The following is a 72,089-nucleotide window of genomic DNA, read 5'->3' on the forward strand; positions in this document are numbered from 1 at the left end:
ACTCATGATCAAGAGCTGCCAATATAAATTTGCAACAAACCATATTCTTCTCTGGTTTGAGTCACATCCAGTGATGTTTCCAGCAGTTCCTGTAACAGGCATTGCGAGGGAGTATTTTTGTCTCTGACACACTTGATCTTAAACAATCTAGGTTACTGGGAGAAGGATGAGCCTTGGAAGGCATCCAAACTACTCAATCATTCTGGCAGTTATGGGAGTCCAACTGCTGGAAGGGTTTTGGAAGAGCTAAATGTAACTGCTCTAACAAGATGTGTATAAGCACAGTATGACACTCTGGCACAGAGCAGGCCACAACCTTTATGTGCCTCAGTATTGCTTGCATATTGAGAAAGATATTTCCTTCTAGTCTGCCACTTTATTTCGCTCATTTAAAAAAAAATTCCATGAATTCCTGGTAACAGTGACACACTGAGCACTGACTGGGTCATTGATGAAGGAACTCAGGAATACATTACAGTTTTATTTAAGGCACTGAGAGATGGTGACAGATCTGAGAAAAGAACTGACATCTTTCCATTCTAGTTTTGCATGGAACAAAGAAAACTCAGCTTTTCTGCAACCCCTGTCTTAACTGCAAGCTTTTACCTTTTTGCAACTTTGTTCCTTCTTTTTGTCAGGAAAATCCACAAACGTTAGGGTTTATGTCCAAAAAGGAGACAGAGGAGTCCTTCGCCTTTATTCGAGTAAAGGAAAGGAGTCCACCGGGGCACCTGGCCGTGGGGTTTTCTCTCAGGCTTTTGGAGGGCGCAGCCTCCTTTCATCCTGAGCTCCTGGCCGCATGTTTCCCTCCGCCTTTCCCCTTCGGCTGAGGTACAGCCTTCCTGAACCGCCTACCCCATATCCCCCCTTAAAACTCCTGTTTTACCCAAAGGTCCGAAGTTCAGGCTTGTACAGACCCACTTGTCTGTCTCAGGAGCCAAACTGTCTGAGCTCTGCAGCAAACCTGCTGCCCGAAGTCAGTAGAGACATTAAGACCCCATTGCAAGTCGTTAAACACACATACCTTCACCCATCCAATTATTTGTGAAGACATGAGCACACATCTTTCCTCTGACTGTGATGCCCCTTGTGCATTTGTCCTTACAGAAGTGGAACTGATCATGAGAGAAAGACTTCAAGCAGCTCAAGCCACTAAACAGATAAATAGATAAAATGAGCAGCCCAAAGAGCCACTGAGAACAAGTACTCTTAATGGGAACAAATACAGGCAAAAAATACTCTGTAATTTCCATTAGCTCTGGGTCAGCACAGAATGTAGCATAATAAATGTCACATATAATTTATCAGTTCCCTGCGTTCGCTTTACAGTACTTGAGCATTAATATTGAATATGCTTTTAAAAGTTTGTACAGAGTCTCAGAGAAGTTACGGAGTCTGCAAACAATGTAAGAGATCTCATTAAATTATATGGACATTTAAATGTGTGTGCAAAACAGAGAACACAATAAACAACTCATACTCTCAGCATTTTTTCTGCCTGCTTAAGTGTTTAAGGCCAGGTCATGCTTTTGCAGCAGAGATGCTCCACGATGGCAATCCAAAGCCAAGCACACTTCACCAGCTGCCAGCTCACCCTATATGATGACGGATAGAAAGAGTGCTTTGGTCCTGACATCACAAATGAGGTTGTTAATTTACTGCTAATGGCTCCATATATTGAAAAGAACCTGTGAAAGCACAGTCTCTGCATTTCAGAGGGTCAGCACAACCTGAAGACCTGTCCACCTGTGCCCAGATCTCATCCAAAGCTCTGATTAATATAAAATTCCAAAGGAAAACAATGTTGTTTTGAAATGGTCTCTCAGCATTGAAATGGAATTGAGATTTTGGAGTTTGACAAGCAAGGGCATATTATTGACAAAGGGCTGATACACTCTGAATAGGCTTTTGCTTTTTAATCCAGAAGTGGTAATTGTTAGTTCATGAAGTACCTGAAAACAATTATTAAAGTTAGTTACCTTCACCTTGATACTTTGTAATTTTGTTTGTTTGTTTGTTTGTTTGTGGGTTTTATTTTGTTTTGCTTTAGGTTTTTTGAAGACATTCTCAAAAGCTAGCATAGGGTTCCAGGAGGGTTGCCTGTGTTTTCTTCCCAGGTTAATAGTTAGCTTGCTAACTAAGAGGATGATGCAGATAGGAACTTACTCTCTGATGTTTGCAGTTATCCCAAGATGCACACAACTCAAGAAATAATCAGTCTTCATGGTTCTTCATGAAACCATTCAAAACATAAAGTAATTGTAAATATTTTTAATTTAATGAAAAAGAGTAACTACACTCTTCAGTGTTTATACATACCCATATCTACTCTGAATAGGTAGAAATTTTTCTTTCCCTATACCAGGTCATATTTTCAACTATTCTGTTTTTATTTTACCCATACTGAAGAATTAGAAAATCAAAAGGAGGGGGCAAGGGAGGAGGGAACCCAGGTTGGATAAGGATTGTGTGGTTCTATTTTTCAGTGACAGAACTAAGGGAAATAAAGCAGGGTTAATAGGAAGCTTGCCTCAAATAAGTAAGAGAAAGCAGCTAGAAGTTCTGAAACTACTTGCTGTGGGATACTACAGATGCCAGAATTGTAGATGGGTTCAAAAGATGCCAGGCAGATTCATTAATTTGAAAGACAAATCCATTGTTTGAATCCCAAAATACCTAGAAACCATGTTTGCCTCTGATAGTCCATTAACTTCAGCTTGGTAAAGCCTGAGAAAGTTGTTTCAGAAAAAGAAGATGTTCTTGCTTCACTTTTCCTTGTCTTTTTTGGCCACTTTGGTCAGATCTAACAGAGCTGCATTTGTCATTACAAAGAAGTTTCACATTTTTACCACAGGATAAATCAAAACTTTAAACAGCAGGTCAGATAAAAAATAAGATCTTACTGAAGGGATTTTTCCTATAGGTTATTTTCCTAAATAACCTTTCAGTTCATCGCAACACAGAAAAACTTCCTTCAAGAAAATCTCCTGCTATGTGGGTACTTCTGGCAGAAGAGACCAACTCCCACAACCTCCTTTCAGGTATTTTTATGGGGTTGTGAGAGAGTGGCTTCCCTTCCTGTGCTGTGGGATCCTGGTTTGCTTTAGAGCCCATGAATCATAGCCCTGATGTTCATATAGTGAAGGGTTGCAGATGTACAGGACGGAGCAACAAAAAGGCAAGAAGGTAGGCTATTGTCATCTGCCTGGCTTTTTGGTGTGCTTGGTTTTCAGAACATTCATTATCTGTGCATCCAGTACTGTAAGGCAGTATCAGAAAGGTCTAACATTTCTGGGTTTACCTGCATTTAACTTCAATCCTACATGTCCTGGATGGCATCCAAACCCCATGTCAAACCTCAGTCCCTTTGCCACTCTTAGGTCATAGCAAGTCACCACACGGAGTTCTGAAATTTTGGGCTACAAGATATACACACAAACAATTCAGTTATTAACTAATAAATAGTGCAAATGCATTACTATGAGTCAAACCTAAAAGCCTTCAGAAGTACACACACAGCAGGAGATTTTCTTGGAGGAAATGGCCATAAGTTGTGCATGGGGAAGTTCAGACTTGGTATCAGAAAAAATTTTTCACTGGCAGAGTGGTCAGGCATTGAAATAAGTTGCCTAGGGAGTCACCATCTCTGGAAGTGTTCAAGTGTAGAAAGAATGAGATAGCCTAAGGTCAACAACACATTCTTCACTGTCACTTTGACTATCCAGGTACTCATCTTTGTAGAGAGAAAGGAGCAAGATAAAGTTTTCAATCAGATTATAATTAGATTTATCAGTACTCACATGACAACACAATGACTCACATGAGTGAAGTATTTTGAGTTCACAGAACAATTTCTTATTGGATTTCTGGACAGAATAAAGCCCAGTGATTTCTATCTCTTCATTTATGAATATGAACACTATTACATGATCCAGTTTTATTAGGAGCCAGACTTGACCATTTAGTGTTCTTTTATTTTGCTAGGAAGAAATTGTTTTGGGTTGAGTTAGAGTAATGTTTAAGCATTTGATTGTGTGGATAATTTACTCTGTGTAATGGTAATAAATCACTCTATTTTCCCTGTAAATCTAGAAGTGCTGTTTGGAGCTAATGCAGACGAGCACTGAAGGATTTAGCTGGAGATGGAGAAGATAGATTGAGCCATTAGCAATGGTAATGCTAAAGGGTAAAATGCTTGAGCAGCAATCTCCACAAAAATACAGTTGGTCACACCATGGAAACTAAAATATAGCTTTATCTCTAATCCAGCTTGCCATGAATGCAGAAATCATGACTTTCATTACTCTTCTTCTTACACTCCAATTTTTTCAGGACAGGCTAACACTGAGTGGTAGGACAAGAGTTGGAGCTAAGAGTTGGAAATCCTCTGTACTATTTCTGGTCATTCTGCTGACTTCTTAAAGGACATTTAGCAACAGCAGGTGTATCAAGACTGTGTGATGAGAAAAGCAACAGATAACAAGCTATCACCAAGCTTTTTAGGCCTGGAAGCCACAGCTGGGACCTGAACCCCTGGGTAACAATTCTAAATGACAACATACAGATATTTCTACATGGTCCATTTTCCTACAAGTCACACGGTTCTAACAACACTTACCTATTCATGGTTTGCTGTCAAGTTAAATTTATCCAAGTCAAGCACTTTTAGTCTTTGAACCTCCCATTGAGGCAGTGGAAATTATTACCAACATAATAAAATGAGTGGGTGCTGCTTAGACTGAGAATTAGCTCCTCAGAAAGTGGTTGCTAACAAAATAACAATGTAAAAAGAAGTGTCTGCCTTTCAAGTCAGTCTCTAATAGGAATAGAAGCAGTCTGTAACAAAGGATAATTGTCACAGTTTGAATCCTAGAGTGGAAATTACAAGGATTATTGGAACAGATAAGATTTTTCCTTTATCTTTGTACAATCTGAGTTACAATCCTGTCATTTTAGTAAGACATCCTCCCTTTCGGTCAAAGGAGAAAAGCATAACTAAACAATGCAAAGAAAGAATCTTGTTTAGAACTGTGGATACAGACAAGAAAATGCTGAATTGACCAGATGTGTCTGCAGAATTTGACTGAGCTCTTCAAACTTCTGTAGATTATATATGGAAGGAGTGAAGACTGCAAGAACAATTTCATATAAACTGAGAGAGGATTGACAAACATAGTTGGGAACTTAATCAATTAATGTAAGTAAACTGCTTTTCTGGTTTTGGGGGGATAATAGTCATAGCTAAGAAGAAATCTTATGAGTCCCTTTTGACTGATTGGAAAAGGAGGAAAATTACATCATTCTCTTAATCATGATTTTTTTTATTTTATTTGACTTAAAATAATTTCAAATGGTTTTCATTTGTTTGTCACTTTTCCAGATATGTGTTTCCAATATCTACTGAGGTTAGTATTTGTGGGAGGGGAAGTCTGTGGTAATGTAGACTAATTACAATAGGACAACAGAGGCTAGAACATAATTTGAAACTGCCAGTTGTCCTTCTCTGTTTAAAGACAGTGAATTATTTCATTTAATGTTCTCCAATGCACATAAAAACAGTTACTTAGCTTTTCTGAATGTAGCTCTCAATTATGATTACGTAAAATTCAAGAACTTATTTAGCAATCTTGTCTTTGTAAGTTTTCCAAAATTTTTGTTTAAAGCATTTACCCCAATCTCTTTTCAAAACAACATACTATTTTATTGTGGAAAGGCAGTAGAAAATTAATTTATGGCCTATTATAAAAAATAGTTTTCCTGTTATTACAGCAGGCTGTCTTGTAGCATAGAAGCCTGTTTCTTGTCACTGACTAGAGATTCACTGTAGATATCTCTAATCAACAGGAATCTGTCATTTTAATTGACAGTTCACTTAGGACTGACAGTTATTAAAAGCAGACAGCTAAAACAGCTTAATAGTTACCTAGACCACAGCATCTCTTTTAGAACTGTAACCAGTATTTTTAAAAGTATTTAAATCAGAGTAGCAAACAAATCTGGAGCAGCATATAAAGCTGAACTTCAGAGAGGCTGCTGTAACCATTCTTTTACTGATGGAACACACTGAGATGGCAAGAATATTCTACGGTCATGGTTTGGGTTTGGTTCCTTCTCCAGCCTCAGCTTTCAGCTTAACACTGACACTCCACTCCTGGGCATGAGCTCACAGCACTTGATAGATCAATTAAAATGGCTTTAAATTCATCTTATCATTGGAACATCTGAGTCTGATGCCTCAGTCAGTACATTATGTTTCTGTTTAGGCTGTCCAGGACTATCAAGGAGCTCATGGTCCATGTTGAAGTTGAGTAACAACTCGCAGAGCTAATCCCAGAGCTCCATCTGTCTGTCTTGGTCCAGAGACTTAAGTGGAGCTGGGGTCATAAGGGTGGGTTATGTCAACATTAAAGGTATTGTCTGTAGTGATCTGTGGCTCCAGGATTTCCTTCTACAACATATCAAATGACAAACAAACTGAGGAATGAGTATCTAAGCTGTGCTATGGTTCTGCTTGAAAAAAAGTATCATATTTTCAAAGACTTTCCTTAGAGCATGAAAGGAAAAGGCATTAAATGAAGAACAGAACCTCCTCACTTATGTCAGAACAGTCCATTTACATTGTATGATATATTCAAGAATTATTCTTTAAAGACCAGGTACTAGGCTCAGTTAAAAAACATTCTCATGAGCGTGAAGCAGAGAATCTAACATGGTAAGCCTTCATTAGCACATAATGTTTTCAGTATCATTATCCCTTAGGATTAAAATTTACATTATTATTTCTCTCCTAATATTTCAGTGATATTTTTCCTTTAATTTTGACAATTTCAGTACTTTCTTTCTTTACAAAGTAGTTATTAAATAGTTATAAATTAGGTCTAAAAATTGCTCAAGCTCACAGAAACTGATATTTTCATGAAAAAATAATTTGTACCTTAACCTTCTGTTTAGAAAGACAAATCTGTTCAGGTCTTGACAACCCCTAGAAACATTCAGTATATCTCACTAATTGGATTCTTTTGAGAAAAAAATCTGTACATTTTTCACATATTTTTATCAAGTTGGTACTTTGGCAATATCTTTGTATTTTCCCACTACATTTCTTTCTCTTGCTCTTAAAGATCTCAGCACTGTCAATCACAACAGACAGACTTGAATCCCAATTTATATAGAAAACCAAGTCAGTTTTCAGAAAGGCAGAATTCCAGATTTGGGCCTTCTGCTTATCATGGAAATCATTCTGTTTCGTCCTGCAAAGAAGGCCAGGATTGGAACTTGCATGTGATATCCTCAATGTTTAACATTAGCCAGTTGGGGCACTTTTGGACCCTGTGACCCTGTCTCAGCAGAAGGAACTTAGGACTAATCTGAGGCATGAAGGTAAGATCTTGCAGTCAATTCACTGTGAGGGCAAAGAGAGCTTCTACAGCACAGCCTCAATGCTCCCACAGCTAAGCAGGGAAGAGGAGAAATGTGAATGTTTGTCTTTACTCATTACAGGCTTTCAGCAATCAGACCCTTGCTTCCCTGCAGGAACACTGGTATTACTTCATTATCTACAAGTCCTCTTGTGTAAATGATGCTCTGTGTTTTTCTCCTCCAATCAGTTTTTGTCGTTGTTGTTGTTGTAACTCCTGTGATATTCAGGCAATTTTTCATTAATTTCTGAGAGAGATGCTGCAATAGGGACAGCATCTCTAGAGAGGACATTCTCTCCTGGGTCAAGTACCACTGTACTGGGGCCCATTCTCTTCCTGAGGACAGACAACCTTTCCTACTTCTGATTGCACAGATTCTTTAAATCAGTTCATGCATTTTCCTGACTGAGAAGCACTCAGCTCCTGAGGAAACAGATCACAGTCTGTTTCTTGCACAATTTGCTGTCTCTAAGCCTAAGCAGCAGAGTCGTGTTCCAGAAATACATTTCTAGGTACCACCTTCACACTAAGAAAACTGCACTCTGTGTCTCTTTCTCAGCTGGCTGTGTGGTTTTGCAGTCTCTTTTAACAGTGTTTCTTGGACCTCTCACCATTCCCAGAGTAAGCGTCTTGTACCCCAGGAGGAGTCTTTGCTCAAACACAAATGGTGTTACCAAATGGTTATGAAATAGGCAGAAGAAGTTATTGTAAAAAGAGGAAAGATCTATAGCTGCCCCAGGAGACATGATACAGTGGTGATACACAAAACTGAAACCTCTGTGGATAAAAGGTAAGAACTTACAAAACAGCCAAGTGTGTTGTGGCACACATCAATTTTAGAATAATTTTTTATCAGCCATTCACTTGAAACACTTTCAACTCGTTTAGCAGTCTAATTCTTCTATGCCTCAGTGCAAATCTCTTGAATACCATTAGAATTATTCAACATTCTGCATCTAATTTATTGAGCTTCTTTGCTATGGGATATTAAACAAAATAATCATGCATTAGGCATAATTAGAATGTGACTAAATTAATTTCTGTATGCTGATTATAATGGATAACTGCAAAAGTAATTCACACACCTTGGTGCTGCAGAACTAATATGATGCTTAAGTCAGCTTGCAGTATAAAACGTACACAGCGCATAGACTGCCATGAACAAGCACCATAATTTGCAAAATATTAACTGAAACCGCGCCTGTTGACTTTTAGAGTAGCAATTTACAATGTTTCATAATAGACTATGATAATGTAATCACAGACTGCTGTAATTGCACTAAATTTGATCATTAAATTCATGGCTCTTCCTTTGTGCACACAACCAGCCATTTCATCCTAGAAGGCGAGCACCTTGGGCAAGCAGGAATCGCCCTTGTGACTCTCCTAATCTTTCTGCACTAGAGGTGGATTCCAGAGGCACATGCAGCACGCGCTCCGTGACTCTTCAGGAGAATGAGGGAAGTTAGATGAGCCAACAGGTCCCCCCATCCTGCACTTCACCTCTGTTAAAAATGGGCACAACAGCCTCAACCCAGTTGTCAGGGACCTCCTTGATGCCGATGCTGTCACACTGGACAGCATGTGTGCACGAGTCCTGCATAACCTTGGTTATGAGGTGACTTCAGAGCTCTGCACTCTAAACTTTCAAACTCAATTGCTGGCAATTCCTGCAGGGAGGATGCTGGTACACACTGAAAGCGGAAGCAGGCTTTGCCTGTGGAGACTGAATGAAAAAAACAAGTATCAAGTATTTCTGCCCTTTCCATATGCACCAGTGGGTTGTCATCCTCACCCACCAACACAAAGGGAGCTGCAGGGATTTCTGTACAGATGGTGCTGTTTACTCTAGCACCGTGAATAAACCATCTCAATTAAGCACTGATGTAAGCACTGCTGAAATAGCTTACATTTGTCTTGATTCTGTTGAAATGTAATTCTTCAAAGAGAACTGGGCAGTTCCTCCCTCACCCTTTCATCAACCATAACCAATGGGCAAACACAAAGGTTAATCACAAATGAGAAGAACAACCAGCGGCACAACCCTGTGTGAACAAACCTGATGTTCAACAAAATATGTAAGCTGACACACTCTGAAAACATATTTTTTTACCTGGGCTTTAACCTTTCCTCCATAGGACAGGAAGAGAGACATGTTGCATTACAACAGGCTGGTGACTTTTCAGTTCCAGCTGTGCCAAACAGATGGAACAGTTCCAGAGCAGCAGGAACATCACTGGTTGTAAAAAATTAATGTCATGGCTATGTTTTTCAGTGAGCTATACTTCCAAAATCCTTTTGAGGCATATGAATCTGAACAATGCTCAGAAAGTGTTTGCAGTGCTAATAGATGAGTTGTGAAATTCATGTCTCATTCTGAGACCAATATTGGGCAACTTCAGAAACAGTAAGTGATAGATCTTCAGCTGTGTAGCTGTAAGGCAAATATCAGCTTGGATACAGGCTAACAAAAAAGGTGAAGGAACCCTCTGGACTTAAGTTCAGTAGGTGAGTTTTCTTTTTATTTCCAGTCTCTACAAAAACAGCAATTGAGTGAGGATTCCATAAGTATTTTATTCTACCTTATTCGACTTATTCTATGGGTGATTTCAGGTAACTGCAAAACACCAAGGTGATCTGATCCTTCAGTGTGAGGACCCTTAAAACACTCATAATCTAATAGTCATAGAGCCCGCACATCTTTTAACACACTGGATAGTCAGGGAAGCAGTATGCAATTCCACTTAGCCACATAAGCTGTTTCACAAACTAGCAGTGCACACATCAGTGGAGGAAAGTAATTTTTCAGAGACTGCTACTAAACAGCAAAGCTTTGTGATGTGCAACAAGCATCAGAGATCTCATTAATCCTTCTGGGGAACACAGAATCATACAGTAGAAGACATAACAGCCAGGGTAGAAAAATCTTGGTTATTTTATCTTTCATTTTGCTTTCCTCAATTCACCACTGCTTCACAAAAAGAAAAGCACAGGGGTTAAGGACATGTAATGACAGCATTTTGGTCTCCTCTAACATATATTGTAAACACATCAAAAAGTAAAGGATGCCAGTCCTTGCACTAGCATCAAATAAGACACTGATTGGATTCCTCATCTCTAAAAAGGTAAATTACTTTTATTAAGAGATAATTTTTCATAAAACAAATAGCTCTTAAGATACAAATGGTGATGTGCTGGGAAGATTAACATGTGATACTCAGGAAACATCAGACAACAGGCTGAAGCCAACAGACAACACAGTAAACTACTGACAAAACAGTGATCCTTGAACAACGCTGAACTCCTTCACAGGAGTTTAAAACAGAGCACATTAACAGAGTTCAAATATGCCAACAAACACCCTGCCTTTTCTAATTCACAGAATGCAAATATCTTCCAGGGTCCTTACTCTAGGACTTGCAGTTATGACAACTTGCACAGATAGATCTTATATTTTTCTTGAAGAAGTAAAGAATTAAATTTGAAATGTACAAAATGTTGGAGTGCTTCAAGTCAGGGGTATAGGTTGGCTACTGAACAATGTAGCCAATGTAAACATTGGTATCCTTTTACTGTCTCTTCATGTTTGCATGCCTCATAATACCCCTATTTTTACTTGAATGAAAAAGGAAAACAAAGACTACTAACATTGAAGGCTTCTTATGGTTCAGAGAAGAACAAAATTCACTGTGCAGCATCTGAATCCACCCAGTAGCAAATTCAGGCAGCAAGGTCCAGCTACCAGTCTCAAAAGAACCAAGAATACCAAATGTGTCTGGAAAAAATAACAGTCCAAAGAAAAAGAGTGGAAGTACAGAGAACCTAACTTGACAGGACTGCTATGTGCAGGAGTTGCTAAGAGCAGCAGCTGCACTCAGGAACCAAGAGCTGAGAAAATCATGGTGAAAAGGAAAGCACACGAACAGAGGTGGGGACAGGCTTGAGAGGAAGCTGGAAGGAGTGCTGTGTCACACACATAACACAGAGAATTTCAACAGCAAGCTGCTACTCAGAGCTAGCTTAAGATGGGCTTGGCATTGTGTAAGAATGGTAAAATCCACAGTAGCTGCCCTGCTTGGAAGAGAACCTAGAGTTAACATGAATATCCCTTCATCCATCTAGCATTTCTCCACATCCCATTGCATATGCCATTACAAAAGCACCATGTTAGTGTGAGTTCTTATGGGCAACAAAGCCCAAATTAGCAAATTTCCATGCATATTACCACTTGTAATCAACAATTTTTCACTAATATAATAAAATACTGTCCTTTATGCCTCAGGCAAAAGAATAATACAGGAAATAGCAGGTGAAACATCTACTTTCTACCACTAACAGGAGAAAATTACTTTTTATTTCTGAAGAAGTTTTTTATCAACAGCAAGTTGTTTATCATTTTGATGTGAGGTAAAAAGGATAAAATAAAAGACCAAGAACGTGAAGCAATCAGAACTACTGGTGGAAGACTCTACATCTCTAATAATAGTATAACACCCCTGAAATAGCAGTGATGAGTAGACATGTTGAGAAAAAGATGATAAAGAAGGTGAGATAGCACTCACATCTACATACTATATTCTGAAGGAAGTTATTGATGTGCTCCAGGTGGATTTCAAACAGATAGGTGTAGAAGAAACTGCATTAAACACATTTAATGAGATCATACAGGACTGCAAACATCATGTCAACTGTGTTATACATACATAGCTCACAAAAATTATCCTGATGTTTCTGTTCTAATAATATAGCCTGTTTGGCAGAGTTTTTTTCTTCTGACTACATCAAGCAGACCATGATAATGGAAGGGCAAAAAAACCCCTACTCTACAATCCTTACAGGTTTTGTAGACAAATCTTGTACATACAGATTTAAACATCTGTGCCCAGAAAGGGTTCTTGGATTTCAGTAAAAATGCAGACATGCACTCAGCAAAATAAAGTATGTCCTTCATGAGCAGAAGAAACCCTTTCACCACTGCTCTGAGGCAAAGTCTGGGAAGCATGAAGACTAGAGCACAGCTGGTATTTCTCACATTCAAGGAGAGACATACAATATTAGAAGATAGCAGGTCTGGAGTATATAAACAGAAATACATTATTCCCGTTAATTAAATTGTAGGCCCCATTACTACAGGATGTTGTGAAGGATAAATGGGTTCTAAAAGAGATTAGATGAACTCACAGAGAACAAAAGGTCTGCCACAGAACATTAAACACAACTGTCAGGCTACAGCTGGGTCACTGAGATCTAATTGCTGTCTGCTGAAAGGTGCTTTGATATGCTTGAGAAACAATCACTTTATACACAACCAGGCTGCTATACCACAAATCTTCCTTCCTCCAGCTGGAGACAGAACAGTGGGCTTGACAGACCCTTCCTCTGATCCAACATGAAAGTTCTTTATCCATGCTTCCTTCTCCCACAGAGGCAGGTCCGCAAATACTGCCTTATCAACCTTTGAACATTGTGTCTTTATTCAGAAAATTATTCTCTAAGATCTTCTAAAGGAGTTCCAGTAACATCTAAAAGCTGAGACGTTCATTACACTGACATTGAAGGTATTTTGGACAACTTCAGATCAATCCAATAAATTGGGAGCAATGGGTTGCCAAGAACCATACCACTGGAAACCAATAATTCTGTGCTACAAAGGATTTTCTTAAATCTCAGTAGCAAACCTTGTAGAAACCTCGTGTGTATATGACAGCTTTAGACTCAAGGACAGTAGGTTCAAATTGGACATGAACAGGGAATTTTTCCCTGTGACAATGGTGAGACATCATGACCAAGAGAAGCTGTGGATGCCCCATCCCTGCATCCCTGCAAGTGTCCAGTCAGGCTGGAAGGGGCCCTGAGCAACCTGGTCTAGTGAAAGGTGTTCCTCCATGGCAGGGGGCTGCAAGTGGATGATCTTTAAGGTCCCTTTCAAGCCAAGCCCTTCTATTGTTGTATGATTTTATGTTTGCAGATAATTTGTTCCAGTACACATGACTAAAAGGGGTTTAACGTGATGGCATTAAAAAAAACCAAACAGCTACACAGTACAACTGACCCACACTATTGCTTCAGTCTTCTATCAAATGCAATGAACCACCTTTCAAGTTTACTCATTGAAATTGCATATATTTGTATTAGTTACTCTGTTGGTCTGTGTACATAGATTGAGCATGTGAAATACAGCAAAGGCCTTGTTCAGGAGATTCTTCTGCTGGGAGGAAGTATTCTCAAGCAGCCAAGTTCAAGATAGTTTCACTCATGAGGTCCCAAACAATGCCCAAACATTATGGTTTGAAACCTAAATATCAATTTGCAAAAAAACCCATCTGATTTAATTAAAAATATCTCAAAACAATTTTTTTTTCTAGTAATCTTTTCTCCTTTTCCTTAAGAAATTACTTTCATATGAAACTGGACCTCCCAAAAATCTGGTTTTGTTTGTTTAGTTAGGCGCTTGGGTTTTTAGGGGTATTTTTAAGTTCTATTATTGCTAGTACAGCTGGAAATCTTTGCCTTCAGAAATAAATGTCTGCAAAAGTGAGAAGACAACTTAATTTTACAACCACTCTAAGAAAAGTGCTCTAATTGCACAGAAACACAATTTTTAGATTAATTTGCTTTAAATTATTGTTTATAAAGTGTTAAAAATTCAGACTTTTTGTTTTATTTTTGCATCAACAGTGACTTTATTAAGAAAAATATAGTTTTTGGTCTCCTGCACAGAAGTTCCATTCCTATTTCTTTTTTTTCCCCGCAAATAATTTCTTCGTGGTGAACTACGTTTTATGTAGCCATAGAATCAGAGAATCATTGAATGGCTTCGGTTGGAAGAAACTTTAAAGATCATCTACTTTCAACCCCCTGCCATGAGCAGGGGCACCTTCCACAAGGCCAGGCTGCTCAGGGCCTTGAATCCAAATGTCTGTCAGCACAGACCAACACAACAATTTAGCTGCACGTAGCAATTTTTTCTCCAACTGAATTGAACAAAAATAGGCAGTTGTGCACGTTCTAAAGTACTCTGCCATATGTAGATGTATAAAATACAGCACCAGAAGAAGCACTGGAACAGGATGGTGGGATCACCATCCCTGGAAGTATTCAAAAAATGTGCAGTCTGGCACTTAGTGATATGGCTTAGTGAACAGGGTGGTATCCAGCAGAACGTTGGATCTGATGGTCTTGGAGGCCTTTTCCAACCTTAATGATTCTACAATTCCAAGACCCAGCATGATTTTTGGAATCCAGTATTTTTTGGTATAAACTGTACTATTCCTCTGAGGGAAATCTTATGCAGACAAAACCCTGAAGTATTTTACAGCAAAGCACTTTTCATGTATGTTAAAACACACAGACTCTGATTGAAGAGACCCCGTAAGTGAACCCAAGTTTCCTCAAGTTGCATTGACAATTTGGATATTTCTTCCAAGAGTTTTGGCTCCGATGAGAGAATCTTAAGATGTAACTGAAAATGAAAACAAGCAGTTAGTGAAACAAATACAGATTAAAAAATTAAAAGACTGTTATCCCCATCCAATTCCAATAGTTTGCTTTCAGGAAATGTCCCAAATAAGTAAAGGACTCTTTTCTTTCAACTAATTTCCTCTATTCAATACTGCTCCCCTTTTGCTAGTCTTTACAAGCCATTTTTCATGTTCTAGATGGGATAAGGCAGCAAAGTGTCTTAAATATGCTATATTTTTACTAAATCCTCTTCTGGCAAGGCTGCTGTCTATTCTCATCACACAGTTCCCTAGAGGATAATTTTCTCCACTTTCTGACCTGCATCACAAATTCCTCTTTAGTCTAGAAAGGCTAGAAAGATGTGCGAAGGTCAATCAGGATTATTATTTTAATTATCCATGTTGCACACATCAAGAAGAATGATGTCAGCACACACTGCAGTGATAGAGATGGATGAGGTCTCCTTATGTGACAAACAGCAACCTTGTTAAAAGAGAAACAAGAGAAACCTTCTGAACTTGCTGCAATTATTACCACTTAATGGATGGAATATTTATTTTCCAGGCTACAATTTAAATATCTAGGAGCCTTGACAGAGCTTTAATTTGAAAGACAGTTGGTTCAGTCTGGATAATAGACAAAATTCTTTACTGTGAATGTGGTGAGACACTGGAACCCATTACCCAGAGAAGCTGCGGATGCTCTGGTATTACATGTGTCTGAATGTCTATAACAGTGTTTTCCAAGTAAGCTGTTATTAAGTGCTTTCACATTATTTCATATATCAGAGTACCTAAAACACTTGTGCATCAGAAGGGTTTCAACCTTCCGCCGAACCACTTTGTCTCTAAGAGTAACTGTTACTGTGCTTCAGTAGAGTAACTAACTTAGACACACCCTGGGATAATTTCATTAGCTCTGTGATGCTCAACAGGTAAAAGGCAGCCCACTGCCACGGAAAGTAGGTCAGGCTTACAAAGTCTAGTGATAAATCCAACAAAATGTCTAATTTATTTCCCAACCATTGTGTATTAAATTCTTTGCTTATTTAAGACGTAACATACCTTAGCTTAACAATTAACAACCACTAAGAAGTTAGGAATGTTACAAAAAAAACCCCACAAAAACAATTCTAAGTAAGGAATACAAGAACAAAACCTGTCTGGCAGGGCCCTTTTCACAACATCTTTTGTTTTGCAAGTTGTTCTTGATTGTCACCAAATGAGCTGCCACATCATCCAATACATTCAGTTAGACATTTTAGAACCATTCTCAACCAAAATCACTTCAGATAATTCTAACAGACAATTTATACCTTTCTAGTATAACCGTTATTTTTAATAGGACTAACATAAATTTAGTAAGAAAAATTTTACCTTTAAAAATAGTGCCAGGTACGCCTGAGCGAGTTCGAAGTTGTGCTTCTTGTTCAGCATCATCCCAATCATTCTCAAAAAGCTCAGCATCACCTCCATTGAGCCCCCACCTTCAGGGGCCAAACCCCGCAGCTCCACCTCAATATTAGATGGTCCCAAGCTCTTCAGTAAGTCAAGGGGAGCTTTATCTGTGTTAGAACATTGGAGGACACATTCTCAGTAACATCTGCAAAACAGAATCTCACAGATCCTTCACAAGACAGGCTTATTCTAAAATTCTTAAGTAGTGACTATGAATTTCAAATTTTTACCGTTTCCTTACTTTTTTGTTTTCAACAAAACGTCTCCCTGTCTTTAATTTACTCTCGCAACACATACTAAAAGTACAGATGCACTTTATTTGTAATTGAAAAATATAAATAACATCTTTGCATTTGTTTCAATTTTTCCCCTCTTCTGTCTTCTAAGTTAAACAAAATTTCTAATTAACCACATAACATTGTCCTTTGACATCTCTTGGCAGAAATAATGTACATACTTGATATTTTGAGCTGTTAACTGTGAATATACTCTGAAAGATGGAGAACACTACTTTTACTAGGCATCTTTACTCTAGCTGACAATAAGCAAAACTAGAGACCTTTGGCTGCATCCAACAAATTATTACTTTTGTTAAGTGAATGCCTGGAGAGTATTACAGGAAAATCTTTTTCACAGCAGAAATACATGCAATTTGCAAACTTTCTTTCTCTTCATAATTGCTCCTTCTCAGGACTTCTACTGTCCTACCTGATGACCTATGAGGATTTCATCTATTTCCTTTAAAAAGGAAGCAGCAAAAATATGTTTGGTTGCAAAAATGCAACTGATAGTTATAGCATTTTTAAAACGTATGTGATTAATACTTCTTTTGCTAAGAAGTTGCTAAGAAGACCAACTTTATGGTAACTAATGGTATTAGGCATTGGTTAATATTCCTCAGGTAGTATATAGTCAATATTTGATTCCTAAAAACATCATTAGCTAGTTTTGAATATAACAGATTTTAACAGTACTAAACAGATGCATTAAATAGGTTTTTTTATGACATTAAATAAAAAGCATGGAACACGTTGTGAGGTTGATACACGTACAACATGGAAAAGGCTGCAGCTCAATCTGGGCAGCTCAATCTTCACACCTGACCTGAGGTGTGAAGCCCTGTTTCCACCCCTACAGTAAACCAGGATGGTTTTGAGCAGGATTCCTTTTATTTGCATGGCCCAGTGATGTTGAGAAGAGATGGCTGTAATCCAGCCAGCAGAGCCGTGATCCCCACCAGCAGCCAGGATCACCAGGCTCCCTGGATCGCGGCTCGGGCACAGAGCCGGGGCCCTGCAGCAGCCGTGGCCCGAGGCAGGCCCACGTGTCCAAGCACATCACTGTGAGGCAGGCCCACGTGTCCAAGCACATCACTGTGCACCTGCTCACTGGTAGAGCCAGCTCCACGAGGCTTTTAAACATTCACCTCTTCTGAGTGGCCCTGAGGCACTTCAATAGAACACTGTCAATCGAAGTACTACAAGTGAGGCAGAAGAACACACCTTGTTTGTGACAGATAATAAAGTTCTGCACACAAAATGTTTCAAGTTGCTTGAGTAATCTGGTCATCTCAAGAGAGTTTAAGCAGGGGTAGAAGAATTCCCCACAGAACTGCCTGTGGACAAGCTACTGTCCATTTACATTCCCAAATCGGCTATATTAGCATAATTTAAAAAAATCTGCTTCAATGATTCTGTAGCATCACAGGATAAACACAAAAAACAGCTGGTGCATTCCACTGGTAGTTTAAGTGAATAAATTTCAAAATAAACTGAATGTTAAAAGAAATCCAACACTTTATTTTTGTATAATTTATTTCTTCTTAAGCTTTAAATTATAGGACAATGAATTAACACTGTAGTTCACTGCCTGGTGAAGTAACCCTTGAAAGGAGAACTTGTTAGGCACACTATGCTTTTTATGTTTCAGTGAATCACCAGACTATTCCTTTTCAAATAGGTCTATTCCAAATCAATCCCTTCCTTCTTTCCTTCCTTTTCCCAGAAATAATGCATGGCACCTTGTCTGGGTGGTATAATCAGTTTTCAAAAAAGGTTAATGAAAAAGGAACCCAGTCTTCTTTCTCCATAAGGGTTTTAGCCAGAATTGGGTTCCATGCTACAAGCTGCAGTACCAATGGATTTTTGTTCTAGTGTGGCTATCTGTGTATTAGGTATTATACTGTACTATGAGTATTTTTTTTCTCACATCTGTTACAATTCTGACATTAAAAATGACATATGTATCAAAATAAAAGCAGCATCAACATTTTTAGTGAAATATTTCATTAACTTACATTCATTGGTGCTCAGTGCTTCTTCAAGATGAATGCAGAAATCAGATTTCTGTGCCAGCATCCCAAGGTTTACCACCTTTGACTAGACCACAAAAGCACAGCAGTGTGTCCATGAATATGCAAACACATTTTTACAACTCAATCACATTATTTTTCTACTGAAAGAATAAGACTTTGAGAAATAAAGCAGTAATACAGTGAGTTAAAACTGGTTCTTTACAATGTAGTGATTTAACCCAACATTAAAAAGCATTTGAGATTTCTCTTAAAATACACTATATAAATACAATTACATTGATTCTTGTTTTTACCTGTGTATCATTTTCCTCCTCTGGTGGAATGTATCGGGGTATAAGACCAGGAAGTGTTGGGATGAAGAAAGGTGCTGATTTTGGAACTTTTGGTGGCTCTCTCGGTTTATTTTTTTTCTGTTAATTAGATATTTGAATTAAAATAATTATCATTATAGTAAGAGCACGTGGGAATATTTTGTTTGTAAAGAGTTTCCTTTTTAAAATACTGTGAAAACTCTAAAGATTAACTGAAAAGTAAATATAAAAGTAAAACCCTTTACCATTAATTATGAAGCTACTATTATTTAAATTATTACTTAGCAGAAAAACAACCCCTGTCCCAAATCCCAGGAACTGAAAAGCACCACATACACTTCTAATGCAAAATCTTGAAAAACACTTGAAAAGCAGGATCAAGTTTCATGCATTTCGTAGAAACAGGGCAAATATATGGATGTATGTTGCTTTTTGCACAGTTTCAGTACCTTGATAATATCAAGGTTGAGGAGATTTTTCCACCTTGATTCTGGTAACAAGGAAAGGGTCACCAGCTGCTCTCCCAGTTGCTCAGGTGAGACATATTCTATCATTTCATCACATGGCTCTTCATCTCCTGACACATCCACATCTTGCAGAAACAGATATCTTTTATGAACATTCATATTCCTCATTCATTTTTTAAAAAGTCAAGCCCAACACTTTTACTTATTTTTGAATAACAAATGCATAACAGTTATACACATAGGTGCTAACATAACATTGAGCAAAAAAGCTACAGAAACAATCTGTATTAGCCTTATGAAATATTAAATAATTTTAAAATATTATAGCTAAGATGTAGAATTTAATAAACAACTTTCTAATGACTGATAAGATTTGTCCACTTTGACTGAAGTTATATAAAAGCAGTTTACAGATTTAAAGAAAACAAAATTTTGACAGTAATCTGTTGTTCTTTCTGAATAAATATATACACAGTAATTTTAATTCTACATTATAAAGCTGTGAAGTCCTTGCATGTAGATCCTTGCACCATATTCGCTACCTCATCCCAACCTCTTCATAGGTATGACTGGAGTGGCACATAAAAATGAAGAAAACCTCCACATTAAAGCACAACATCCCACAAGGCAAGTTATAGTACCAGTCACTTGATTTTCTTGTAATTTCCTATGTGATCTTGACCAAACAAGTCTGCTTTCCTTTCTTTTTGTAAAATATTACTTGGCTAAAACAATGAATCTAATAGACAAGCCTGAAACAAGAAAGGAATGTAACCCATTAAGAGCCCTTAGCATCCAAGCAGGAACTTTACACTTGCTGAAGACACAAAGTGGATTAAAGCTGGAATCAGGACAAAAATATTCAAAGTTCTGGGATGAATTCTTGTCTCTCCAGTTTCAGTACGTGGAGCAGGTATGTGCTTGCATTTCAAACTTGGGCAGACAAGATCTCCATCTAGAGGACTTCTGACGCACAATTGCTTCCATTAATTTAGCAAAAAAATCCACTTAGGCCTTTCTTTCACTGGGCACAGGCACATGCCAGCTCAGCTGAGCCCCATCCTCTTGCCAACAAGATAACCACAATGAATCTGTGGTATACAAGCAGGGGAGCAAACTGCAAGGGAAAAACAAAACACACTTTCATCTGAGGGTTACCTTGCATGGGGCAGGTGCTGGGGAGTGTCACCAAAGATGGTTCATAATCTGCAGGAAGGGGCCGTAATGACACAAGTGAATACAGAGAACGGTTTGACCTGAAAAAATAAGTCAGGCATTTTAAAAGCCATCTCCAGATGAATGGGAACAAGTACTTCAGACATAATTTATACTGCAGTCTAATACTGCTGCAGCATGGCAATTCAAGATTAGCTCTCCTCATCTACCAGATAAGCAGGAAGTGAAGTGTGGCAATGGACTCACCTGAACATCTGAAATATAAGTGTTATGTTCAAGTATTATTGCCAAGAACATAATAATAGGCTGCAGGACCTCAATGTTCTTATTGAAGTGAGGGGCCCAGAGCTAAGCACAGAATTTGAAGTGTGACCTCACCAGCGCCCAGGAGAGGGACAATAACTGCCCTGGTCCTGATGGCCAAAAAGAATATTTACCTGTGCCTGTGTTCCACCACCCTCACAATCAAGCATTTCTTTACATTGTGTAATCTAAATCTACCTTCTGCAGTTTGAAGCCATTCCCCCTTTTCCTGTCACTCTAGGCCTTTGTCCAAAGCCCCTCCCCAGCTCTCCTGGAGCCCCCTTAGGCACTGGAAGGGGCTCTGAGGTCTCCCAGAGCCTTCTCCAGGCTGAACACATTATGCAAATACAAATTATTCATCCTGCTTTCACAGGATTTTAGGGTAATACTCTTAGCAAATTTTCTTCAGGTTCGAAAGATGCACACAAATAATTCTGGCAAATTGCTTCTTTTGTCAATATAAACTAGGGCTAGGTAAAAACATCTGCTGTTATTCACAAGGAAGCACTTTTACTTAACCACAGGAAGGCCTAACAACTGAACACTCCTCCCACAAAACTACAGCAAACATATATAACCTGAAATAATCTGTCAGCTAAATGGAAGAAAGACCCAAGCCATTTTAACAGTGTGTCACTTCAGTATTGGACCTGAACAGTCATTTGCTTTAAAGCTGTGTCTGGAGGAAACTGAACAAAACCACATTTTACTTCTGTGCTTATTTATCAATAATAAAGAAAAGTAATCACAACTTTCATATACTGCCCAGAAGCCTCAGACAGCAGGACAAGAAAAGCACTTCAGAAAGAAGCACTATCTGAACAAAGACATTTCAAAGCAGTGGGGGAAACGGAGTCTAGGAAAACTTTACAAATGGCATAACAGGAACCCTTAAGAGTAAGAAACCTTTAGAAAAAAAGAGATCGTTTATACTATCTGAATAAGTAATTTAACTGTGGAAATTTCATGACTTAGGAATCAGAGCAATACAGAACACCTGTCCTAATCAGAACCATAGAACATAAAACACTGGAGATGATACTTCACAGGGTAATTCTCTATTTGCAATAAAGGTGATTAAAAGAACTCTGTCCCATCCTAAAGTCTAAGTAGAAACAGATTACATACTCACCACAAATAAATTCCAAGATCATCCACATGTGTTGAAGCCAGAAAATCTCCTGTAGGGGACATAGTAAGGCTCACAGCTGCAGAGTCTACCAAAAAACAATCTATGAGACTATGGAGAAAAAAAAAAAAAAAAAAACCAGAGAAATTATCAGCAAAATAAACTTGTTTATCTGCACACAAATCCAAATATATTGTATAAACAAAGCAAGTGAACAGCACTGTGCAACAAAGTCTCTACAAAATGCTTCAAAGTCAGATAAAGCAGGTGCCTCCTTAGACATCTACAACTGGAGAATATGTGATGAAGCAGTCAACTCCTTATGCCTAACACAAAATTTTTACTGGCCATCAATTCTGTATTTCCATTTAGCCCCAGTTACTCAGACTGACAATTCATGTTCTCAGCACACTCCATGTACACCTAGTTAATACTAATGATAATGTTTCTAAAATAAAATATGAACTGCACAATGTGAAGTTTGATTATCTGCATCAGTTTTGGCATTACTATATCTTCAGCCTGATAAACCATTTCTTTATCATTCATTTGATGATTGCGGAAAATTGAAAAAATACCATGTAAAAACAAAGTTAAAATACAACTATAATAACATTATAGTAACATGTTATTATGCAACTATTTTAACAATGAGACATTTAAGTTCTGGATGATGCACTCTCTAGCAGACTTCCACTCAAGCCCAGGTTGACAGCATTGCTTGTCTCTTGCTGAAATACAAATTTCAGTTACTTTAAAATTTAAGTTAAAGTTTAACTTGACAACCAGTTCACCAAGAGAAATAAAAAGAATAAACAAAGAGTGTGAATACTTTTTTCTTGTTTACAGCTCCACAGCCCTGTTCTGTTCACTAACCATAGAAAAAATATTGATGTAACACAGAACTTTAAAATGTAAAATCTTGTAGGCATGTATTTTCTTAGCTACTGAGCACTCCTGTGATGGGTTGAGAGATCATGTTGAAAGTAAAAGCCTTTTTTCCCCAGAGTTTTCCTCTGGAGTGTTGTATTCCCTATGCATTTTCTTAAACAGATGCTGCAAATCTCAGATAAGAGAAAAATCATTCATCACTTTCAATATAAAATATATAAATACTAAACCCATAAATCCCAAACTTTTATCACATACATTTTGTACACAGTGCACAATGGCAAGAAAAAATTTACCCTAGATACTTTCTCTTAGTTTCAAATCCATCTTTTTATGACAATCCTTGCCTGTAACTGAGAAATTCTATTCAATAAATCAACCAGAAAGAGCTCCAAAACAAATTTAACAAGAAATTAAGTTTTTCTACTTACTGAACTTAAATCCTGATTAAAATTACTGGCTTGTGGGAAGGAGCGATCCATCTACTATAGGAAATAAGATACACTTGTATTTTTTACACAAAAAGCTAAATGAATCCTGCCTTGGGGCTGAAGGCATCTCCCTTTATGCTTCCTGCCTAACTGCAAAACTGTGACAGTGGAAAGCATAATGTTGAGCTCACATTTAACAGGTCTCCTGAGCTGTTTTTTGTCAACTGCTTCATCCATGAACAGTCAGCTCATACCCCTGACTCCCCAATTTGTCTGTGCAAGCTGCACAGCAGAAAGAAATATATGCACAATGCCTGGGCTCCTGTTTGTAACTTTCTGTACACAAAGTCATCATTTTTTCCCACTTTTAAAAAAGCCCTACATTAAAAACATGCACTAGGAAGACCTGCACTGCATTACTTATGGACAGCTAAGCACCACTCCCAAGCAAAAACAGATGTCCAGTTAATAGATGTCAGACCATTATTAAAGTCAGTTGGTAATTTTTGTAATGTTGGATTCTAGAAACACATTCTTCATATTTTTGTAAAAACAATATCAAAGCTGAGGCTTTAGAATACACAGTTCATGAGATGCTTTCTCTACTTATGAGTCACAGAGGTAAAGCAAGCATCAAGCCATTTATTAAAAGTTGGTCCTCCTTTTCAATACACTCCTCTGCCTGTAGTTATACGAAAGCCTTGCCTTTACACACTGGAAATAATTTAACCTAATTACAATTAATAATTTAACCTAATTACAATTAAAACCAGGGTTTGTCATTTACCTGCCTGGATTTCAGCTTGACCTGAATTTTAGAGATAAGAGACAAAATATTTCATTTTTTTTACATGTAAAAGACAACTACTGTGAGACTGCTTTTAAAAACATTGTAAATAGATTCTTATTGTAAAGTATTAAGTTATTGAAGAAATGAAATCCAGAAGAAACTGATATTAGTTAATGCTGCAATTTTTTGTAGGCATATTACTTTGCAAGGGAAATAGTGTTAGAAAGATGAAGACCAGAGTGCTAATTTCCTTCCCATGCATAGGAAGAAGGCACACGATATCCATCCTGTCCTATTTTAGTGGCTCTCATCATGCAAGAACAGGCCAATTGTTTGTTGAGATGCAATGCACTTCTGGGAGTAAAATGAGAACTTTTACAAAACTATTAGTATACAAAATTATTTACCAAACCATGTCAACAAAACTAATCAATCAAACTGAAACCTTTCAGCTCCAGGCACAACCACCAGAGCCGCACACTGCACAGCACTACCTTAAATTAAAAAAAAAAAAAAACAAAAAAAAAAAACAAAAAAAACCAAAACTATCTGATATGCTGCTGAAAGAATGCACTGGCAGAACGCAAAGTTATTTTTCAGCCTGTTTTTTTCTGGGCTCCTGAACTTCTTGTGTGTACTTGCCTACTTCTCAGCCAAACTTTATTCTGGGAGAAGACTGCTCATGGTGGGTCACAAGAGAGTATTTTTGGCAGTTGCAAGTACAAACAAATGAAAAATATAACTGATGTAAAGCTATGTTGTGTTGTTAAAATGAATGTAAGTGAAAACAGGCTTCTCTTTACAAAACCAACTGGAGTACTGACTGCATCCAACTCTGGGGCCCCCAGAACAAGATACATGAACTTAGAGCAGCTCCAGGAAAATGACTCAAGGTCTGGAACACATTTCCTATCAGGAAAATGAGAGAGCTGTGGGGTTCTTCACCCTGGAGAACAGAAGGCTCTGGGGGAGACAACCTTGTGGCCTCTCAATATTAAAGGGAGCTTACAAGGAAGACTCAGAGAGACTTTTTAACAAGGCCTGTGGTGACAGAACAAGGGGCAGCAGCTTTGAACTGAAAGGCCATGGGTTTAGATGGGATGCAGGGCAGAATTTTCTTACAATGAGAGTGGTTGAGCACTGGAACAGGTTGCATAAACCAGCAGTGCATGGCCCAGCCCTGGAGGTGCTCAAGGCTAAGCTGGGGCACTGAGTAACCTGATCCAGTGAGCAAAGTTCCTTTCCATATCAAAATAGTTGGACTGGATCTTTACTTCCAACTCCAACCACTCTTTGATCCTGTCAACACTTCAGCACATTACAATTCACCCTAAGCAATCTCTTGCCCTTTTGATTACAGTGCTGCTCCCAGACAAAGAACAAATTCACACTCATTCACAGTACATGGAAACTCCAGGTGTCATCAACACATCTTCACGACAGTGTTATTCTGTAGACCCAGAAAAAGACATGCATTGCTAGCACTGAATACAATTAAAATAGTGGGCAGAATTGTTTTACCATGTGCAACTTCAACTGTCACATCTGGTGATAGATAATCAAGCCAGAAAGCTTTCTGCCATTTATCAGAAAGGGGATTATTTCTTGTGCTGTATGTTTTAAAATTTACTCACCATCCAGAGGGAAGGTCCCAAGTCTTAATGGAACAGTCCATTGATGAAGTTATCAGCCAACGACCATCAGGACTGAAAGTCTACAATAAAATAGTCAATTTAATGGCACAACCAATAAGCCAGTCCCCACAGGAGGCCCTGCCAAGATCAGACTGCTCCCTAAAACCCAGGTGAAATGGTATGGCCAAAAGGCAAAACTGACAGTAACACTACTGGAAGTGAAGAAAGAACAAAACCAGAAGCTTTTTAAGAACAGGCTCAAACATAAAACACAAGGGGTATCTCACTGTTAGCCACAGTGCTTCAGTCCTCACTTTTATGTTCATGGTAAAAACCTACTTCTAAGCATAAAGTTGAGTAAGTCAAGTAAATACTATTTTAGTGGCATTTATAAATAAATTTGAAGCTAAAAACTATTTCAGTTAACAGTACAATGAACTATTACGTAAGATGTAAATAAGGAATTATCCATGTGCTGCATTATCTCAGATGTTTTCACTTTGCTAATCTTTTTTATATACACAGCTGAGATTTCTGCAGTTTTGCTCCTCAATGCAATTTTCATTATTCTCATGCTTTGTTTTGTTTGACCCCCAAATCAGCTTGCTGTTACAGTTAAAAGCTACAGTTAAATCACAAAGCACATTAAAAAAGAGATGGCAATTTGGCCACTTTACATTTCCAAACTAACGTGGCTAAAAGTGCTGTGAAGCTGAACTACAGCTTTACTGCTCACAGAGTGAACCTAGTGATTTAATAAATGCAGAGAAATCCACCAGCTGTAAAATCTGTTAGGTATCTGTGTATGGCACCTGTTACAGGAAATGGGTTAACAATTACCATGTCATTAATCCGTCCATGGTGTCCTGAGAATGTCCTGACAATCTTCCTGGTTTCTATATCCAAAACACTAATAGTGAAGTCATCAAAGGCAATTCCCAGAATACCACTGCCGAGAAACATCAACACACATGAGAGAGAATACTCAAGAGACAAAAAATAAAAACATCCTAACATTGTTCCAGGTATCTTTTATCCTAAAAATAACAAGTCTTACATTCCTTCAGTCTAATAAAATGTCCTGTCATCCTCTGTGTACTAGTCAGTTGTATTTCAAAGCATTAGAAGAACAAATTCTAATATATTCTAATCAAGAATACTGGTTGCCATTCTAGAGAAATATGTTCACCAAACACTGTACACATTAAATAACTTCAGTTTCTTACCTGTCTCTGTGCAGCAGAATTCCACTTGGAGAAGAAGAAAGTTCAGTGGAATAAACCAGATCTTTCATTTTGAATTTCCAAAATTTAATTAATCCTTCACTACCAGCTGTGATTACCAGCTGGTTCAATCCATCCACAGCTACCCCTCTAATGGCCCCTTCATGTGCTGCAAATCAAGAGAAAAAAGGGTATTATTTCAGAATTTAAACTTAGCACAGAAATCAGTTGAATACCAAACTCTGTTTTGTTTATCTTTGCCTGACTACAATGAATGATCAGCAAGCATACGGAAATCTGAAAGCCACTTGTCAAGATGCTCCAGCATTCTAAGTTTTTTTTATCTCTACACAAACCAAATGGATTTCAAGTAAACACCTAGAATACAAGTAAGAAGTGCAACTGAAGATGAGTGTTAGCTCTTATTTCTGCTTTCAGTTTGGGGAAGTTTTTGTGACTGTGAGATTTGAGAGATTTTTGAATCACTTCAGGGATGCCTCCAAGAGGAACCACCACTCCAGACGAAATTTACAACTTGAGTTCAGGCACAAAAACTGGGAGTTTTCCAAAGCTGCTTCACACTGCAGTGTAAAGACAAGACATAGCTCCTCTAGTTTTGCATCAATTTTATTTCTTAATCTATACCTAGGGCTACTGGCCAGTAAGCTAATCTAGAAAATTCATCCCACTATCAACCAACGAGACTACTTCATGTTTGCTAAGCTAGGTGGCTTTTAGAAATCCAGTAATCTTAAGGGCTCAGCAGGACTCTTTCCTTGTTTCTAAAACAAAAAAATTCAGATCACGAGTGCCAAAAAACCATGTATGAGAGTATATGGAATATACATAAAATATATATGTATGCAACTCTAAAAGAAAATGTCAGGGCACAGTCACATTATGTGCTATATTTGCAGATGGGTAATTAAAAATAACACCATATGCAAAGAGCTGGACTTGTTCAGGACTTCAATTTTCCTTCCATTTCTAAGCAGGGGGCACAAAACAGATGGGAACATTTATCTAGGAGATAGAATACTATAAAACAAGAAGCCAAATACTGAAAATGTGACTTGACTATCTCAAAAAGAGTGGAGGCCAGAGCATCTCATTTAAGTGCTAATCATTGTGGTAACTGACAACTTTGTTTTAAATAAAACCAAGGATATGTTAACATCAGAGCTGTTAAAATTATCAAGGATCCTGTCCTTCAAGTCAGGTTTCTGACTGCAAGAAAGGATAGAGCACCATAACTAGAACAAAAATTCAGCTCAGATCCTACACTGAATTTTCATGATGGCAGAACACGAGGTGACTGCTACTCTGTTAAGTGCCAGTGTTTGGGAAGTTTAAGAGCCCTTACCTGTTTCTTTGCCATAATGCCCTCTGTGAATGCCAGACTGCATGTTATACACATCTACCTGTCCAGTTGACATCCCAATTACAGCAAAATTACCACATGATGTAATGTCAACTGCCTTTAAAGGGAATAAAAAAAAAATCAATCAACAACACAAAGCACCTATGAGAAGCTCTTAAAATGAACAAATACTCAACAAGTAATAAATATGGCAATGCATGGTTGTGAAAGATAATGAAATCTTAGCTTAGAGGCATCCAAAAGAAGCCATAGGTAATATTATCAGCATTGTAAATTAAATAATAAAGACTGCCACAAATTCAATCCTTAAGACAAACGGCAAGCATGGCAACTGCTCCTTCAATGCCCGTGGTACCAATACCCACCCAAGTTAGGGTGAGGTCACAGAGAGTTTCAACAGGAAGAAACAATGAAACAACAGTCTACATTTCTTTGGAAAGATACAGTCCAAAGAATCTAGTAGATTCTACTAGAATCTAGTAGAATCAAAAGAAAACTGGGTATTTACAATTTAATTTATCTAACACCTAACTACTAAGCAAAACGTCAAAAAACCATGTATCACAAGACATAGGAGTTGCATTAACCCCTAGTAAATGTGGGGTGCCTCAGCAATTCCTCCTTTAAAAAGCTGGTAAACCTCAGCAAACATTTGTATCCCCTTCACTGTGCGTTCAACACAATTGTGATCAGCTCAAGTTGTAAGGGATTTTTGAGTTAATACCATTCTTGCAATTCGATAATACACTTCCCTGTACTGCCAAAAAAAGCTCAGAATCTTCAGCAATCTCATTCTCAGAGTAAGTTAATCAGCACAGGCATAGAGACAACTCTACATTGTTGTGAGAGACTAAAGGTAAGCACCAACCACCTCTCTGAGCCAGAAAATAAGTGCATTTTAACCTGAATGTTTAGGGGAAAAGAATAGCTTTTTGTAAGACCATCAGCGTTACAAACCAGCTCACTGGACACAGTGCTTTTTCATTCCAAGCATTACTTCTGTACCAACAGGAATCAAAATAGGATACACAGAGTGTGAATCTTATCCTAAGTAGACTTACTGTTGCATATATGTCAATAGGTTTATGTTTGCTGAATTCTTCTGGCCTCAGTTTGTGAGCTCCCATGGAGGTTTTCTGATAGTTCCAGGTTGTACAGGTTATATACCCCTGATGGCAGGCAACAATACCATCCCAGTCACTCTGATGTGCCACCTCTGCAGGGAAACACAGAGTCCTTTTAGAAACAGTAACTCCAATGTCAAACTTCAGTTCTCTTGATATTTTAAAGTACCTTTAGACAGAACGGTTCATATTTAGTGTTCTTGTTGCACACTCAAAAAGCTACCACTCAGAAATACCACAGGGCAAACAGTCTTTGCACATTTTAACCTCTGCAGCTGGAAATGCATAATTCAATGTAAATGTTTTAAACTGGTTTAAATGGTTTAGACTGCTCAATCCTATACATTTCCAGCGGAGTGTCCTTAACTTTTTCTTCAGCTGTTGAAGCAGCAGAAGCCACCAGATAATGTCAGGTTTAATAAATAAATCTGCTTCACATAGCAAAATACTTCTTTTGTGTTTCCAGGAAAATTGTTTATCAAAAGCTCAGCATCCAAACTTTGTAGTCAAATATGATATATGGAGATCTAAATAATGAGCAAGTTTGATTTTTTCCTGGAAATTTAAAAAAATTGAGAGCTTTAAACTAGGTACTTCTAGAACTTAAAAGATTAAAACAAGATACAAACTGGTTCACTTAATGGAACAAAGAGAACAATATATTTAAGTAAGTGGAAGTTTTAAATCTTCAAATACAAGCAGCTCTAATATGAATTTTAAAATTAATTAATTTCAAATATAAATCTTAAAAATTTACACACGTATTTGCAACAAGAGTGTACAGGCAGTGAATACCACATAAGCCAAATGGCTCCACAAAATTGTAAATCCAGATCTTTCAACATAGGAAACAATAAAACATCCTCAGAAGAGAGAATAGCTACACTTCTGACAAAAGAGATTTCAAGTCTGAAGAGGAGGTCATTAATTCAAAGAAGCACATTTTGATGAAGCAAATATAATTGTAATTCTGCCTAAAGAAGTTAGAATCATTATTTGCATACTGAATTACAAATGAACTGACTACTTGAAATTCAGCTTTAAAAAATGACTCAAATAAGTGTACTGAGGACTCAAAATCAACTGTAAGCATAACTAAGACTTCCTCAGCTGACAAAGATCATCCTCCACTTAGCTGCTGGTTCTGCAACCTGAAATAATATGTATATCTGTAGATTTTGGTTCCCATGCAGGAGATTTTCAAGCCAAGAGCCAGATAAGGATGTTTCAACATAAAATGCTCTTTTTGAGATATTGCAACAGTTTACCAAGTCAAACACAATTTTTAACTGTCACTCAGTAGCTCATGAAAGACCACAAAATAATCTAAATATAGCATGTGCTTCCAAAACAATAGTGTTTTGAGGGTTAAAAACTGAAATTAATACATGAAGATAACATATTCACATTTAATTTGTAACCTATGTCAAAGACCACTCACCTGAAGCAAAGGCTGTAATTGGTGGAAGTGCCATCGTATCCAGCTTAAGGCCTTTCTTTTTTGATTTCTTTTTATTAATTGAACCTTAAAAATAGAAATTAAGGGACTTAGTCTCATTGTCAGAACTGAGAGTAATGGTTTAAAAGGGACTGTTAACAAAATGCAAAGCTCCTTTTAAATTTAGAAACATTTGACTTTAATAAACACAACCCTGTTCCCTAGGTTTGTAAAGCTAAGAACACTAATAGTTTGTGCTAAAATTCATGCAATGCTAAGCAAATCACCAGACTTCTACATTCACAGCTGTGAATTCACTACTCAATCTACTTGTTCCAGGATCTCGTGCTGAAATCCTGAGGCAAAGGTTCCCCCATCACAGCTGAAAATGTGGTCCTATAGACATGACTATATAAAGCAATAAACAGCACCCAGACCTTTCAGTAACCAAAGAACACCGAATTTCAAATTAATGCCCAAATTCATTTTTATGCATCTTTTTAAACAGGTCCAAATACAGATCTAACAACATGGCCAGATAATTAAAGCTAAGAATTATTTGAATCTTTCTGATCCTTTCTCTCCCAAATGAAAGTGTTTCTTTACCATGGCATGATGTGCAAGTTGTGCTTAAGTCAAACTGCACACTGAATCAAAAGAACTCAGGCCAAGAAATAAGAACTGGCTAATAATTTAGTCAATTGAACAGAATGGAAACAGGGTAAAAAGCTGCAATTACATATGCTGAAATGGGAACTGGTGCAGCCAGCTGACATTAAAATGTCATACACAGTGTTTCCCACAGTGAAGTAACATACACTGCCAGGATCAGAAATCTCTTTTTTAAAGAATAATCAAATACAGCAGCACACTTATTGCAGGAAGGACTGAGTCTGCAGAATAAGGTGAGGTGATTAGGTTTTATAGAACAGCTGAAATGAAAATAAGGCCTGACTAACATTTACATATATGCTTTTCTGGCCTTCTTTTTTCACCTGTGTTTGTACTTTGACTGAGATACTTACCACGTCCTAAACTTTTATTGAACTTTTCATGCACAGTTGAAAAAGATTGCAATGTTCCATCTTGACCTAAGAAAGTATTAGCAAAGAGCAGTGAAGGGCAAAAATCAACTTTACATACGCTATTTGAGCAAGAAAAGTAAAAAGTAAGCAATAAGCAACTTCAAACACTGTAATAAGGTATTTACTAAAAATTCTGGTCCAAGAATAAATACAGATACACTCTAAGGGGCAGAACTAAAATGGAACCTAATTTTCTGTGGCCTACATCCCATTCCTACAACTCTGCCCTGCACATTATCAGAATGACCCCTCTTCACAGACATCTTTTCTATGTTCAATTCGTCTGACTCTGTAATGTTCATGACATTAATGAAATTTTATGAAGTTAATCTGAGGAGATGCCTCTTCTAAGGAAACCAGTAGCCCATGAAAGGCAGCCCTAACTCACTTCTGCTGCACAAAGTCTGATCAGTGTTTCAGAAAGGAGGGCAGTGTCAGTCTCTCCGCACTGCAGATACATCAGATCTCAAAGGTCAAGTCCCTTTTCATTGTAAAGGTTGTGTTTGTGCCCTCACCACTAAAAAAGCCAATGTGAAGATTTGTTAAGCAATACTTAAGATTGAGATTGTGGTTTGTCTGGTGTGAGCTGAAATACAGACAATAACTCATTACATGAATGCAAGTCACTAGCTGGATGACTCGCAAGAGATTTTAGTACAGGTAGTGTAATGCTTTCAAAAGTAGGCCATACAAACAATTAATTTCTTAAGAGTAATTAGAGACCGGATGACGAGTCTCTATCATCTCATCACTTAAGTGGTCTAGGGTAAAACACCAGCACTTCCCTGGCCTAAGGGGTCTTTTTAAATATGCTAGTTTCTAAGGAAGGGTAGTCACTTATGCAATTTTACACTCTTGGATTAATATCTCAGTAAAAATCAACCCTGAAAATATATATTACAGATACAAGTATGCTGCAATATATTACAAAGACAGTGCAAGCCACAAAGCTTGATCAAACTGGAGGAAAAAGTAGTTACTAAATGCATTACACTGCTTATTTTTCCCCTGCCACAACCAAATTTTTTGAGTTGATTACAGGTTTCATTCTGACCAGCTAATACCTGCTCAGAAAATAACAAAACCATTTTTATTCATCAAATATATAAATATGGATGAAAAGAGTAGCTCCTTTGCTATTCTCCTTTCAAGTACTTTTCAGCTTGCTGACGTGCTACTCTAGGGAAACACTACTTTCCTACTAGAGTAGGAAAACTCTAGTGAAACACTTTGTTACAGTAATAAATTATGCTGTTTATGTTAGCCACTTACTGTGTTTCATAAACACATACAACACTTGAAATATAATCTAGTGAATTAATAAAACAAAGACACTTAGCTCTGCACATTTTCTTTATCACAGCAAGAAAGCAGACTGAAGAAGAATGGAAACTCATACCTGCACTAAGAATCTGCTCTCCGTTTTGCCCGTGATATCTGATTTTTGTTGGTGGTGCACTATGTCCCATTCGGCTTCTCAGTACACGACCTGTACCACCAGGCCCATCAAAAATCCAAACCTGCACCCCAAAATAAGCAGAAAAAACCAGGCTGACAAACACTGCCTTGCCAATAACTGTACCTCTTGTCAGCAGAATGCATTTCCCTGGGAGCTGGTGCAGCCAACTTCACACACTGGCTTTCAGCCTTAACCCTCAAACTTTGGAGGCTTCCATCACATCACCTTATTTGTTTCCTGCTGCTCATTCTGCCCTTCCACCAAAGCCCAGTGGCATCAGAGGACATGCAGCATAAGGGACTTTTATCAGCAGCAACTGCTTATGATCCAAAACATTATCAAAATGGATCAAGATTTAAAAGCATACTGGGATATAAAGTGTGGTTCTGGAAATGTGGATCCACAGCTTTGTTCTTCAAGGGTACTACAAAGCAGTAAATGAAGCAATGACAACATAGCAGCAAATCTTCTGTCCACTACAGTCCAACTCAGACCAGCAACTTGAATTTTGTTGTAGTGGTTTCAGAGAGCAGCAGAGATTGTAACTCACCCGTAGAGCATTATCAGCACCATTAGTAATAAGAAGTGGCTCTCCAGGGACAAATGTCATGCCAGCTATTGCTGTGGAATGGGCATCTTGCATCTGACACATCAGCCTCTTCTCTTCTAGATCCCACAAAGCAATGTGTCCAACTGGGCTTCCAGCTGCCATTACTGGGTGTCCATCTGCTCAAAAAAAAAAAGTTCAAAAAGTTTGCTTATTGACATTCAGCTCATCCCTAATGTCTTGTCACATCTTAAATCTGATGCTAGGCAAATCTACAATCACAAGGAAAAAGAAATCTCAAATTGATGCTAGAAATAATATAGGTTTTAACAGAAATATTGTAGTATGTCTATCAGAAAAGAAACAAAACTCACTGATTAAAAAAATACTAATTTTTCATATCAGAGAACAATACAATCTCTAAATCCGGCAATCAGAGCTAGAGATTTTGCTTGAAAACACAATAGGTATTGACACAAAAAGGCGCTCTTTCTACTTCTCACAAATCTTTCCACAATTTTCTCCTGTATCATTCCTCCTCAACAGGGTCTGCACTCAATCTATATTCTGTTAAGATTCACAAGATTATTCAAATGAGAGATTAGCTTCGGTATCAAGCTCTGCAGGCAGGATCAACATTAGAGTAACTAGCTCTAATAATCAGGACATGTTTGCTAGACAAGAAAAAGCTGTGAATACAAGTCAAGATTCCCCAGTAACATCCATTCAGCATTCACCCAACTATTAACATTTGGGGGAGGAAAGACACTGCTGAGCAGCAGGTATGGACACTAAAGCAGGATGTACCGATTACAATACCTCTGACAATTGTGTACTGTATCAGCTCTTGGCACACTGTCAACAAACTTTTCTTTTCAAGTATATTGTATATCACTTTGTATGCAATAAAAACAGAAGAAAATGCTATAAAACACCTAGCATGACAAAAATGCATGATCTCACCTTTTCTAGACTACCTTCAGCCTTTGAAAACTGAAACTCTCAGCACAAATTTGATTCTGAAATGTTTTATCACAAACTGTTTTCCTCCATTTCTTTAGTCTTAGTGCTTTCATACATATTTTCACTTAAAACACTAGGACTTACCTGTACGAAAAGATATTGCTGTGATGGGACCCCAGTCCTGTTGAAATTTCATCAGAGTTTCATCAAACTTAATATTATGTACAATGATATGACCAGATACAAGGCCGACAGCAACAACATCCACTGCTGGAGCCTGCAAGAAATGAAAAAATTCTGTTTCCAGAAGCTGGGACTACTGTGAAAAACAGAGCTTTTGTGAGTTTTATCCTAGACAACTCTGACCATTTCCACCAGCTGGCATCCATGCTACTGGTAAGTTTTAACTTACTTTTGTATCTAAAAAAAAAATTATAGCAAATACATTACAAAATCTTTTACAGAATCAACAAAATCTACACTTTATCAAACTCCAAAGCAAAACAAATTTGGCAAAAAACTACCAGTATCATGAAGCTTCATGAAAGTAATTCATGAAGTATCATGAAATCTCTGTGACTTCATGACATCATTCAGTGAAGACTATAGATACGATGAACACAAAACAGGTAAGATGCCAAATAAAACAGAACTAGGAATAGAGAAGGAGAAGGATAATAAACCTTCAGTCCAGAGAGGGTTACTATAATTATGTGGGAGAATACATGCCATCTTTACTGATGCAATTTTAAACAACAATATTTTGCCTGCTGTTCTCGACCAATTACATGTGAAAATAAAAGATAACGAAAAATACTAACTTGTTCAAGAGTTGTGACTCCTAAGCCCCATCCTGGAAATGAGTACAAGAGTTTGCTGTGAAAAAAAAACATAAAAACCCCATAAATCAATTAACCCTTGGGGATTTTCTGTGACACAGTGATTGCTTTATATGTACTGATACAGAAAGTCTGTGATACTAAGAAGTAAGGTTAAAAATAAAACTTATGGCTAAATTTTATTGAAAAGGCAGTGTTGTGTATTAATACCAGAACAATGAAATAACTATATGCCATGAACATATGAAAAAATGAAATATCTGTGATATCATGGCAAGCTGACTTAGGAGAATGAAACACTGATTTATGCAAGTTGACTTAACACGTGTTTGCAGCATGAACATTAACTTGCAATGAAGCTCACTGTACCTGTAACTTATCATGATTTAGAAAAGCAGCTGCTCATGGTAGGAATGAAACACTGACATTATGGGTGATGATCTACTGGGACACGCTCAGAGACAACTGCATGCCTATGCATCTCTTACCTGAATCTAAGCTCAAATGCTAGTAATTACCTCTACTCTACCTGCCAGCACTTCCTTGGACCCACAACAACCAAAAAAAATCAAGCTTGGAAGATGGGAGGCAGGAGGTCTGAACACGTTTTTACTATTATTTCAAAAGCTTTCATGTGAAAGCTATGTGATTCCAAGAAATTAAAAAAAAAAAATTCCTGAACAACCCCTGACATTTTGCAAGGAGATTACTCTTACAACACATAACCTGAAAGGCATCAGCATTCAGGGAGCAGCAGCATTCCTTGTTCCTGGAAATATACCAACTGAAAACCTGTGCCAGAAGTCAGTAAAAGATTCCACACTTAAGAGTATCATTTGTTGCCTATCAAACTACTTGGAGCATTAAGCACAGCCAAAGTATCAGGAATCTTACTTGGATCTTATATTCCACAGCTGCAAGGTTCCTTGTTCACTCCCAAGGAGAATTTTATTCAGATAGGTGCTGGGGTGCAGAAGTGCAGAAACTGCAAAAGTGGCTTTATCAAAATCTATCTGAAGATATTCTTCTGCAAAAACAGCAAGAAACAGTGTTAGTGTGGCTACCCCTACAAATCTGCAGGCTTGTACTCCCTTTGCAAATGTAAAAGCAGGATAGATGTTTAACTCTTCAAATCTGTAACTGGCTTTTCTTACAGGATTAGCTAACATGTAACAGAAAAGGCTAAACGCCTTTACAATGTAAACATCTGTTTGCTTGAAGGTGTATTTTTTCCCTGTAAGTCTATCCAGTACAACAATACTGGCAATACCATATCTTTATCTGATTTATATCTTTCTGAGGGATTCCTGCTCCTGCCTGAGCAAAACACCTCATCTGATTAGAATGCCTGTTTGTTATAGCAACTCCAAACCTCTAAACCTGGTTACAAACTTTCAACAACCAGCACGCAGAGAATAACACTGGTCACACCAATGAATGCTTTCTAAAGAAACATGTTTGGGGCCCTGAAGCACAATTTCACAAAGCACTTGAAAATGGCATGAGAAGATGCTGACACATACGAAAAGATTATTCATTAGCATTTAGTCGCACCCAGTCTGTTAGATACCAAGGAATTACAAGAATTAGAAATAATGCCAAAGCTGCTCTATCACAGCCTTTACAAGAAAATGGAACACTAAAATGTAATTTTCATATAATCATTCTCTCTTTTACATGTACACGGAATCTCACTGAGCCTCTGCACATGGCAGAGTATCCATTAATGAAACATTACTGCAGGATTAGGACTTCAGATCAACTAAATAGCATGATCATGTAAGAATTTTCTTTTTTAAGGATAAATTGCTTCTGAATGTGTGCATTTAAAAAAAAAAACATTCTTCCTAAATTACTGAATGTCTAACAGTGCTATCCTATAAAGCAGCAAAAAAAATAAATCTCTCACCTTCTGACTGTATATTCCAAACAATAAGAACATTATCAACATCCACAGAGATGACATGATCACCAAAAGGCTGTAGAAGGTGTATCCTTGCCTTGTGGCCTTCATAGGTATGAACCACCTATAATTTCAAAATAGAAATGCTTCTAATAAGCTGTTAAGGTAGAATACCATGTTAACATAATACTCAAGGACAGCTAAAAGATGTCAGCAACAAGTTCAAATAAAATTCATGGAAAGGACAGACAACTTGAAATGCAACAGAGATAATAGTATCTGATATTTAAAACTGTTTGAAAAATATGCTAGCTAGGGATTTTTAATTATTTATTTTCAATTAATTTAGCTTATGTGAATTGATGATTTTTTCAATCTTTAAATAGCTACTTAATTATTCCAATTTATAAGTAAAACATAGTTCGGCATTATGGAATTTGCTCTTATGTTCCAGTTTAAGCTTTTAACTCCTCGTTTTACAGCTTATTTCCCTAAAACTGAAGGTACCAAAAGCTACAGAAACAGGCATTCAGAGAAAATTAACTGCCTTGATACCACAGACACTACACAACTGTTTTGTACTACTGAGTAATAAGTAAGGTAACAGAAACCTCTTTGTTCCTGGCAAAAGCATGGAGAATATTGTCATATGAAGCAAATATCAGCATGCGATCTGCTGCCAAACATGTGATGTCCTGTGGCAAAGCGTTACCTGTTGATCAAACAAAAGAAAAGTTAAACGAGTTTCAGGTTCCTAGCAAGACAGAAAGCTTGACAGTGTATTTCTTTGGAACACTGACCCACAAAGAAAACCCTCTGTTTGAACATCATGTTGAATTTTAGAGAAATACACACATTTCAGAAGCGTGCAAATATTACTACAAAACATTACACCAGTAACAACATCATAAGTAAGATAAGACTGGAAGAACATAAGGCTGTTATTTTGAAAAGCGCTTGAAAATAAATCAGTGAAATACCTCTGTAAGTAAAGGTACACATTAGCTCTGTGAGGGCTGAAAAAACAGATGATAAATTAAAGTCTCAACATTATCAATGCTTATTAGGTTAAGTTATTCTGCAGGCCTAGGAGTTAGTGACTCACTCCTGCACCTATCTCTTGATCACACAAAAAAATTTAATGCTCTAAGAATACATCTCATTCCTTACCTCATGACTGGTTCAGAAAGAGTATCTAAAATGGATATATTTACTTTACTAACCCAAAAGGTAAAAGAATCAAAGTTCCAAACCACACTGAGAAGCTGCTGGTGTGGTCCCAAATAGTAGAAAAAAGGAAAACAAATTACTATAGGGAATAATACTCTCAATCCAAGGAAATATAAAAACGTAAATTACTAAAGCACTTTACACTTCTGCAGAGAAACACTAGGTCAAAAATCACTGTGGGAGTGCACCTATGAAACAAAAAAACTAGCACGGTCACACAGCAGCCTTTCCCACAAAGGTGCTCTGTACCGCGAATTGTTAGCAGGCACAAAGAAAACTGCACCCTCTGCTGTACTGCAGCACAGCTTCAAAAGGAGAACTAAAATAAGAACATAAAATAAGGTTGCACTCCATGAGGTTTCATTTGTTTGAACATATCTTCCCACAGCACCCCTGAAGTGACTGAGGCTTACAACCAGGTTACAGACACCTGGCACTCCACAGGAGCTGCATGAAAGGCTGCTTAGGCTAAGACAGTTTTAGGCAGACCCAAGTTAAAAAGTTCAGAGCATCAACCACATAACATCTACAAACCAACAGCATATAAAAATATGGGAGGCACAGCATTCATTTTTTTCAATCATAATTTTGTATGCAAACATTTCAATTTCTCAAAAAGCTTAGATGACTACATCATGTAAGAAGATGCAGCCCACTGAAGAACAGAATATGCAATGTTTTTATCACTTTGCAAGATGAAAAGTTAATTTGTTTACACCTTTAAAAATGCATAGCTGAAATCTTAATCTAGTCCTGGTTGTGCGACATTTTTTCTTAAATTTACAGATCATCTATTAATAGAAAATATTTTATATATGACATCTCTGTAAAAACTTTGTGGTACACAGAAGTAAAGTCCCTACTTTTCAAGACAGAGAGCATACCTCTCAATCGTGTAAGTGTCAAGTGAAAGGGAGCTTTGGAAATCAACTGGTTCAATATACCACCAGCTCCTCACAAAGTTTAGCTCCAGTACTAGACTGGGTTAGCTGCAGCTGCACCCAGCTGAGTCTTGAACACTTCCATGGAAGGAGGTCTCCTCAAGGTCTACACTGTACCACAGTTACCTCTTTGGGACATTTTTCCTACCCTCCACTGTGACCCTCTCAGGGTCTCAGCAGTCTGTGGGTGTTGCCCCTTGCTGCTCTGTCCGCCACCATCAGCACAAATCCAACCCCACCACCCTTCTGCCCTTCAGGCACCCTCTGGGTCACCCTGAATCTTGCCCTTCTTAGCACTAAGCAGACCCAGCTACTCCAATGCCTCTTTCCATACTGCTTGCTGTAGACACTCTCCTGCTCCTTAGCATGTCTCCTGCAGGAGGAAGGGAAGCTGTGGAAGGGACAGAACCACACTAACAGGGTGCTGCAGTCCAGCCACGGCCCCACTGGCGTGAGGTGCCGGGGGAGAAGAGCTTTGCCTGATCTGCTGGATGCATTCCTGATGAGGTTTGACACCCAGCCTGCCTTACCCACAGTTACTGTGTCTCTGGTGCGCACTCAGTCTGGCACCAGCACAGTTCCAGCTTCTGCCCAGCAGGATGCCATGGGCCAGTCAGCTCCCAGCTGCTCCGTGCAGCAGGATTCTGCACTTGTCCTCGCCAGACTTGGCAAGGCTCCTGCTGGCCCAGGATTCATGTTTTCCAGCAGCTCCCTGGACCAAAACTTTGCCATTCTGGGTGTCAGCTCCTCCTCCTAAAACAGCATCCTCTGCAAGCTTATCCTAGGGGTGCACGCTGCCTCATCACCCTGGCTGCTGGGGATGGTGCTGAAGAATGTGGGCCCTGCTGCTGACACCCAGGGTGCGCTGCCACCAAAGGCCAAGTGAGTGTCAAGCCACCAATCCATATCCTTTGTATCCACCAGCACAACCAACTCCTTACACTCCCTGAAGGCATCCACATCTATTTTCTTCATGTAATTATTTTTCTCCTATAAGAGTCTTCTAATAATCACAAAAATAACAAAAAAGGGATGTGAAATTAATTCAATAAATTAATAATTGAGCTTTATTCACTGTGCAATCAATCCTTATGGCTTAGAGGTGTTTTCGGAAGAACAAGATGGTAAGAACAGAAGGTTCAAAAGGTATGTCTCTAAGAAAACTAAATTTCAGTTTCAACAGTAATCTTATTTACAAACTGGTATTTTAGATTTCTGAGACTCTTTTTAATATATTTCAGTGTAAATATTAGCAAGTACAATTTATTTTCTTGTTTTTTAGTTGAAAATGAAGTGCAGATGTTGGACATGTTTAAAAAAAACCCCAACAAAATAAGATGAATTACCAATTTATGAATACTTACTCACAGCAACAATACCAAGCTTCTTCACCTGCAATGAAAATGTTAAAAATGCATTTTTAGTGATTGGTTGCAATGAATTTGGTATAAGCAAATTAAAAATTCTAGGAATTAATCTAGATCAGACAATGTATTTGATACTTCATAAACCAGGAAGATTACTCATTGCAGTTTAGAACACTGTCTACTGAAAAACACACAGGCAGCAGGTCAAAAGGAAGGGGACAATACATTTGCCAAAAGATAACTACTCATCAACAGTAAGTTGTGCTTCCTGATGTATTTTACCCTAATGCATAGGAAACCTAAGGACGTGTTTAGACATCCTGACCAGTTTGGGTACCATCATTTCTACATCATCTCTGCTTCTACCTTATTTTCACCACAACCACCCTGTATTCTAATTTTATCTCTGTTTACAGAGATTTTGCTTTAGTTGCAAACACCTAGCCATCTCTGCCAGTGATGATCACTACTCTATTCAAAGGCTGTGAAGAAGACTGACAGGAGTGAACGCAAAAAGGTGTCACAGAAGCAGAGGAAGATCCTTGATGTCTGCACTCAGGCGTTAGCTGTACTCAGCTCAGTTCTGTGCTGTACTGCATCCTACACAGTGAAAATGCTTTGGCTGAGCCCCAGGAAGTCACGGAATCTCCCTCTTTTGAGGCATTCCAAACCCACCTAAACACCTTCCACTGTAACCTGCTCTAGGTGACCCATCCTTGGCAGGGGGTTTGGTCTGGGTGATCTCCAGAGGCCCCTTCCAACCTTCAGGGGTATAGGATTCTACACCGCAAAAAAACCGAGTCCGCATCACAGGCTTTCATCTTGCTGAGCTCAACTGTGCTGATCCGTTCTCATACAGGATTTTTAACAGGATCTGAGGGCCCCCGCCCCTAAAGCGTAACCCTCAAACGCTAAACCAGAGCGGGTTTGATTTATCTCCTGATGAAGGAAAAGCTTCAGTAGCTGGGCGCTACCGACGAATGGGCCGTGCCGCACCGGCTAGGGCTGCCCACATGGCTGAACGAGCTCATTCGCGGCCTGTTCAGCCGGCAGCCTCCCTCTTTCCCTCCCTCCCTCCCTGCCGGTCAGGCCGGCAGCAGAGGAGCGGCACCGGGGCGCCGCAGCCCCGCACACGCTCCCGCATCACGACGGCGAGGGCGGAGGAGGAGGGCAGGAAGAGGCGGACCTCTCTGCACGGCCCCGGCCTCCTCACGGCCGGTGGGAGCGGGAAGGAGGCCGGGAAAAAGGAGCGGGGACCGGGACGCCGCGTACTCACATTGTAGGTGTGCACGCTGCGCCCGACGGCCACGGCCACGTAGAACTCGCGGTGGCGGCCGTGGTAGCGCAGGACGTGCGGGACGTGCCCGCTGAAGCGGCCGAGCACCCGGAACGCGGCGAAGAGCCCCGCGCCCTCCCGCGCCATCGCTCCGCACGTGTCTCCGTCCGCGTCCGCATCCGCCCGCCCTCCCGCAGGAAGCGCCCGCCCGCTTCCGCCGCCCCGCCCCGCCGTGCGCCGCCGTGCGCCGCCGTGCGCCGCCGAAAGCGGCCCCGCTCCGCCCCGGCCCCGCGCCGCCCCGGCCCGCGCCGCGCACGGGCGCGATGCCGCCAACTCTGCCGCAAACATTCCACGCAGCCGCGACTGCGCGGTCGTTTTTTGTGTTTTTTTTTTTTTTCCTTTTATTCTTCATTTTTGTATCCCCTTTTAGTCTTCATTTCGTTATCCCCTTTGCCGTGGCAAAGCACCAGGTGCGGTTGCGGGCGGTCCCGCCGCAGAGACGGCAGCGGGGCGCGAGGTGAGCCCATCTCTGATGGCGCATCCCTCGAGACACCCGCCTCGGGAGCCTCTGAACTTCCCGAGGTGTCTGTTTTGAGTTTTTGTGGTGGTGGTTTTGTATGTGGGTTGTTGTGGGGTTTTTTGGGGTTTTTTTGGTTTGTTTTTGTTTTGTTTTTTTTTTTTTTTAATAAATTATGGATATTAAAAAAAAAAAAAAAAACAAAAAACCAAAAACCAACCTTCAGGATGACTCCGTTGCCATGACTGCACGGCGGACAATGCAAGTGAAGTCCGGCGGAGGACGCAAAACGCAAAGCCGCGCCCCCCCCCGGCCACCTATCCTAAGTTGTTGTAGCTTCTCCACACCGCCACCAGCTCCCGGGCTTTGCTCCTGTCGCACGGGACCGGGCTTGGCGTCCCGGCGGCACTCCCGGCGCTGTCTCCGGGGCTGCCCCGCCGCGCTGTCCCAGTACTGCCCTTCTGTGGCGCGTCGAAGCCGGGGCAGTGGCGCTTCAGGACGGACTGGGTGAGGCGCCACAGCTCCGGCCGCTCCCCGCATCCCCGCGCCCGCTCCAGGAGGCATTCCAGCAGCCGGCCCGCTCGCTCCGCCCGCCTCGAGTCCTGCGAGCAGACGGCCGGTCACGACCCTTAACTCCTTTTCCCTTCAGCGCCTCCCCACGCATCCCTAAAAAGAGGCTACCCATTCACCACTCCAAGGATATAATAAAGCACCTCATCCTTGCTTGCCCCCTTCTGTCTGCTTTCCCTTCTTTCCCTTCCCTCACTTTCCTCCTCTCTTTTCCCATCCTCCCCTCCTTCTCCTTCTCCCCCTTACCTTTCCCCCATTCCCTCATACTCCTTTCTCCCTTTCTTCCCCCCCTCTTCCCTTTTTTTTTTTTTTTTTTTTTTTTTTTTGGAAAGGGAATTCCTAGCCGCCGGGAAGGGAGCCCTCCGGGGCGAACCTCGGACAGCTGCTTGCCCGCCGGCTCGGAGGGCGCGTCCTCGCAGGTGTGAAAATCGAGTCGTAGCTCCTGGAAGGAAACAACAACAACAGAGGATGCTTGTTAAAGCCACGTCCCACGGGGTGGCCTTCGAAGGCTGCCAGCCTGTCTCGGGCCCCCCGTTATGGACATCCCTCTTGTCGGGGCGCCCCGTCCCGTCGCGGCCTCGCACGGTGCGGGCGGCTGCGGGGTCGGGCGGCGGCCGTGCGGGGCGGCCGCTGCGGAGCTGCGCTGGGCAGCTCCGGGCTCTGATGTCCGAGCCAGCGGCAAGGCTACTGTCCCCGAAAAACACTGCCTGGTCTTTGAGCTAAGGGCCGGCTGCGCGTGTGAACCCTCCGCGTAGCTTCTGAACCGCTTATCACCTTTGCAACCGTGACACCGTCTTCAGCGTCGGTGAAGCATTATACAAGCGATTTTCAGTCCTACGGGTCTGCAAGGCGCTGGGAAGGGGTCGGGTAGAGCTCTGGCAGCGGCCGCCCGGGCTCCTGCTCTCCGTCCCTGCCAGTCCCAGCTTCAGCGAAGCGCATTTTAGGAAGGTCGCCGGAGGAGAGCCGGACATAACTTCAAGGTCCTGTTTCACAGGTACCGGTTTACTATACTAGCCAACTCCCGGCTTCCTAACCGAGATTTTCAGAAAATAGCTGCCGGTGGTCAAGGGTAAAAACGTGGAGGCAGTGCCGTCCCGACAGTTTCCCTCCGATGCCACCAGAGAAAGCACCAACCTCTTGTGTAAAGGTTTTGGCTGCATCCAAAACGTTTAGTAGATCCTCTTGTATCTTGCCGTGGTTACAGAGGCTGAAATTGTAGGTGGACCCCCGCGGTAAGAAGGCGATCTGAAGAAAGATGATCGAGCTACAAAGGACTGTGTAAGAAAAAGCCAAAGGTTAATTATCCTGCACCACTACGTGACCCGACAAGGCACGAAAGACAGCTGAAGAGAGGGATGCCCGTGCTTCAGAAACACTAGAGAAACTGGTTGGTTACCGTTGCGATTATCCATGATGTCTTTACACGTTGTTTTTCTCCTCCCGGGCTTCAGCTCGTTGCTGGCTTCATATATGTACCTGTACGCCTACGGAAATAAAGGTTTCCAATTCCATAACAGGGGCTCATTTGGACGTCTCTTGCACCTCTTTCCAAAACTGTAAATAATTATTACTCAGTCTTGAAGTTGTGTCACTGATTCGAAAATAAAACCGGAATAACGAATAAAAATCAAAGGCATCATCCAAACCCCAACCAAAACAAAAGAAAACACAAAAGCTTTGCAACGGGCAATCTCGCTTGAAACAAGTGTCTGTAGCCCTCCCCGCAAACACGTGCGGTGCAACTTCAGCGGGAACTGCTGCAGTAAAACCCGATTTTCTCTTAAAGGCGTGAAAAAATGCGTCGGGACGCCTGCAGAAGGTCTGCCCGGGGGTGGGCATGCACACCCTTCACACTGAGGCTGCAGGGACATCTCCCGTGCATCACTTTAACACGCGAGCGTGGGATAACTGGAGCATAGTGATCGTTCCTCCATCCCCGTCTACAATTAAGAGGTTTTTTTCCCTCGAAGATGAACGTTTTATCTTACAAACCCCTTTCTCCGAGGTACCCCCTTGGCTTGCTGAGGCTGCGGGGAGCGCAGCTGCGCGGCCGTGGGACAGCCGAGCTGGCAGGGCAGCGGCGGCACGGGCACTGGGGACCCCGCGGCTCTGCCTGCCCCGGGCACGGGGTACCGGGATGCTCAGGACGACAAAGGACACGCTGCCCCGGGCACAGGGTATCGGTGTGAGAGGGACGTCGGGGGCCAGCCTGCCCGGGGCGCTGGCGACCAGGGTGCCGGGGGTGCGGGGCCAAAAGAGGCATGGCTCCGCTCCCTCCCTCCCTCGCTCCCCGGAGCCTCCACCGGGCGGCACCGACGCCCCTGCCACGCTCGGCACCAGCTGCTCCCTGGTCCTGCTGAAGTGTTTCACGGAAAGTGCTCCGGGAGCCTCGCGGAAGCCCCGGCCGGGGGCGTGTTGGTTTTCGGGGAATGCTCCCTGCGGCGTGAGTCATGAGGGAAACCCTGGAAGGCTGCCGCGGGACAACGCGCCTCTCTGGCCCGCTGAGCTGGGGACCAGCCAGAGCAGCTTAGTCATCAGGGGGTGCCTGTCCGCTTGAGTGCATTCCCGCCCTGCCGCCTCTTGGATCTCCCCTTTGCTCCGTCCCTCCTCTCTCTCCCGCAGCCCAGCGCGGGGGGCCGGAGGCGGCCGCAGCAGCAGCAGCAGCGCCCCGGTCTGCGCCGAGCGCTGCCGGACCCTGCTTCGCCACTGCGCGAATGCCGGCCTGCAGGTGTCTGCCTGAATTTGCCTTGTGCGGACGTCTAATTCTAGTCACGGCTGGCATTTCAAAACCCGTGCTTTGATAGCTATTGCACTAATGGAGATGTGTCTGCAAAGCTGGAGCTGAGCTCGGGTAGCCCTCGAGAGCCCTTGAGAAGGTGGTTACCTGCGTGGATGTCACAGTGGTCCCAAACAAATTCCAGTTTCCTGAAGGGTGTCTTCTTCTCATATTCTAGAAGGGGTTTTCTTAACTTGCAAAGTCATGTGCTTTAGTCTTTCTCCTAAGATTTTTTTTGTTTTTGAAATTGCTAAGGAATTGCTAAGGAAATTGCTAATGGAAGTTATTAAATGTTGATAAAAAGATGAATCTGTGAAATAGCTTTGTGTTTCTCTGCATAATTGGAGGTGCACCATAGCACAAAGGTCACCTTAGATGAGTTTTATCATACACCAGAGAACCAGCATCATAACCACGGAAAGCCTATTTGTGCCACAAATTCAGTGTAATACTAATCTAAGGTCCAGGAATGTGCTATTTTTTACTTTTCATTGTTCATTTGTCTTTACTGAGCAGCACACAAACCCCTATGAATAGCTAAATAAAGGTATTTATTTGCCCCTACCTCACAGGACATAGCAAACTTGGGTGTAGATGAAGGGAACAATTGTATTTTAATGCAAATAACAAGGGGTTGAAATCCTTTTCCATCACTGGTAGTAAGCACATGCTTTTATTTCTGTGTCTCCAAAGATATAACAAAGTGCAAAAGACACTGGCAATATACTCATATTAGCAAATTTTAAAATTTTTGATCTTTAAGGAGAGCAGAAATATATGTGGCTGTAAAAGACGATTTGATATTGAAAACATGCTTGTAAGTAAGTTCAAATGAAAGCCTATTAGGAAAAAGGGAATTAGCTTCCTCTTTGACCACCTTTTCTTTTTTATTTGTATGGAAAATTTCTGTGAATAAATAGTCTCTCTCAAAAACTTTGCTAATCTCTTCACTTGCATGCAGCAGTAACCTCTGAAATATAAAGTTATGATGAATATGTGTTCAAGTTTGCTCTCTATTTTAAATTCTTCAGAGAGAAAAGTCCAATTACTGACATATATACCAGAGAGGCAGGAGGCAAAAGAGGACTTTAGAAAAATCTGTTCCTTTTTATAATTACAGCAATTCAAAACTTTTACTTGCTTCAGCCAAGGGTGCTGCAGCCTCACTTGTGACAGCAGCTTTTGATCAGAGCAATTGACCAAATTCAAAGGAGTTGGAAGTGGTTTCCATTAAGAAAAATAAGTGACAAGAGGCATTTTTGTGATGGATCTTTATACTTACAACTACTTTCCTCCTTAATCCCTGTTTCCTGGCTGAATTGAAGATCTCACGTTTGTGGTGGTGCTTGAGCAATGGGAAGATGGGATTGAGAAACAGCAGTTGCTATTTTGCTGCAGGTTGAGATGGTATCTGTGGGTGGGACTGCTTCCAGCACTCATCAGGAGAAGAAGAAAGACAACATGAAGTCATTGACTTTAGTAGACATTTATAATCAATATTATTATATTTATGGTATTATAATTTATTATTTTGGCTTGTATTTGCTGAGCCAATTTTGACTCTTACATCTTGGTACATGTTGCTGGAAGGTAAACCTTATGCTTCCTTCATTTTTTGTAAACATGAGTAATATATTCTTTCCTAAAACCTCTCACCACTACAGAAATGCTATTATTTATACTTTGGATATATAGGACTTGGAAATTTTTAAAATTCAGCACCCAACCAGCTAATAAAAAAAAATCTCTGCCTTTTGCAGCTTGGGGGTGTGAACGCCACCATCAAGAAACCTCAGCAAACATGAAAATTATGTAAGATAGCTTTCATACACAGATCATGGGGACAAAATCTCAGTGGCCTCATATTTTTTCATAAGTTTTTGTTAAAACAATCTTATTTCAGAAAACGATGCAAATATTTTTCCTTTGAAGCACAATAATTTCCATCACAATGGAAGTTATAGGTGGTGCCCACAATTTTTTTCCACATTCCTATACAGTGCTTGGAGCCACAAGGCTGGGTGGCTGTCCCTTAGGAGCTTACCTTCTTGGACACCAGCAGCAGGTGTATGCCGGTGGTGACCTCCACATGCCACTTGGAGGAGGTGTGTGCATCCCCACCCGGGGCACCTGAGGGTGGCTGGTGGCTGGCAAGGAACACAACAGCACTAAGAGGGTCTGGCAGCTCCTGCCTTTGGTACTCCTCAGCTTCCACCAGAGATCAAGGGATATGTCAGCAAAACACAGGAGTATGTCCACGTTACTGGACAAAAACCTAACCATTTTCATCTAATATGGTCATGGTAGATGATGGTATTTATTTGGGCAGCAGCTGCCTAGACCATCGGCGCATCTGCAGGACTTGGCATGTGAGTCCTAAGGTGAGCACAGAACACCTTTCTCACAATTCTCCCCACACTGGTGACTTCTACATAAAAAACATAGGGGGCACATAAAAACCCCTTAAGTTTAAGCATCCAGGTTGTCTAAGTCCCACAACATCAACTGCTGACACACATTCTCTTGTAAAAGCTTTGTAACCACAATTTTCTCAGTACTCTTTGTTTCTAGCAATAATTTCCTCTCTCTTTAGGAAATTGAGCACCCATCCAAAAGAGAAGTTTCAGCACCAGGAGTCAAACCAATGGCCATCTTGCTCTGGCCATGCTCTCTGGGGTCATGCTCTTAGCTGAGATCCTTTCCAACCAGGCTGACCAGTCATGACAGTGGAGAGCTGTTATTCTACATGCTTATCAGTTGCTAGAAGGTATAAAATGTATATTACCTAGAGGTGTCACAGTGATTCATTGCCAGAAGAAGCTTCAAAGACTCATCACTTTGTGGTTAGAGCCCTTGAGGAATTCTAGTCTGTGAGTTAAACAGACTTGTCTCTGCTGCTCCCTGCTCCCTTGTCACCTTTGTTTTATCTGTTCAAGCATCTTCTGCCACCACATGACCAATGTCAGCCTCTGAGTGTTTTGCCCTTCTATTCTTATCAAGTCCCAATAATTTTCCCAGTCCATTATTAAATACTTATTTTTAAACTTTTACCTTTCTTGGGTAGAGAAGAGTTTACCTGCCTTCAAACTCTTCCCTTGCTTTTTTTCACTCCTCATCTTTTTGAAATCCCATGAGAAGTTATTGAAAAAATGTTAGTTGCATTTATTCTGGTTCATAAATCCTAAAGTATCAGATTTGTAACCATGTCATGGTTCTGGGTATTCTTGGCTTGTCTGAGTCAAGCCTGTTCAGATATTTTAGTCTTGTGTGATCATAACTTATTAACACATTTACCTTTGAATTGTGTCTTGCACTTTCTGAGTTAATGAATAGTGCTGCCATTATTTTTATCATTTCTTTCATTAGTACTCCAATATAACTCCAGCATTCTTCTCTCTCAAAATTAAAATACTTACACTGAAACTTGTTTCTCTATGATTTGAAATGTAGTATTAAAGGATAAATCGAAAAGCACATATGGAAGTGCTTTGGTCATGTCCACTGTGTAAAATCTGAACGAAAGGAAGACATCCCTTCAAACTTTAAACAACTCTCAACACGCTGCTGAAGTATAACAAACTTTGCTTTAGAATTGGGTATCCACTGACTGTCATTGCAACTGGATATGCCTAACTGTATAAGAAACATGTTTTAAACCACTAAAGCAGGGTGAGGAAGCTCAATACAGTAATTTTTCCTTTAGATCCTTACTTTAAAGCTACTGCATTTAACGAGGGAAGTCAAGAATTTTCTGGCTAGAAAAGGTGAGAAAAAAAACAGTTTCCTACCTTTGAAATGTTTCACCAAATATATGAGGTTTGTCTCATCCAAGAAATATTTCAGTAGAAATCCAGTTGAACTATTGATGTGTTTTGTCAAGGAAGATACCCTGAGGCACTTACTCATCAAGTTGAATTAAAACCTCTGAATTCCTGAGAAAGTCACTCTCCATGTTATTGAAAGGAGTGAAACTGAAAGGACATCCTTGATCAACCACGGGATCCAAAACTTCTGGAGAAGTGGAAGAATTATATATATATATATATATATATATATATACAACTAGAAATGTTGATTGCTTAATAATGTTTCATTTTTCTGATAAGCAACTGATAACTTTTAAAAAATCAACAAATAATCTATCCCCTCTCCTCTGTTTGCTCTTCTATGCACTTTGTTGCTTGCTTTGCCTTGAGTAATGATGACTTTATAAAATGCTTCTGAGTATTTCAGTTGCACACTTTTTAACAGGAATATGACTAATGCTGCTATAATTTTGACATTATCAATGTATCGAAAGGGCAGTGAAAAGTAAAATAGAAATTTGTGGTTTTTTCTCACAGATTTTAGTTAAATAAGTACATTATTTCATTTGTCATGTGCCTGAATGAAAAAATTACATCTAAATTAAACTTTACCAATACCAAGATATCACATTCACTAAGGAGAGCAACATAACCTTAACATTACAAACAACTTGCTACCAAATGGTTTCTTATCTTGCCTTTTTTAAATGAAGCACAGTATTGACAAACTTGTGCCTTTGTGCTGTTTCAGTAAAAATTTGAAGTGAGTCTAGACAATACTGGAAGGTTTCAACAAAAATGAGATTAAGCTGTTGTATTTCAAGGCCTGCAAAACAATCAGAATTAAGCTGCTTCAAAATCACCAGATCCATTTCACCTCATCCAACTACAATACGCTTTATAATTTATTAAAGGAATAGGGTAGTTAGCTCTGTTTTCTCTATCTCTAATCTCAAAAAGAGCAACATGCCAGAAATATGTATATAAATAATGCTGAATTATATTTTGCCAAGAAAGTCTGCCAAGTAGACTAAGACATAGATGTAGTGCAGCCCCAGGGAAAGCAAATAGAAATTCCTGGTAACTGGAATAAAGAGGATGTCCAACTCACTGAACTCATGACTTAAAATATATTCACTCAGAACTACAATTCTCAATGATGCTGCTCAGCTATTGCATGTCCCAGCAATACTCACTCCCTACAGAAAGCCCTCTACCCAGATGTCTTTTTTAGTAGCATACCAAATAATTATAGTATCAAAGAATGTCTTGGCTTGGAAGAGACCTTAAAGATCATCTATTTTCAAACTCCCTGCTGTGAACAGGGACACCTTCCACAGGTTGCTCCAAGCCCCATCCAATCTGGCCTTGAATGCTTCCAGGGATGGGGTATCCACAACTTCTCTGAGCAACCTGTGCCAGGGCCTCACCACTGTCACAGTAAAGAATTTCTTTCTAATATCTAATCTAAACCTATATTCTTTCAGTTTGAAGATATTTAGCCTTGTCCTGTCATTCCAAGCTCTTGTAAGAAGTCCCTTTCCATCCTTCTTGTGGAGTCCCTTCAGGGACTGAAGGGACCTCAAAGCTTTCTCTTGTCCAGGCTGAGCAATCCCCATTCTCTCAGCCTTGCCTCACAGCAGAGGTGCTCCATCCCCCTGATCACCTTGGTGCCTCCTCTGGCCTCTCTCCAGCAGCTCCATGTCCTTCCTGTGCCGGGACCCCGGGGCTGGAGGCAGCTCTGCAGGTGGGGTCTCAGCAGAGCGGGGCAGAGGGGCAGAATCCCCTCCCTGCCCTGCTGCCCAGGGGCTCTGGGTGCAGCCCAGGACACACTTGGCTCTCTGCGCTGGCACTGCCATGGCTGGCTCATGTCCAGCTCTCACCCACAGCACCCCCAGGCCCTTCTGGGCAGGGCTGCTCTCGATCTGTTCATGCCCAGCCTGGGCTGGCACCAGGGATTGCCCTGACCCAGGGGCAGCACCTGAGCTTGGCCTTGTTGAACCTCATGGCATTCCCATGGGCCACTGCTCAAGTTTCTTCTGATGGCATCTGTCCTTCAGGAGTGTCTGTTGCACTCTCACCTTGGTGTCATCTGCAGATTTGCTGTCTGTACTCAATCCTATAATCTGTGTCATTAGTGAAGATACTAAATAGTACCAGTCCCAAAAGAGGCCCCTAAAGGACCCCTTTCATGTTCTTGGATTTGCATCATTGCGGTGATCAATGGCCTGAAGACAAGCGAAGGGGAAAGCTACAGACCAGGGAAGCTACAGACCATGGCAGAACCTTACACATCACTGATTGACCTTAGTTGTCAGCCTGGGGGAGTTTTAGGAATATCTGCACAGAAAGCACTGGAGTTCACTCTTTGGTACTCCATTTGTGGCTTCCTTCTTGCCAGTCCAACAGCAGAGACAGGCAGGCTGCCTGTCCTGCACACGGAGAGGACAGCAGCCTGTCCCGCTCACTCTAGAGCCCAGACCAACAATGCAAGGAGCTGCTGTGTCTCCTCCAAAAGTGGCATCTCCTGGTGGGACTGGAGCCTAGGAATGGAGATTTTGCCTCCTGCTAGAACTGCCCTCCATCCTGCTGGAATTTTTTCACTAGCTGACCTGATGTGTGCTTCAAGATAAAACTATCCCAGAAGCCTTTGGGGTATCCCATTGGATAAGGTAACATGTAGAATGAGTGAGGCTAAGAAACCTGGAATTCAGGTGAAGTGTGCATATCCATTTCATCCTATTCACATATTATATTATGCCTGTTCAGAGTTTCATGTCCCTTCCAAGACCTGGGCACACAGCACATTCCTGTATAGTCCCTGCCTGCAGGCCCTGAGTTACATCCTTGCCCCAGGCTGGTTGCAGGCACCCGCCTGCTCCCTCAGCCCTGCTGCCACTCCTGCCTGCTCTCTCCAGAAGCCTGCTTCCAGATAATGCTGTCCAGTGCTCTGTCTTTATCTGTCCTCTTGCATGCTCATGCCTAGCACATCCACTAGTAGCAGCCAGTCTGGGTGAAGGACAGGAAGTGGGGAGTGCTGTGTCTTTTGCACCCATTCCCAGCAGGAAGCACCAGTCCAGACCTGCTGCAGGTGTTGGTTGGTTGCAGTCATAGCTTGACTGGATCAAAACATATTCCACAAGTTCTGTGTGATAAGGAAATGTAGTATGTAGAAGAGGCATCAACACAGAGTGGGAAACCAATACAAGTTTAATTTAGCAGAGGGTTGAGCTCAGGCAATGAAGAACCAAGGATTGCGCATAGTCTTGATAGCTACAAGGAGTCTGACCTTCAAAGTGAAATAAATGGGGTGGAGAGGAAAATGAGACTTTGGATTTATATCTGTGCTTAAGCACTGCTAGGGAGGAAGTTCTCCACCACAGAGAGGCAGAAACTTTATCCCTGGGGACCCACGTGAAGCACAGGCAGGAGCCACGTGCCAGCGTGGCTGCACACAGCCTGACAGGTGGCCATGTAACAAAAACTTAGCAGTGAGTAAACCTACATCCTCTGATGTCACAGCAAGACACTCAGAAATTTAGCAAAAGAGGGCGAGGTCAAAGGAGAAAAAATGAAAATCACGGGGATTTTTAATGTGTTCTTCCCCCGGCACAGGAGATGAGGGATGCCTTATTGGGAATTGGACAGTAAGGTCATGATCTGCAGGGGATTAAAAGCCAAATATTTGTTCAGCTGCATGCAGCTGCTCTGTATCCACTTAAATGCAGTGGGGACTTAGAGGAAACTAGGAGCCAGTCCCTGCTGCAAATGGGAGTGGGGTCTAGTAGGTTAAACTAAACTGGGATTTCACAGCCTAGATGACCAGGTTCAGACAAGGCTGTGACTGGGAAATGCCTTCTCACTCACACAAGTGTGTTTCCTTTTAATTTCTCTTGAAAATTCTGAGCAGCCTGAGGTAACTCACTTTGGCATTTTGGTTTTATGACTGTTTGTGTGTTGGAAACTAATGTCTTACCCATGATTTTGAGGACTGTTGCATAAAGAATTTTAAATCCCTCTGGCTCTGATGTCTGATTTATGTAGAACCAGATATTACAGTGGCTTATGCATTGGGAGGTTGCTAATCAATTTCCTTGTTTTCGGGTCTTATTTCACTGAGTGTTATGCAGTGAGAAAGAAATAAAAGCTGTTACTTTCAGCATTGTTTTAATGGAAGAGACACAACTGATTTTCTCATTGTGGCAAGAAAACAGAAAAGCAGCAGTGCCATGATTTGTGAAACAGAGACCCTGCTGCCTGACACTCCACATTAAGCAAGTCCTTCACATATGGTGTGCCACTTTTCAGTGTATGCCACACAAACATTCACACAAAAATAGCTTGATCAGAGATTAACTGAGAACAGTTCCTTTGCTTTTTCACTTAAAATACTATTTTCCTTCTTTTTGTTTTGTTTTGCTTTGTTTTGAGTTTTTGTTAATAGAAGCTGGTAAAAATGGAAAATAAAAAAGGAAAAATAAATAAAAAAAGTAAAAGAAAGATCATAGAAACTTAAATTCATGATGATCGTGTTATATTCTATATGCACGCATATAGCTCAAAATAGAGAGCTACTGAAAAACTTGCAAAAATATTTGTGACAATGGTCTTTGGAAACATTAATGCAAAGTTTAGCATCATGTTGTATAGGGTGAAATAGCTGAAATTCATAAATGGAAGTACAGCACTTAAATTTAATAATATTACTTAAAAACAGAGAAATTAGAAATATTAACAAATAATGTTCAGAAAGTAACATATTTTATGTTATTTATTATTTATATTACTTATTTTTATGTTTTATGGGAAAAATAGACTGCAGGGTATTAACATAAGTACACAATGGTATATATAATTTTGAGAAAAAAACCCAAAAACCTAGGAGATATAAGAGAGTTTAGATGTAACAACCTTTTCAGATAAATTAATTTCTTAAAAGGTTAAAATTTCTTTGAAAGATAGACCATCATAATCTGTGAGTATTTTTTAATTTCTCAGTTTACAAGTTTTTATCATTGTACTGGAGCTGAAGAATATATAGAATCATCATAGAATCATAGAATGGCCTGGTTTAGAAGGGACCTTAAAGATTGTTTAGCTACCCCAGTGCTGTGGGCAGGGTCCCATTTCACTAGATCAGGTTTCTAAGAGATCCATTTAATTCCTTTTTAGAGGAAAATATCTAGATGTCCATTGCAAAGAAATGTTTAAAGCAGACTTTTGCATATTGAACTGCAATGCTTGTAATTTGTATAATAACAATTACCTGAACGGTAAGAGTTGTTTCTCTTAGGAGAAGAAACACAGGTGGCACGAATGAATTACTTCTTTTGCGCAGTTCTAGTTAGTTGCAAGGAATGTATGTGCAATATCTTTTTCCTGAGGCTATGAAAAGGTGGTGTGGAATGAAGGAAAGAAATGCTTCTGCCAGTGCTCTTATCTCATGATAGGGGTCAGAGTATAAGCCTAGTTTTAATTTGTTTCATAACTTCCTTTTTTTCTCTTGAATCTCAGAGAAAGGTGCTCAAGCAGGTCTCCTTTTTTTGGAGACCTGCACTAAAAGGTTTTGCACTAAAAAGCAGCTTTGTGGTAGAAATTACTAAATATTATTTGAAATTTCATAGCATTATAGAATAATTTTGGTTGAAAAAGACCCTCAAGAACATTGAATCCAACCATAACAATGTCTAGTCCACCACTACACCATGTCCCTAAGTGCCACATCTACCCATCTTTTAAATGCCTCCAGGGATGGTGATTGTACCAGCTCGCTGGGCAGCCTGTTCCAATGCCTGATGACCCTTTCCATGAAGAATTTCTTCCCCATCTGCAATTTAAAACTCTGCTGGTGTAACTTGTGGTCATTTCCTCTCATCCTGTCACTTGTTACCTGAGAAAAGAATCCAGCCTCTATCTGGATCAGGTTTGTCACCCCCAGGCATATCTCTATCAAGCCCATATTTCTCCCTTTCCCTTTAAAATCTCATTTAAAGCTGTTGCAATGAACCTGTCTGACTTCAACAGTCCTTTTCCTACTCTGAGACAGGTGTACCCCATCTGCTGCCTGCAGGTCTGGTGTCATGTAGCCCAGCCCAGGGTCAAAACCCCTACCAGTCATGGATCCAGGTATTGATCTGCTGGGTCTTTGTGTTTCTTTCCTCATCATTTCCTCTAATTAGAAAGATAGACTGATCCCTTGACCAGTCATTCCAGCCCTGAAACCTCTCTTGATTGCCGTTGGACTTCTTAATGTAAGTTTGTCACTTCCTTCTTTTTGTGCAGAAAATCAGTAGTGGACAATAATCCAAAGGCTGGACCTGTTTTCAATGCTTAAAAATCTTAATTGTTCTCTTGATAGGATTCCCCAAGAAGTTATACCTTTCTGACAAGGCAAGTATTTGGTTTCAGAAAATTCTTTGTTAAATCTGATAGAACTTGACAAAACCACTTTGAATGTATGTAGATTATGTTTAGACATTGAAACACTAACTACTGTATATGAAAAATTAGATAAATACACTATTTTTTGTGCATAACTGACCACAAAAATGTTTTAGATAAATTGGATAGGATGAAAAACTATTTTCCAGGATATTTTTCTTTACTTAGATTTTAGAAGTAAATGCAGTTAACAGAAAGTAAAATTTATCAACCTTCCTATAGCTTTTAATGTTGAAGAAAAAACTGCTGGCCTGAATGCAGCTATTTGGGGCAGAAAGCACACAGAGAAAACTTTCATTGTCCCATTCTCACATTGAGACAGACATAAAAGTATATCATGCCAGACACTAGAAATAAACAATAAATTTTAAAACTCTGGACATCGCCAATTATCACTTTCCACATATGGTTGTTTTTATGAGAAATGAGATTATGAGTATCACAGCTCTTGTATCTGAAGAAGACAGGTCACTTGTAAGCTTTGGGAAGTCCATGACACAATGCTGCTTCAAGCAGTTTTACAAAGTATTTGAGATGAGAAGTTGAATCCTTCTGCATCTAATGGTTGTATTTTGCATCCCATGCGTTGGGTTAACAGTTTCTTTCGGTTTCTGAAAAAGGCTTGTATTTTCTTTCTTGTAAGGATCAAGTCTAATGGAGAGTTAATCTGCTTAATTACGAGAACCTAATTATATTTTTACAGATAACTCCAGCTAAGAGTTTCAGGATGTTTTTACTCTGTAGTTGCACAGAAAGAGAAAGAGAACATTCACAGTGCCATACATAAAGAAATCACATGGTATTTTACAGCCCAGCCACTGAATCACTCAATAAATATGTTCAACTCCACTTGCTAACACCACAAAACAGACACCTCAGTCTAGATAAGGCATTGCAAAGAGAGAATATAATTCCTAAAGTGTCATTTGTTAGGCACAGAAACAAGGCCAGCCCCTAATGAGTCTGGGTTCTGGTACTCAGGTTTTAGAAATTCCAAAACTTATTGTGGAGAAATTGGAAAAATCCCTACAAAGCAAGACATTTGAACTCCATTATTTTTTCAGGAGTGGGAACTAAATAGCTTCTAAAACAACTGAGGTTACAAAATAGTTCACATTGCTCATCCTAAATAGAAAGGTATCCACTAATTTCTTCAAAAAGTTGCTTCCAACATAAGGAACATATACAACTAACTGAAAAGGTTCTGCATTTCATTATTTTCATTTTTATCTTTAATTCTATGTGAATTTGCCATACCTTTCCAATTTTGAAAATGCATATTACATACATGGGCTAAAATTATGGATACTTAGTAGAGTCCCTCCTAAGCAAGGATTGAATGATATGGCTGTCAAGTGTCCTGTTCCAATCCTAATGACATATATTTATAAACTGACAAAATAAAGGTAATTTCCAGTGGAAATCAACAGAAGTAGTAGCATAAAGAGGTCTATACAAGCTGTTCCCACTCCCTTATAATGGATTTCTTGTTTCTGGGCTAAATATGTTAATTTTAGCCATGTTTGACTAATCATCTGAACACCACGTTATTATACACAGCATATATGGATGGATATGTACCCTGTGAAGAGGGAATGGCTCAAATAGATGCATCTTTACTACAGGCTTGGAAGGCAGAACCAGAGGGAAGGACACCATAATGGGTGTCCTTGGTAGACTACCCTACCTGGAAGCGGTGATGGATGAAACCTTCCATAAACAGCTGGAAGAAGCTTCAGATTTGCAAGTCCTGGTCCTCATGGGAGACTTGAACCATCATAATATCTTCTGGAAGAGACACTTGCATGTGCCATGTCTAATGTATACATAAGCAACACTTCAGATCATTGTTCTGGGAGAGATAGTTCCCCATTAGTTCATCAAAGGCAAAACTCAGTTTTAGCCAGAAACAGAAATGTCATTCAAGCACAGTCTCAGATATTCTATTCTATTCTATTCTATTCTATTCTATTCTATTCTATTCTATTCTATTCTATTCTATTCTATTCTATTCTATTCTATTCTATTCTATTCTATTCTATGGAAAGAAGTTTACCCCACAAGCCTCTGAGGTCATTATTGATTACATGTTAGGAAAAGATGAGCAACAAAATTTAAATCACAAACTTAATAGCACGGATCCTCCAATAAACATAATCTCATGTACCTTCCCAAGGCAATACCAGCTCACCAATGGAAAATCCTATTTTCTGGTATGGGGTGGCCATGTTTGTGGGGAACAGAGGAAATCTATGAATAGGCCAAGAGCCAAAACTATATTTAACACAGCATCAACATGAGCTATTTGTAAGTCTCTGATTAAACCAACATGATCTTCATCATAGCCAAAAAAACCACAAAAACCAACCCCAAAAAGGTATTATAGAGTTGGCTCATGATATTCTCCCTCTAAATATTTATCCTATTAGAAGAGTGATTTTCAGGAAACTCCTTGAGACTGCTGGGGAGTGCTTTCCCATTCTGAGAAAGTATTTAATTCATTACTGAATTCTGGTAGAGAAAAAAATATTTACCCAGAAAAAAATAATTTTGTGAAGGAAGATTTTAATGTAGGAGCTGAAATAGAAGCTGTTTGGCTTGGAAAAGCCAATGGTGAGTAAATACAGTACTGTGGTTGTCTTCCCTTTTTTGATGGTGATACTTGCAGAGAGAACTCTGCCTTGGTCTCTCTGAAGCCAGTGATTATCATAACTAAGGGCAAGTATAAAGGAATAAGACTATTTAAAAAAATTAAATAATACTGGGTAAGGTTCCAATTAAATTACCACTGGCAGGGATTATGGCAGGCAAATGGAGCTATTTTTAAAACAAATTAGCAGTTAGTGAACGAGGGAAGGAAACAGCTGATACTTCAAATGGCAATATAAACAATGATACTTTTTGTTCATAAAAAACATAGAGCTAGAACAGCTGTCAAGAGATGATAATTTACACCATTCCTCAAGGCATAATCATATATATCTACACTATTTCTGACAGAGGGCCTGTCAGCATGTATTTGATCACACCAAGCTGTGAAAATATGACTGTTCTAGACAAATTTCTGAAGTGTTTCTATTCCAACAATGTTTACTCATGTCTGTGCTATACTATAGCTTAAGGTCATTGATCAATATCTTTCCTACCTGGTGGAAAGACAGCACAACACTGTGCTCTTTGCATTTGTTTTCTTTGCTCTTGAGAGATGTTATCTTACTTCAGAGTACTCGTACTTGAACTGAACAGCCAAAATTTGTCCAAACTACTTTCAAAGGTCAGACTTCTCACAATTCATAGTCAACATTTCTTTGTCAAGAGAAACTAGACTCGACTTTGCAGCTGAGAGATTATGAGTCTCGTTGAAAATGACACAGTAAGTTACAAATAGTAGTATGAGGTTACAAATAGTAGTACTATGAGGTTTTTTCCTTTTCTTAAATTGGTGAATCATGCTCAGTTTTAATAGCATTTTTTCTTTAATCCTAGTAACAGAAAGTTAAACTGTGGCTAGATGTTTAATTTACAGGATTTTAAAAATAGGAGTATTTAATCACTTTCCTTCCCTCCAGTGCCAAGGATGCTAGAGGAGAGCTGTTAAAATTCCCTAGAAAAACAAGAAATAAATTTTGGGGATTTCACAAATTTCATAAACATTTTTCTCTTTGTTTTAGAAATCCTCCACATCTTACCCATCTGAACCTTGGTTTGTTTTCTGTTTTCTTTTGTTTTGCTCTGAAGCATGTCCAAAGAAGGGCAGCAGAGCTGGAGAAGGGGCTGGAGCACAAGTCTGATGAGGAACAGCTGAGGGTGTTTATCCTGGAGGAAAGGAGGCTTGGGGAGACCTTATTTCCCTTGACAACTCCCTGAGAGAACTCATAGCCATGTGGGGATTTGCCTCTTCTCCCAGGGAATAAGAAATAGGGCAAGAAGAAATGGTTGCACCAGGGGAGGTTTAGATCAGGAAACATTTCTTCCCTGAAAGGGCTGTCAAGCACTGAAACAGGCTGCCCAAGGAAGTGCTGGAATCATCATGCATGGAATTGCTCCAAAAGCTTGTAGATGTGGTACTCAGGGACACAGGGACACAGTGGACTTGACACTGTTAGATTAATGGCTGTACTCAGTGACCCTAGAGGTCTTTTCCAAACGAAATTGTTCTTTGATTTTCAAAACAGCTGTTTGATTTGGTATTTTCATCTTCAAACCGAAACCAATTCCATTATTAAAACAGAAGTTTAAGAAGCATTGACAACATATGTTTATAAATGTTCTAAAACAGTCTGAGCAGAGAGATGTTTAGTATAGCAAGACCCAAAGAGTAGGAGTGAGTGAAGTAGAATGTCCAAGAGAAATTCTGTGTCAAGATGATGTTTTATGATTGCAACACTCCTTTTCCAATTTATGATTATACACTTTTAAATTATTGTGTATAGCATGCTCAGGGAATGGATGGAATTTATATGGCCGTATCTGAGTTTCTTACTCCCAGTTCATGTCTTCTCACTTGGATTGACCCTTTTGTGTGTCCTTGCGCCTGTTGCTGCTTTCAGAGTTCATTTGGTCTAGCAGGGAAATCCCCCATTCCAGGAAGGGGCTTCTTGGGTTGGACACCCTTCTGAGGACAGGGCCTGCGAGGTTTTGTGCTTCCTGTGGAAAAGTCCTGGGACTCCTGGACATTTGGAGGGAGTGGGTGGCCAGGTCCTGATTCAGCAGAACCACGTATGTGCCAAACTGAGGAAGATGGGGAGGGCAAATTCCAGTAATAAGATGAGCTTCAGAGAAGTTGTGGAGGTGAAAGGACAGCAGTGAGACATCCAGAAATTACCTCCCTGCATCCACCATGAGCTAAACTATGGTCTGGTCAAAAAACTCACTACCAGCATCCCACATTTATTGAGCGGCAGCAAGGAGGCCAAGACTAAACTTAATCTCTTCTTTTGCCCAGCATAGGACTGAAACAGACCTAGGAGAACAGCAGATCAAGATCAAAGCCCATAATGCTGCAATTGTTCTATTATCCTGTGTCAAGTAATTTATACTTTGGAAAAGAGTACTAGAAGCCAGTCATGTAGGAAATGGATGCTGCCTAGGCTTAGACAATTTCTGATGTCAGTGGTTCAAGGATTTCCTCAGCTGGAGGCAGCTTTCCATCAGTGACATTCAGTGGCCCTCAGTGGACGTACCCAGCATGGGCTGGTCTAAGCCCTGCCGGATTTCATTCAAATATTTTGTTTCCATGGCTCGTACAGTGATTTGTGTCACAGATTGATGATGAGTTCTCTAGGAAAATGCTTCCTTTGTCTGGTTTAAATCTGATGTTTGAGTTTCACATGCCTTTCCCCCAAGAAACAGTGCAAATTCATTCCATAGTTACTCCTTTTCCTGTCCATTGGAAATTTTACAAATCCCCATCCCCCATTATGTCTTGCTGGTAGAAGAGCTGCTAAGTCTCCTGTCACAGAGACACCACCCTTTTTCCTTTTCTGATTTGTCTTTTTAGTCATATGAGAGAATCAGAACTGGATTAACTTTTCATAATTAAATATGTGATTCTACACAATTGCAAAATCATCTTTATTTGTTTTCATCTCTTTTCCATGTAACTGTAGGAATAATATTGCAGCCACAACACCAAAGAAAAGCTTTAGATTAAAACCACATGTTCTGTTGAAGGACATCATCCATAAATATTGTATTTTTAATGGATTATGATATTTTATTTTCCTATTTTGGATGCTTCTGCATATGGAATTAATGGCTCTAACATCCATGATCTGAACAGTTATACTTAGAAAACACAGGTAGGGCAATTTCTTTACATATAAATCCACATTATGTTCATTCACATATTCTTTACACTGTGTTTCATTTGTCACTATTGAATGCCATTTCAGCACTCTGTCACCCCATACTGTACAAATTTAAGAATAGCTGCCAGAAATTGCTCTGAAAAATGTCTATTATTTTATATAAGGTTTGATAAAGTTGTTATCCCACTGCCCAACTCTCTTCTAGGTCACATATGAGAGGATCAATATTAATTCTTGAGAGAACTTGCTGACAATGTCCTTTCATGGTGAAACATCCCAACTTATTCCTACCATTTATTTCTCAACATTTAGCTGGTTGTTAGTCAACTTTACACTCCCATGACAATTTAATTTCTTTAAGAGACTATCACACGAGATCTCGTAAAAAGCTTTTTGTAATTCCAAGTGTGATATATGACTGACTCACCTTACACATGCAATTGCTTCAGAGTAAACCAGTAATGCTGGTGATGCACAGTTTCCTACAAAACCAGAACTGCTTCTTCCTGAGTCTGCCTCTGCTACCTGCAGGTTCTCTCTTTTATTGCTGTAGTCATACTTTCACCCAGCACTGCAATCAGACTTAGTGCCAGTTAGAATTCTGGTCCACTCCTGGAAACCCAAGAAGAACCTGGGACCACACTTGGCACCATCCAGTCCCTCTCTGCCAGGGCATTTTTGATCAGAAGTTCCCCACTGCTGCTGCTGCTATCTCAGCTATTTCACACCTTGTTATTTCCAAGCTCAACGTGAAGATTTTTCACTGTTCAACATCTCATTCAAAGCAGTTTTCTGAGAAAACCAAAATTTTCTTCTCAGCCAACTCTACTGACTTTTCATGTGCCAAAAATGGAGCAATGCAATACTTCACAGCTATAAGTATTTTACTAGAGCATTCTTTTACTTTTTTTTGTCTGTAAATTCCACAGCTTCCTTGGCATGGTGTCAGCTTCCAAAAGAAATGAAAATACACTGATTATTTCATTTTATGTCTTTAGGTATTTCTTCTGTTTGTCTGCCCTATAGTGGCTTTATGTCTAATTTCTTAAAAATTAAAAATTAAAAATTCTTAAAAATGTCTCTGCATTTCATTTGTGCTTGACTCCTGTATTAAAAAATTACTTGTCTTACAACTGGATGACTATAATTCTGCTGTGGAACCCAGTTACTGTTTTTGTGTGTGTGCATGTGTTTTCTTGTCAGTTCACATTTATCTACCATAAACATATACTTGGTTTAATAAATAACATATCCATGATGCTTGCAAATTATTTAAATCTTGACCTATTCTTCCCAAGCTCCCTCTAACAAGTTTCATTAGTTTTATGTTGATCAGTGCACACTTTCCCAGCCCATTTAAATAAAATATTAATTCATCAGGGATGTTCTTCCCCTTCTGTAAGAATACTGCTCTTGAGCAACTTCTGGCAAGTTCTAAAGGTGTCTGAGGCTTATGGATTGAGGCAGATTGCTTGGATTTTCTACAGCTAATCTAACATTGATTTTCTTCTTGCCAGTTCTCTGACAAGTTCATTCGAGAGGTAATAATTTATAATGTCAAAAATCTCAGTCTCTGTGTCATAATCCGATGCAATATTTTCATTGTTAATCAGGTGGCACAGGAACAACTGGAGTAACCCATTGCTAGAGCATTTTCTCAAAAATATGAAGCTCCATGCGGAGTAAATAATTCTTTATGTGTCCTGATAAAATTTGTCACACTCACTGCTTTGTCTGCCTCAAAGCTAGCTATCTTTTCAGTGAATCAGTGTGTAGTTTTAGAAGAGATTACGAGAATAACTAGGATCTCAAAGGATCTGAGTAAGAAGTGGAGTCATCATGAAACCATTAGGATGGGTCTCAGGCCGCTCAGAGCTGGTAGACTGCGTGAATTCTTGGAGCAGTTACTCTCCATCATGTTAAGAAACACACTAGACAGAAGTATTTCATATTGATAACAGCAAGTCCCAGAGGATTAATATCCTATGCCTGAACAGGAAAGGACTAACATTTCGACTGTAGTACTGCCCACTCAACTTAGAACATGCTAAGAAAGAGCAGAGGTGCTGCTGATGAAAATGAAAAAAAAAGCAAAAATATGAAAAAAACCTGTGTAAAGTAGAATAATGCAGGCAAACATTTAAAAATTTTTTTTACCTTAAAAATCATTCCTAAAACACAAAGTATTCTTGAGCTTCAGTAACATTTTGTTTAGAAGTCCAAAACTACTGAAGAACTACTTGGCGCTCTTTTTTTTCAAATTTTGAGCACTTCAGCACTTGGCAGCTGTTTAAATCAAATAGGAAGGAAATGAGTACTTTTGAAAAGGGTGCTGGTGAGCTGAGTGCCTGATAAGGAGAACAACACTGCAATGGTTATGACTATGCATAGCCAAGGAGCTATGTTTACTCTGCTGCTTACATGGGTATTTGATTTGCAAGTCTCCAAGATACTGGAGGTGAAAGCCAGAAAGCCAACCTCATGCAAATCTGTGGGACTCCATGCAGACTTCTAGCAACTATCTAGAAATAGCATTGCAAGTCACTTTTTGGAATGCTTACTAGGATAAGCACGATGCAAGGCTGAGACTATAGTGGGTTTTTTGACCAGGTAGCCACAGCATAGCCATACTTGACCAACAGGAAATTATCAGAGGGTCCCCTTCAGGCCTTGGATGATTTATTTCCATTTCTGCGAACTGATCATTCACTTATTATGTATTGGTCTTCTTAATCATTGACTTGTTTTGCTATAATCACAGAGAGTTGGAAGGGACCTTAAAGACCATCTGATCCCAACTCCCCTGCTGTGGGCAGGGATACCTTCCCCTAGACCAGGCTGCTCAGAGCTTTGTCCAGCCTGGCCTTGAACACTTGCAGGGATGGGGCATCCACAGCTTCCCTGGGCAGCCTGTGCAGGTCCTCACCAACCCCACAAAAAATGTCTTCTGAATATCCAATCTACTCTCTTTCAGTTTGAAGACATTCCCCCTTGCCCAGTCACTCTATGTCTTGTGAATAGTCCCTCTCCATCCTTGTGAGCTCTTGCAGGAGCTGGAAGGCCACAATGAGGTTGCCTTAAAGGCTTCTCTTCTCCAGGCTGAACAATCCCCATTCTCTCAGCCTTGCCTCACAGCAGAGGTGCTCCATCCCCCTGATCACCTTGGTGCCTCCTCTGGCCTCTCTCCAGCAGCTCCATGTCCTTCCTGTGCCGGGACCCCGGGGCTGGAGGCAGCTCTGCAGGTGGGGTCTCAGCAGAGCGGGGCAGAGGGGCAGAATCCCCTCCCTGCCCTGCTGCCCAGGGGCTCTGGGTGCAGCCCAGGACACACTTGGCTCTCTGGGCTGCATCTAAAGGATGGAGTGACTTTCTTAGCACTGCAATAAAAATCTGTGTAATAATGAGAGTACTCTATTGTCACTGAAAGAAGGAATAAGCACAGTGTTAATATTTCTTACTGTAACATTCTACAAGTGTGTTTGCTGGTCACAAAAGATCATCTTTGCTCACAGAAGTTTACATTATTTTCTACTGAGGACCTCGTGGCATTTGAAGGCTAATTTGGAGTAATGACTATAGCTGGAACCACTTTTCAAACAGAGGCAAAGTGAGGCAAAGTTTAATAAAAGTTTTGAAGCAAGAGCAGTTCTGGGCATGAATCTGCAGTTGGAGTTTGAAGCCTGTTTGATGACAGGATCAACCAGTTTAAAGTCTTGATTCTCTTGCTTTGTGGGGTTTTTCTCTTGAACACCCAAAGTGAAGACGGATATTTGTGATATCCAATATAACATATTGGCATAATATGTGCTAATAGTATCTAGACAGTTGATTTTACAATTGTGAGGATTAGCAGACCATAATTAATGTAGCTACTTGAGAAGCAGACAAATAGGGTCCAAATTTCAAGAAAGGAAAAAGTGATGTAACCCATTTTCCAAGTCATCAGCATCAGGGCTACATGGTTTGTGGGGTAAAGAAACTGAAAAAGAGTTCTTATGGTATAAACTGTAGGAACAGATTATGCAAATTTCATATCACAGAGAGTAACAAGAGAAAAGTTATTGTAATGTATTTCATGCAATCTGGAAATGAGAAAGTCAGACAGAGACCATGTTTTATGGACCTGAGCAGGAGGAAGCAACATATCCTACTCTGTGCAAGCCTGAATAATATTTCACCTGCATTTTCTTAAAAAAATTTATCCAGGACTCCAAACATAAAACTACCCTTTAATATTTTCATTACTGATTTCACGACACAATTTCTGAAAGTTGTTACTAGTTGAAATACATAGGCTATATTTCGAACACATATAAATAATATATGTTCCTTTTCCGGGTTAAGTAAAGGTGGCCCGTCCACCTTGGACAAATCCGGTAAATTGGTCCAAATCCGGTAAATTGGTCCGAATCAGATGGTAATTGACGCGTTATGAATTAAAGTTTTTCTGTCCCTATTCACTATGAGCTACCTAACTGGCTTGTGGCTGCCTTACGAACCTAGCTACCATCTAGTTTATTAAAATATAAAAATATAAAGGGGAAACAAAATAAAAATTGTTTACAAAAGACAACATACAAAAGCAATAATGAAAAAACTACAAAAAAGTGCAAAAATTCACTGCCCTGCATCATGTAATCTTCTGGCCCTACTGGCTAACGTATGTACAATGTCCACAGATGATAGGAGCGCTGCTGTGGATAAAGTCTTTGCAACCCTCACTTGCCTCAATTTGGACATAAGAGCCTTGATTTTACTTAGCACCTAGTAGGGCACGTCTGCTTGGTTAATCTTGAACAGAAGAAAATCAATTTCATGGAAAAATCTATGGAAATAGGTGGGAAGTAGCTGGAAAAAATTTCACTTTAGGCAGAAGCAAACAAATTACCTAAGAGGTTCACTGGAGATCTCAAAATTATATATTGGTAAGAAACCAACAAAAAAAGAAAGCACCAAACAAAACCATTGAAAAAAGAACAACCACACAAACATCTAAACACATTAATTACAACAGTGTTTATAGTGAACTGATTCAGAAATCAGTTTGGAGGAAGCTCTGTGAAAAATAATATGCCAAACTGGGGTGAGTTCTGTAAACTGTAATTTCTCTCACCATGCTGATTAACAGCTAGTCGAGTACAAGGAAATGGGAATTAGGTTCTTCAAGATCACTTAAGACATGCTCATGAAACATAACTCAAGGGCAACTGGGATGTAGTGTCACAATGACAAATTCAGAAAACAAAATAGTAGAGTAGAAACAAGTATTGAGAGACTTGCATTGTATTGCAGAAAGGCTATGAGACAGTCCTACAAAAAATAAGAAAAAAGGTCTGTTAAAAGTTTCATGTTGTGCATGTGAAGGTTCTTGATTCTTTGAGTCATAGTACCAGAGAATGGTTTGGGTTGGAAGGGACCTTAAGACCATCTCATTCCAACCCCCTGCCATGGGCAGGGACAAGTCCCACCAGACCAGGTTGCTCAAAGCCTCAACCAGCCTGGTCTTGAAGCACTTACAGTGAAGGGGCATTCACAACTTCTCTTGGCAACCTGTTCCAGCACCTCATTGCCTCGACAGTAAAGAATTTCTTCCTATTATGTGATCTAAGTCTGCCCTCTGACAGTTTAAATCCATTCCTCCTTGTTCTATCACTATCCTTGCCAGAAGTCCCTCTCTGACCTTTGTGTAGCTTTCTTCAGTCATTGGAAGGAACATCTTGCTGGAGCATTCTCTTGCTCAGACAGAATAATCCCAACTCTCTCAGTCTGTGTTCATAATCAAAACTCAATACAACACAACATCTCATCAAATTACCAACAAGTAAATCTGTAGGAAGCACCAACAGGCATCTGGTGCAGCCCAGTTCACCATGACATTACCATCTCTGGCTCTGGAGGATATAGTGACAGTGAATAATCACTTTCTTAGTAAGTCAAATCTCAGAGTAGTCTCAAAAATACTACAAATTGATTTGAACTCAATTCCCATTATGCAAAGTGTCATGCTCTGAACCAAGCATCAAAAGGTTCTAAGTAAACATTAGGAGGCAAAAATCTTAATACTTTGCTGCAAGGAATTGAATAATGCTTCTTAATGGTATGGCATCTTCCGACTCCTGTACATTTGACAACTGAAGCTTATATCAGTGCTGTGAAGAACCTAGTCAGCTCTACCAAACACCTAGATCTTCTCCAGCACAACCTTCTCTTCTGGTGTGATCTGTCTTGTATCAGCTCCAAGAGCAGGCTAGAGCCTGCTCTCTGAAGAGATCAAAGAATTTTGTGCTTTTCTTATCACACTGTGACACAAATGCATCATGTGAAGCAAAGAGGAGCAAAATGCTATTAGAATCAGATAGTTTGGACTCTGATAATTGTTTTTTCCTATGTTGGTACAATCTTCCATAAACTTTGCTTTTTTATGCCATTTTTCGTATGTTCTGCTAAACAAATGATTTATAATGCATTCCCATGAATAATAGAAAAAATACTTTCATGTTTTATATGGAAGAAAATGATAACTATATTAACTTATAGCTAATATAATAATATACTTAACTTTGTTTGGCAGCATCACAGAGGAGATAAGATGGAAAGAGCAGTATAACCATATCTGAAAATCTTCTGTCCCAAGAATAGCACCTTTTTGAAATGCAGACTAGTCAAAATACATCTTGATAAAAGAAGAAAAAGTGCTATCACTCCCTCAAATCTAGATACCAATGGCCATAATTTAGCGGTAAACTTCTGCAGCATCTCTTGCTGACAAATAACACTTCTCATTATCTTTCTCTGAAACAGAAAAGACATTTTCCTACAGCACAACCCATTCTGACAAGGAAAGAGATGAAGGGTCTTACAGAAACCTGAACATTGCAACATTGCTTTAAGGTCATCACAGCCAAGAAACTGTGTCCTTAAGCTTTAATAAAGTATAAGAAAATAAATTCACGACTTTCAATCAGTTATGCATGAAGATTTACAGTGCAAAACCCCCATATTTTTCATAAAATAAGAGAACATTTTGGGTTGAAAGGGAACTTTGGAATTCATCTAATTCAACTCCTCTCTAATAAGCAGGGATATTGAGTTGATCAAGTTGCTCAGAATCCCATTCAAACTCTATCTGAATGCTTCCAGAATGTGCCATCTACTACCAAATTGGAAGAGTTTTCTTTTAGAGAGGAAGGAGCTAACAGTGTGGTACATCTTAGTTCAAAAGTTGTAGGTTTTTGTTGAGTCATTTTTCACAATGAATGTAAGCAAAATCAGAATTTTAACCTTTATGTACCAAAACACTGGGCAGAAGCTCCACATGGGTTTCATTAGGCTGTTGAAGTCTTTACGTCTTTTTAAAAATTCGTGTACCCTTTTTCAGCCCAGTGGTTGCACACTGTGAAGTTCTGGTAAGATGAACCACTGAGCTGCTTTCTCAGATTGTATCCAGAGATTTCTTTTAAAGGTGTTCTTATTCATGTGTGTGTGCATAGACAGGGACACACCATGCACACACTTACATGCACAAGGATCTCCCCAGGGGCAAGATCTCGCCAGGGGCTGTCCGGCAGAGATTTCATATATATGCTCAAGGTGAGGGAAGGCTCTGAGGGAGAGATGTCTAATGACAGTAGAAGCATTTACTATAGTTTCATGACATAAAGATGGCTAGAATTTGGACTCAAGACATTGCTCTGTTATCCTGCAGCACTGACTAAGAGAAATAAATCAGGTGTTGAAAAAGGAGAGATTCTGACTTATAGAGGAGATTAAATTTTGAGAGCCATGGAGGGTGTGAGGTTATGTGAAGGAGCATCACCTTCCTTTTTCAGCAGCTCTCCAGCTGGCTGTTCCGCCTCTCTTCCTTTTGGTATGAAAGTATGGGGACAGGAAGAGATAGGCCTTATTCCACAATTGCATGAGAGACCAGAGACACCTGTCAGCTTTATGTCATTTTGTTGTGAGAGGAGGCTGAAACGCCACTTTACTCCCCAGCTACATTTCCCCTTCAGGGAGCCTGCCAAAGTGTGGAGGGAGGAAGGACCCACAGAGCTGTTTTGCCACCACTGGCACAGGTCTGGTTAGAGGGACAAGGACTACACAGGGAGGCTTGGAAAGTGGGAAAGCATAAAACCTGGGCTGGTCGTCAGGAAAGAAACAGGCTGAGGAGGGAATGAGAGATAAGGGGGAAAGCAGAGTAAAGTCATGCGTGCCTGGGAAGGCACTGGTGACACAGAGTTGATCTCCCTGATGGCAAAAAGACAATTGCCAGTTGATGGCCTGGATCTGTCATGGGTTTGGCCCAGAATCAACAGATCCCAAGCTGCCACTCCCAAGCCTCACCTGGCATGGGAGAGGAAATCACAAGAGTAAAAGTGAGAAAAGTCATGGCTTGTGATAAAGCCATGACTGGTAAAAGTAAAAGCTGCACATGCAAAGAAAAAAATTGAATTAATTCCATGTTCGGGCAGTTGCTCAGCCATCCCCAGGACAGCAGGGCCCCATCACATGTAAGGATGGCTTGGGAGGACAAAGCCTATCACTCCAAAACATCACCTTCCTTCCTCCTTCTTCCCCCTTTACACACTGGGCATGATGCCATATAATCTGGAATATCCTTTTGGTCATTTGTGGTCCACTTTCCTGGCTGTGTCCCCTCCCAGCTCCTTGTGCACACCCAACCTCCTTGCTGGTGGACTGGATGGAGTGAGAGATGGAAAAGGCCTTTCTGTCCTCAAGCCCTGCTCAGCTGCAATGAAAACATCCCTGTGTTTTCAGCACAAATCCAAAACATAGTTCCATACAAGCTAATATGGGAAAAACAAGCCATTATCCCAATCAAAACCATTGCAGAAGAGCACATAATTACCTTTGAATTTTGAACTTGGAAAAAAATATGGGAGTTCCTTGGAAGCCTACTACCTCTGCAATTTTTCAGAGCGGTTTTCCAGCAGAAGTTCCTGAGTGATGGCAATCACCTTGGTCTTGAAATTGTGCTGTTTATCAATCACCCTATCTCAAGTGATGCATACACATTTTGAGTGCACAAGATATGCCCAAGATTCAGAAGGGATTCAGTCTTTCTTTTAGGTCTTACAGGTGTCTGAGATAATTGAGTACAACTATGAAAAAATAATTTTTTGCCTTGAACCAAAGTTAGAAAGTCCAGTGCAGGTAAAATTCCAGGTCAAGGAAATACAGCAGAAGTGCCAGCACATTCTGAGTTGATTCAGAAGAAACAATAGATGCACATTTTACTCAGAATATACATGAATAGAAAAAATATATTAATAGATTGAGAAAACTTTTGCTATTTGTGCAACTGATGAGTCATTATTAATCTGTAAACTCTAACTATGATAATAGTGTGATGCATACTGCTTTCTCCTAGATCATGAGTCAGTGAGAGAAACAGATAGACCACAAAGTCACATCAGCAGAGAAAAATTCAACAAGCACACGAAACAAACACATCTGTGCCTCTCTGAAAATTCCAGCAAATGTCATCAATGAAAATGCCAGCAAATGTCATCAATATGCACTAAACTCCCACAAGGAAAGCCCTGGACATGGAGGTCTAAAGGCTGCTGCCCTGTCCGTGGTGCAGATGTGCTGCA

At 39.9% G+C, this 72,089-nt stretch overlaps 1 protein-coding gene across 1 annotated transcript; it reads right to left on the reverse strand.

The window, feature by feature from the left end:
- Nucleotides 1-10,534: 10,534 nt before the first annotated feature.
- WDR36 (WD repeat domain 36) lies at nucleotides 10,535-42,718 on the reverse strand. The gene is made up of 23 exons (XM_058044161.1): nucleotides 42,559-42,718; nucleotides 41,280-41,307; nucleotides 38,356-38,456; nucleotides 37,751-37,868; nucleotides 36,736-36,868; nucleotides 35,824-35,878; nucleotides 35,147-35,279; nucleotides 34,043-34,218; nucleotides 33,433-33,553; nucleotides 31,974-32,039; nucleotides 30,952-31,035; nucleotides 29,448-29,602; nucleotides 28,369-28,483; nucleotides 27,009-27,174; nucleotides 26,623-26,731; nucleotides 25,783-25,862; nucleotides 22,040-22,147; nucleotides 20,587-20,684; nucleotides 19,411-19,553; nucleotides 18,944-19,060; nucleotides 18,633-18,714; nucleotides 16,256-16,443; nucleotides 10,535-14,880 (listed from the first exon to the last, which is right to left on the reverse strand). The coding sequence occupies exons 1-23, from the start codon at nucleotides 42,703-42,705 to the stop codon at nucleotides 14,731-14,733; spliced, it is 2,673 nt and encodes an 890-aa protein (XP_057900144.1). The 5' UTR covers nucleotides 42,706-42,718; the 3' UTR covers nucleotides 10,535-14,730.
- Nucleotides 42,719-72,089: the final 29,371 nt, after the last annotated feature.

The sequence above is a fragment of the Melospiza georgiana genome, chromosome Z (assembly GCF_028018845.1).
Source record: "Melospiza georgiana isolate bMelGeo1 chromosome Z, bMelGeo1.pri, whole genome shotgun sequence".
NCBI classification, from domain to species: domain Eukaryota; kingdom Metazoa; phylum Chordata; class Aves; order Passeriformes; family Passerellidae; genus Melospiza; species Melospiza georgiana.

Coding starts and splice junctions, on each gene's coding strand:
- WDR36 (XM_058044161.1), bottom strand. CDS start 42,705: ATGGCGCGGGAGGGCGCGGGGCTCTTCGCCGCGTTCCGGGTGCTCGGC. Junction 29,603..30,951: donor AATTACAGCCTTTGCTTCAG/GTGAGTGGTCTT, acceptor GTTTCCCTGCAG/AGGTGGCACATCAGAGTGAC. Junction 20,685..22,039: donor GATCTTGGAATTTATTTGTG/GTGAGTATGTAA, acceptor TTATTTTTTCAG/GTCAAACCGTTCTCTGTATT.